We start from the raw sequence: 58,858 nt of genomic DNA, 5'->3' as shown, positions 1-58,858 counted from the left end.
GAAGCCAATCGAAGTCGATTTACGGGTACCTCCCATACAAAAGTGTAAATTTTTTGAGGTTTTTCTTGGGGCAAGTACCCCGAGATCAAATCGAAAATAGCTCATCTTCGAACTTAAACTAAGTTTTTTGGATACAAAACTTTTGGCATTTCCAGATTTTGATTATCTCAATTATTTTTTGAGTTATCGTGTTTACAAACAGCTACGACGACTACAACGACAACGACGACGACGGCACACGAACGGAAAAGTGTCTCAAAAAGTGGTTTTCTACGCGTTTCATGAGTTTTTATGATGATCTAAACCAATTTTGCGAAAAAAGTTTTCGGGACCAATTCCTATACTTTCCCTTGACACGTTGTGTACGGAAAAGTAATAGAAAAGTAATACCTCAGTTATTTCTAGTAATACCTCTGGTATTACTTTTGATATTTCTATGAAAAAAGTAATACCGAAAAAAAGTAATATCCAAGTAATACCAAGTAATACTGATCAATAGAAGTAATACACCTGGTATTACTTTTGATTTGTACGGAAAGTAATACCAAGTAATACCATTTATGTAAAAGTAATACCTAAGAGTGATTTGCCCCTCGGTTCTCGGTGTAACACGAGAAAATTCTGTGTTTTCATTTTAACATTTTTATTGACGATGCAACGATTGATTATATCTATGATTAAGAATATTCTAAGCAAATTTCATTCAATAAAATAAAAGCAAAAGACAAATGAATAAAACTGAATCATATTATTACTATTGGCATGTTTTAGATTGACTTTTTAATTGAAAATCAAACAAATACTTGAGAAACGATAATTCAAATGACATAGACTGACTTCTAAATACCAAGTCAGATCACAATCAGAGAAATGGACAATGGAAATCAGAAAGTAGTCTTTTCCAATTTCAACTATATTGTCTATTGCCATTCAAAAACGTAATTTTTTTCCATGTCAATTGTACAACCCTTTGCAAATAAATGTAAGAAAGGTCAATTTCCAATTAATTACGTTTCGATGCATCGCAGTTGAATCTTGGTGTGTTTTCACCTTGAATAAAAATACAAAACAAAATTCAAAATAAAATATATGTAAAAATTAGTTGACGATGCAAGACGTATTGATTTATTATTAATTTGAACAGATCGAAATAAAAAAGATGTGGAATAGTCTGAATTTCGGTTTTTTTAAGTACGATTTTCGGGTTTTTCAGTACGATTTTCGGTTTTTTTAGTACGATTTCCGTTTTTTTTAGTATGATTTTCGGTTTCTTTTAGTACGATTTTCGGATTTTTAGCACGATTTTCGGGTTTTTCAGTACGATTTTCGGTTTTTTTAGTACGATTTTAGTTTTTTTTAGTATGATTTTCGGTTTTTTTTAGTACGATTTTCGGTTTCTTTTAGTACGATTTTCGGATTTTTTTAGCACGATTTTCGGGTTTTTTAGTACGATTTTGGGTTCACCCCATTGATCCTATATTTCTCCAAATGACGGCTCCAATATTCTCCTATACTTTTTGTCTCAATTTCACTCGATCTCCTATATTTTCGGAAAAATGATCTGGCCACATCTAGGGGGTAAAATCATTTTTTTCATCTTTTATATCCCCACGCATCAAGTAATTGGAAATTCAATGGTATGCATGCAAATCCGAAATATCCATGTATTGGATCAATTCGAAAGTTTCCGCCGCTGACATTTAAATGTCGCCACTTGTAACTGAGCGTAGCTTGACAAGTGAATTCAATTGCATTTTGTAGATGTGACATTTAGCAATCTAACTCAGAGCAGAAAGATTCATTTTTCGTTCTGCGTCATTGTTTTTGAATCGATTGAAAATGGATCGTGATAAGGTGTTTTTTCGAGGGGCCCTTCTTTTCTTATTTGATTCGAAGAAAACTGCCGCTGAAGCTCACCGAATGCTGTCAGATACTTATGGCGAGCAAGCTCCATCGGAACGAAGCTGCAGAGAATGGTTTCATCGATTCAAAAGTGGTGATTTTGACTTGAAAGACAAAGAACGTTCAGGTCGGCCAGAAGCGATTGAAGATGTCGATTTGCAAGCATTATTGGATGAAGACCCAACCCAAACGCAAAAAGAACTTGCATTGCAGTTAAACGTCGGCCAAACAACCATTTTCAGACATTTGCACGCCATGGGAAAGATTCGGAAGCTGGGAAAATGGGTTCCACATCAACTGTCTGAAGAGCAACTTCAAGCACGAATCGCAATATGCACAAAACATCTTGCAGAGCACGAAAGAAACAGTTTTTTGTATCGGATTGTTACCGGCGATGAAAAATGGGTTTATTATGAGAACCCCAAACGTAAGGCAGCGTATGTTGATCCAAGCCAACCGGCACCATCACAACCAAAACGAGATATTCATTGCCATAAGATCATGCTATGCATCTGGTGGGATATGAAAGGAGTCGTATATTATGAGCTGCTAAATCCAGATCAAACGATCGATAAGGAACGCTATCGACGCCAATTGAATGATTTGGCTCATGCATTGGATGAAAAGCGGCCATTAATAGCTCGAAAACACCACAATGTTTTGTTCCACGATGACAACGCTAAGCCACATCGTGCAACAATCGTTAAAAATAAGGTAGAGCAGCTCGGTTGGGATCGGCTTGATCAGCCCGCGTACTCTCCAGACCTTGCTCCTTGCGACTACTATCTATTTCGATCGATGCAGATTGCCCTGTCTGAAGTACGCTTTCAAAATGAGGAAGAAGTGCGAAAATGGGTTGATGACTACATAACCTCAAAAGACGAGGACTTCTTCACACGAGGAATCCACAAGCTGCCAGAAAGATGGCGGGAAGTCATAGCTTACGATGGCGAATACATTGGTTAATGTACATTTTCAATTTATTTTGCAATAAATGTATTTTTAGACATAAAAAAACGGCGGAAACTTTCGAATTGATCCAATATATTCAACAATATTCATCGTGAACGACAAATGAATATTACTGAATATACATATATATTTTTACATTTTTCAGACGTTTTTCAAATTCTTTAGACAATATTCACGCCAGAAAAAAATCAGACTTTTAGACGATTTCAACATTATTTCAGATGATTTTTACACACAAAAAATATGGACGCCTTTTAGACGATTTTTGCGATCTCTTTAGATGATTTTTCTATTCCTTTGGACGATTTTTTCAATTCTATTGACAAATTCTTCAGACGTTTTTTTCACTTTTTTAGACGTTTTTCCGAGGGGGAAATCACTCTTTGGTTTACTGCATAGACCCAATATAATGGGTGCTGTACCATATATATATCAATTCGATTGAAAAGAGCAACGGCTCTTTTTTTAAATATCTTCACATTATTGATACTGTCTCTTTACATATTTTATGGTTGTTTGTAACATTTCAATGAAATATAGGCATTTTAAAAATCAATAATTATCCACCCGTTTACTGTCAAATTTTGAACAATTGTAGAGCGCCGTGGATTTCGTACGGCAAAATTCAGTACTACTTGGTGTGATTTTGTGGTATTTCACAATATGTCGAAATCACTTACGGCTATTTACAGCTCAATCACACCAATTAGTATTGAATTTTGTCGCATGAAATCCACGGCGCCTCACGATTTCACACTTCGTATTCTGTATATAATAAATGCGAGATTATAAGCGTGTGTAGTTATCAGAGTGACATTGCGCTCTGTCCAAGACCAAACTGATCAATCAAGGATGTATAAACATCAGAACATTATGGTAGATTATGTGATTATTTTTGTCTATCATTATTTGAATGGTTCGAAGCGAAAATGTAATACAGAAAAGTTGAGCGGAAAAATGTCGATGATCAATGAGCGGAAAAGGGATAACTATATTGTAAACTGTATAGTAAGCTATAGTGAACTATATAGTAGGGTGCATCGATTTCTTATATGAGAGAAATATTAGGGTGTGTAGTGCGGCTTTGGTAGAGCTTCTGCTAGTGCGATCGTCATGAAACTTTCAGGATCTTATTTTTTTATCAAAAAATGAATTCACAGAAAGTTTGATCGGACAAAAGTGCCAAACAAAAATTGTTCCTCTGGACAACCTTTACCAAAGCCGCACTACACCCCCTAATATTTCTTTCACATAAGAAATCAAGGCATCCCTTCAGGCAAGAAATCAAGGCATTTCATTTGTCATTTTTCCGCTCAACTTTTCTGTATTACATTTTCGCTCCAAACCATTCATTTATATCTAAAATGTTTCTTATTGTTACCTCAAACATGCCTAGACACCGCCCCAATGTGCCCACAACACCAGCCTCTTCAAGTACTTCACGTATGGCCGTACTTGCGGGATCTTCGTTAGGTTCCACACCACCGCCTGGCACAATCCAATTGTTTGGTCTACGCGATGATGTTACTAATAACACCTAAATCGCGGAGAGTTTTTCAGAAAAATGAAGGATACGACAAACAATAATTAATGAATTATTGCAGATCAAAATCAAATTTGGTCTTCGAACCAACGGGTTTGCAGTTGAAAAAAAATCTTACTTCGTTTTCGTCGATAGACCTAACGCATATGCAAGCAGCTCTCTGTCGAAATCCGTCTTTGTCGTAAATACGTGTTGAGTTTGGTTTTTCTTTTACCATTTTCTGTTTTTTACTGCTCGATTTCCCTATTTCAACTATGGCACATTTTTGTGGTCTATGTGGCAATTCAACTACTAAATCTACACATGTAGTAGTTTTGTCGAGATAAATGTTACTTTATATTTTTGTTTGAGTGCCCCAGTAACGAAATTATAAATTTAATAAGAGAAGGAGCAGTTTTCGTTTCGAAATATTGATAGAGCCAAAAAGATAATGCAAACACGAACGAATGAAGGCTTCTTGCTAGTTTTACTCCATCAAATTATATTCTAATACAATCCATTGTCATTCAAGAACAGCCCTCTGTAATATAAGAACAAATCACGTTATCCAAAACTTGAGGAACAATTACTAAATGAAACCCTTCCGGGTATATATTCAACAATAAAATTAAGGGAGATTAGGACTGTAGTTCCAACCATTGTTACCATTGCAATAATGTTGGTTTTTCTTAAATCTAATATTATTTAAATGCGCTGCTTTTTGCCATCAGACAATTGTTATTGTTATTCACATTACGTAGAATAGATCGCTATCGAACTGGTGGTCATTTCAGTGACTCATGATTTTGTATATTTGGACCCCAATAACCAAATAGGAATGGACCCAATAGGAATGTTGAAAGTGGGTTCTTAAATTTCGCCTATTTTCCAATAATTTTTGCCTTTGAACTCAATAAAAATGTTCACAAATAAAAAAGTTATAGCAATTTACTTTTTTGCAGTTAATGTCAGCCACCCTGTAATTCTCAATATACCCTTTCCAGAGCATAGCATTCAACGTTTATCCTACACAACACAACTTTTATTTCTCGTATCAATGGTATGTCTTTTCTTTTATGTCATCGCACACATTCATTAGTGAATCTATTGGGAGAAAAAACAAAAATGAACTTTTGAAACAATGCGAATAATTGTAATCAACAAAAGACAAAGGCACAGTAAATAAATACTCAAGCGAGGCAAAAATATTAAAATCGAAAAAAATCATCAAAATTCAAATGTACAAAATATACATACTAGGTTGGAACTGCAGCCTTTTCTGACAGTTTCATTGGGTTGTTAAATGATGCAAAACTGGCAAAATTCATCACATTGTGTGTACGATAAAAACTCTATCGGAAATTCGATGTTGATCGATGATGACAATGCAAAGGACCTAAATTGTATATTTCTCGTTGAACACACCCTTTGAATTTAAAAATCCACACGATCTCAATTTTTTCTAAAGTCTTACGGTTAAATTTGTTCTTAATGCGATTGGTAAAAGTGGTTGGAACTACGGTCAAATGTAATGATATTTCTAATGGCTAGTATTTCTTAGGTACGGAGAAAGGTGTTGAATTTTTCGGGATTACTTTTGTGATCACACAACCTTCATTATACAATTTATGCCTAAATTTCAACTCGTACGGAATATGATGTTTGTCCTAAAAATGTACGCAAAAAATTGAAAACCATTCGGTCACGAGGAATCGAAAATATACTAACCACAAAAGAATTTCAAACGGACATTGGGGCTTGTGTATGCATCTCATTTCAATTATTTTAGCACCAATATGCAAATGGTCGATAGTAGCACTAGGCCATGTCTGTCTTAAAATGAATAAATTGTTGATCAGCGATCCGGTGATATAAAGGAAGTTGTCAGGTATCTATGTTTTCTTCATAGTCTGGCTATGTTTGTCATCCATCGGCAATTTAATACATTCCATTCATCGTTTGTTGCAACTATGCCCTCCAATTTTGTTTTCATTACATGCATGTGCATTCATTATGATTTACTAGAATATTTATGCTATACTGCAATAGTGCAATACGACGTAACTGCGATACTCATGTCGATTAATACGATCGATTCATTCCTGCTAAAATTCGATAAGTAATTGATTCAGATAGGTTGACACTCGACAGATTGGTTTACTTGACCGGCTCACTTAACCGGCCTATGTACTTCCATCTCGCAACTAAAACCACCGGATTTTTTCTGAACAATAACCTATCGAATGTTCAAGTAATGGGTTGTTTTGATCCTTTTTTTACTTTTCGATACACATATAAACTATACGTTGTAACTTTTTATCGAAACCTCACGACGGTGGCGATGACAACGACGGTGGCGGCAGCGGTAACGATGAAGACGGTGAGAAACAAAACGGTGGTGATATTGTATAATTGGTTGTGTAATACATCAAAAAAAATGAAACATTTTATTTTGCACTTTTTACTGCATCCGTGATGTTATAAATCTCTTGAGTCAATCAATGTTCGTTGTAAATATTCCAGGCACACGCACACCCACAAACATTGCAATACACAAAAGTTAAATGCTGATATGATCTGCTGACTTTCCTATTTCTGTTGTCTAACCAATAATCAACTAATAAAGTGTTTATTCTGTCTGTCAAATTTCTTGCTATACTGAGTGTGTGAATTCGTAAAAACTACCACACATACATGACGAACGTATCATTGTATTAGTAAAACGATTTTGCTATATTGCATTCATATTCTGGTCACCGTCCGAAATGTAGTAAATTTGTTAAAACTCTACATTTTTTTGCGGAAATATGAAACACGAAATAGATTTGTTCATTGTTTTGTAAATATTCATAACAAGTTTCGCGTGAAAGCACATTTTAACACTATGACTACAAGAATATGACATTACTTAGAACATGACATTTATTCATTTACCAAATTATGATTAATCATTCATTCATTCTAGATAAACTCAACGAATTCAAACGGGAAGAAAAATATTTTTTTTTCTTAGAGAAAAAAACTGTTTATTTGAGAAAAAAATTACCTAGAATAATATTAACTTTTATATTGCATGTTTATGCAATAAACAATAATTATTTATCCAATAAACAATAATTAAAACTCTACATTTTTTTGCGGAAATATGAAACACGAATAGATTTGTTCATTGTTTTGTAAATATAAATAGTAAAAATATCTATTTTCTGTGTGATACGTCGTATTCTTAGCTCCATCTATTGGATTTTTGAAAACCCATTGTTACCGCAAATACATCCATTACCAAGCGTATGTAAACGGTTGAATTAAGGCCCGCATTTGTGTGTAGTTTCAGTCATTTTTAACGTCACGATGGAAGTAGAAAAAAAACAGTAAAAACAAATCAATTAGAATTATATAAAAACGATTATGAATCAATATTCAATATGCTAATAAATAGTGATACTCACCTACGAGGTATTTTATATGATCCGACTAAGCCCCGTACTTCGGACAAGGCCACAATACTCAAGCCCAGCAAAGTAACAAAACGTTACAATTATTATTGTTTGAAAACTTAATCCTACATCAAATAAAAACTATTCTTCATCGGACACGTCGTCGAGAACGTAAACGTAATCATCGTCGCTGTCGCTATCGTTGTCATCTCGGTCGCCTTCGGCATTGTTCTGCGCGGCTGCAGCTGCTGCATGATGTTGTCTCGACAGTTGCGGATGCACATTGCACATCCAAGCCCTTTATCATACAAAGACATGAAACAACCGAAATCACAAACAACAATTGTTAGCCAGAATATTTCACATTTTTTTTTCAATTTATGATACATACCTTTGTACAATATGCACTTGGCAGCGACTTCATCCCGATGCCAAACAGTGTTCTGTTGATGTGGATGACGTGAATCGTTCCATGTGTAATCAGTGTTTAGCTGCCAGTTTTTGAACCATACATTGAGTTTCGGCACTAAACCATGTGAATACACTGGATGTACATTCAATCGTTCATATTCCGCAACCACATGTCGTCGCTCTCGTTGATACGACCGGTTGCTTTTCTTGCTGATGATCACACTGCTCAGGTGTTTGTCAGTCGTGATATTTGCTGCATGTGGAATGCATTGACGGCAGACTTTGTAGCGGTCCTTTCTTGTACGTCGATCAAATGGCCAAAAGCACTTTGCACACGTTTGCGATGTTTTGAACTCGTAAACCATTACCACCAAACAATTGTTCAGTTTCTTGAAGCTGTTCAGTAGTTTTCGTACACCAGGGGACCGCTATCGTTTCTTAATACAAATTGGCGAATTTGGAGCCATTTGAGCTGCACCAAGGAAAATGAGCGATGGCAATTTTCTGGTCAAAAAAGCAGCGATGGTATCACTTGCACGGGTCTCCTCGATATGTTTATCGAGATTGAGGCGAATGTATTTGCGTGCTGTGTAAACCTCCATTCCAGGCTGCAACATTTTCACACGATGTTCGATGTAACTCATCCAGTTTGAGGCTCCCTTGGGCGATGGATAGAATGGATATTGATTTCGATCGTGTTGCTCCAATTCGGTGAACAATCGTAGCCATTTTTCCGATTTGCGCTTTCGTTTACCATATTTCGCTCGGAAATGGTATTTCGGACCGTCGATCGTGATGTTTTCCTGTGTGAAATAAATAAGAACAAAGAATCATGATTATATGCATATAAAAGGAATGACTGAAAAAACAAACAAACAAATCATTGTTACTCACTTCCACACCGGATGCGATATGTTTTCGCACCGTGGCATTCCAGGTTCGCACAGCAGGGTCCATGCCAAGAGCGAAGCGGAAAACACCATTTTCGTACATTTCGTTGATTTGCTCGTGCGAATATTCGTGTGAGGGGCATTCTGGCTTCAGGAAACACAACGAAACAGCCACACTATCCGTCACGATTGCGTAGTCAAATGTCTTGCCATTACCGACATTCTTAATCTTGTCCATGTTGAATATTGTGTCCCAGGACACAAATGGATTGCTGTCGTAGACCTTTTTCGAAATGTTATCCGGCTGGCCCGAAGAACCGAATTCAGCGACAGTTCGATACATCACGGTCGCCCGTTCTGGGCTCGCTTTCTTTTCATGCTCACCAAATTTGATCTAATGAAAATGAAAATGAAAAATAAAATGGTGAACAAATTGATTAGAATGATTGCACTTTCGATCAAACACTGACTAAATTAACAATTTGTTTTGAAGAAATAATCAATGAACCATCAATTTAACAATCAACTTGCCTCAACGAATTCTGACACCAAACTGACCATGCATCATGCAATGCTGAATTTCGAATATTGTGCTCTTGTCGTTGTGCAAATGTCCTGTTAGTCAAAAATCACAACCGAATCAAATGCAAAACTAATACAACAGCACAATCCAGAAAAATGTGTTGATGAACACTCAAAATCTCGTTTGAATTCGACTCAAAGTAGATATTTCGCATCGTTATGAAATTCAGAACACAAAAACTGCACTGTTCTTCACGCAGAAACAGTAAGAACTGTCAATTCGATTCGAATGGATTCGATCGCCACAGTCACACTTCGATTTGTTATGAAAATATACTTGCTCCAGCACACACACACAAGAATAAAACGAACGAAGCGGAGAAGCATAGAGAGAGAATACACGAGAGCAACAGTACACATAGCTATGTTACTTGAATGTTCTTTCTGTATGCGGTTCATTCTCACATTCTTTCTTTCGTGTTTGTATATCTGCTGTACGGTCTGTGTAGAGTGGAGCGAGCATAATGTGAACCGTCCGTTATTTGTTACATTTTGAATGATATGCATTGCCATTTTATTGGGAACCATGCACATAATCCACGTTTAATATAACACTGAAATTACCACGAAAATGGGCCAAAACGTTACATTACGCGATGGTGAAATCTACTAAAAAAGGTTACATTTTTGTTCCTTGGGTTTAGTAAAATTTCAATGAAAACTTTTTTCATAGCACTTTTGACCTTGAAAAATTACTATTTTGACCATTTTCCATACAAAAGTGTCATTTTCGAAAAGAATTTCAAAAATTTCAAGAAATTTTGTAATGTGGGCACTTAGAGGAATTCACCAAACAGATGTCAACTATAGATTGCCATCGTATTAATTTAGATGTGATAGTTTGAATATTCAACCGCTTTGGAGGCGGCGTTTAAATGCCTCAGTATTTTTAATTCATGATCTAATCTTAGGAAAGTTGATTTGTTTGGCACTGATAGAAGAATTGTATATACGAGACGATTAGACAACAGTAACCAAAGAAATGTGAGAAACAGAGATTTAGTTAGAAGTGAAACGTATGACACGGACTATGCTCGTAATCAGCCATTTATACTAGCGTGTAGGAATTTTAACAAAGTAAGACAATCGTTTTAAGATTCGGCATCATGACAAATATTTAGTCGGAATTTTTCAAGGTTTTTCATGTTCTCAGCCGGAGGCTTATGATACGAAATTGGTAAGTCAGAATGGGCTCAAAATCCGAAGCTTCGTCTCGACATGCCAAAACTTTTGGCTTTTACAGATCTAAATTATCTCGTCAACTTTTTGAAATATCCGGCGAACAAAAAGCTCGGACGCGAACGCGGACGAAGCCATACGTAGAGGTTGGTTGCACATAAATTTATTTATATAAATTTAAAATATCAAATAAATTTATCCGATATTTTCCATGCGTTGTGTTTTTCTATGGACTATATATGCTATGTAGTGACACAGTGGCAGATTTGTTCACAAATATCGGTAAATGAACAAAACAAAAATCTCATTCCTGCGATGAATAGCTGGGTGCCAATACAACAGCCGATGTCTCGTTTATGTACTGCAAATCCTTCAGAACAACACAACGCATGAAAAATATCGGATAAATTTATTTGATATCTGATATTTATGTAAATAAATTTATCTGCAACCAACCTCTGGCCATACGCACATCGCAATTTTCCACATTTTTCATAGTAAACAAAGTATTTTTGGGAACGGATTGGTCTTGATCGATAGGATTTGCTCCCATCTACATTGCATAGTGTACAAATATGGTCCGAAAGAGGAGATGTCATGAACATACTCCGAGCATGTATATGGAGTTTCAATACGTAAGATTGGGTGTGAAGGTATAACTAAAGTTGAAGGAATACTCAAGAAATCAATCGGCTGATATGCCATTAAATAGCTTGTGTCGCCACCTTTCCAAAACAGTATAGTATAGGTGTCGCTCCCCCTCGGATCCCCCTAAATCGGCGTATGTATAGGGAGGATATGAAAATCTCATGTGGCTACCGAAGGTCATTGCTCCGTACCTATAGGAGGTAGGGCATTAGTCACTAAGGCAAAAATATAGTACTCGTGAATACCTTTCTAGCCATGTATATGGTGACCATCCCGGGTCCTCCCTTCATGAAAATATAGGTATTGCAAAAATTAATGGGAAAATGGAACTTTTCTTTTACTGTGCTTTGAGGAATATGAATATTGTATCGATTTTTTGTATTCTGAGGATAGCTTGGGTTCAGTAAATCTCATTTCAGTACAAACATTTGCAACTTTTGGATTTACCGTGATTTTTTCCTTATTTTATGTGTACAACTTTCATATTATTTTCAATACCTTTGCCTATAAGTCCTCAGCTGTTACACATACGACACTGGTCTCTGAGGCAAAGTTATAGAACTTCATCAGAGCTCCACAGTGCACTGTACTAAAGTGTACTGAATTGTACTAAAACAATAAAAATGGTTCTGGTGTATTTCTAATGGTTCCTGACAATCCCAGGAGACTGTACATAGTACTAAACGGCGTACTGAATGGTACTAAACCGTGCTAAAATATAATGAAACACACAAAACTGAACCCGTCCATTGATAAAAAGGAGAAAAAAACGGTACGGTCGCGCGCGCGCTCGTTCGGTCCTGTGCAGCTGCTCACCTTTGTCGACCGTACCATTTTTTTCGCAGTTCAAAATTAAATAAAAATGGTTATGCCCACAGAGGTGGGCGCGCTCATTCGGTCCTCTGCGCTCTCCTCTCCACCTCTGTGGGCATAACCATTTTTTACGGCTGCAAATTAAAAAAAAAATTGCTCAGAATCAAATAAGGAAGCGGCAGTGAAGGACTATGCATTTCTCTCTAGTTTATATTATCACAGTGACTTGATTTCTTTTCTATGGATTGTTTTATTTCCATTGTTTAATGAATTTTTGTACGTTTTGTTATGGTTTGGTACGATTTACTGTCTCCTAGAATTGTTGAAAATCTCTGGGAATGCACCAGAACCATTTTTGTAGTTTTAGTACAATTCAGTACACTTTCGTACATATTAGTACATTTTAGTACGATGCGCTGTGGAGCTCTGATGAAGTACTATTACTTTGCCTCAGAGATCAGTGACATATGTGTAACAGCTGAGGACTTATAGGCAAAGGTATTGAAAAAAATATGAAAGTTGTACACATAAAATAAGGAAAAAATAACGGTAAATCCAAAAGTTGCAAATGTTTGTACTGAAATGAGATTTACTGCAGGGCTTAAAATAAGGATTCTCTTTGATTCACATTTTGCTGAAATCGAAAGGGTCGTAAAAAATCATCGAATTGACAAACAAAAACACAAGCGCACACTGCACACAAAATATTTCTACATAGTTCTGCTACAATGGAATGCATAGAACTTCATTCGCTATGCATTCGTATACACATTTTGCATACTGTATGGTTTACTTATAGTTACAATAGTATTGCATACAGTATGCAAAATGTGTATGCGAACGCATAGCGAATGAAATACTATGTGTATAACCGTAGTCAATGTCTGACAATGTATTCCTTTTTTTGTGCGTGGAACGGATTCCGTGCGCTTATGTGTAGTATTCCAATTTCTCTACTGACAATGAGCTGTCATTTCAATACATTGGAAAAATATGCATGCAATTGGTTTTAGCGTGCGCCTGTGTTGTATTTCAATTCACAGTAGCCATTTTAAGCAATTGTAGTCATTTCCATTAATATCTGTTACAAAGAAATGTCAAAGTAAACAAGACGAAACATACCCTTGGTTGTTATGTATCAATGGAGACGAACAAATGAATTTTCAATACAGATGTCGCTACATTGAGTTAAAATGTCATTTACTTTGGAAGGAAAAGTGGAGCGTTTTGGCCCAAAAAGGCCTACTTTTTATTCATCAAAATGTTCATTTCAAAAACGCACTATGTCGGAAGAAATGGCTTTAGGCGAAAAAATTATTGACTTTGAGCGAAAAAGGGGAGGCTTTGGCACAAAAAGATTTACTTGATCGCGTTGCTTCTTCAAGATGTTCATGCATATTAAACTCATACTCACCGCGGAATCGCTGTCAAGTTTAGTGATGGGCAATATTTACCCACCCGAATAAATACCGGGTATTTACCGGGTATTTATCGGGTATTTACCCGAAGGGCTGAATAAGTACCCAAAAATGGGTATTTATGGGTATTTTTAAAATATGTGATTTCTATGAATTTTTGTTGAATTCAAATCAGATTATTCAAGTTTCAGCTGTTTTTGTACGATAATGTAGCGTAATATCCAAGTTGGTCTCATTGACACCGAAAAATAACCGCATATTCACACATTTGGTTGTGTTGCTCATGCACTGAATTAGTGTTGGCCGTCGAACACTTTCGAACGCTTGTTCGTTCGTTCGACATGGTTTTAAAAAAAGGTTTTGTTCGTTCGTTCGTTCGACGATTTAAAAAAAATATTTTTTGTTCGTTCGTTCGTTCGACAGTTTGAAAAAATATTTTTTTGTTCGTTCGTTCGTTCGACATTCATTTTGTTCGATGTTCGGTCCGAACAAAATTTTTTTACATCAGAAAATTCGATGTATTGATCAAATTTATAATGTAATCGTTACAGCTAATGCTTTTATTAGCTTTTATTATAATTTTTCATAGTAATACCAATTTTATTCGGGAGATTTTGAAATAAAAAAAACTTTGTTCGGACCGAACATCGAACAAAATGAATGTCGAACGAACGAACGAACAAAAAAATATTTTTTAAAATTGTCGAACGAACGAACGAACAAAAAATATTTTTTTTAAATTGTCGAACGAACGAACGAACAAAAAATATTTTTTCAAATTGTCGAACGAACGAACGAACGTTCGAAGCCATCACTACACTGAATTTACTTTCTTCGAGCAAAAATTTTTCAAAGCAAAAAAAGTCACGAATAAAATAAAAATGCCACGTCCTGTATAGTTTATTCAGCCAAAAGCAACGTGAAATGGAGACCCTTGTGACTCTTAAACTACCCTCTGAAACTCGATGGGTATACGAACTACAGGCTCTCGAATCGTTGATCGCAAAAAAAGGAATTTTACGGTTAATGGTAGCTGATCCAGATATTTCGGCCGATTTTGATTAAATAAACGCGAACGATGAAGATCTAGAATTGCCAGGCGATGTGAAAATATTCATATTGGACAATCAATTTTGGTTAAAATTTGAAGGACCTCACGAAATATTGAACAAAATTGGAAACTGATGACGTAGATATTCATAAATCACATAAACTATTGAGTAATATGTTCGCAACAGTGGATTCGTTGGCTAAATCTTCGAATGTTTTTAATGCTTGCAATGAAAAAATGCTGAAAAATCTGTTCAAGAGCGCAAATATAAAATAATGAAACCGATCATGATATGTGCAGCTGCTGCATTAGTTTTATTGTCTTATCAGCCAAAAAAGTAAAACTCGACGAAGAAGCGGTGATGACTCAACTGATAAATTATCGAGTAAAAGTAAAAATTTGGGGCACGGACTTCGTTTGGGTCTCTTGTGCAAATGCTAGTCCGTTGGTTTGGTGAAAATCATTTTTTGGACATACAGCTCTTGATAAAATAGCCGAAAAAATTCTCACGATTTCATTGACTTCTACACAAACAGAAAGTACATTTGGTTCATTCACAGTGTGAATTTCAGACACAGAAGAGAAATCATTTGACAACGGAAACATCGGGTATAATTATGAACATCGCACACAATTTTAAGTTGATGCAGGCTACAAGTAGAAAGCGAAAGAATGAAGAAGCAAGCACCAACACCAGTACCAGTTCAAAGCGAATGTGACATGATAAAAGTTCAGAAAAAGTTTAGATGACAATTAAAATGAAATTTCTGTGTCTTTCATTCATATTATTACTTTTTAACAGTTTTTTGTTAAAATTTTGCTACTTTTTTGGCTTTTTCGAAAATACCCATAAATACCCAACAAATCGGGTATTTACCCGGTATAAATGGGTATTTACCCAGGAAATTTACCCAAATTTAAATACCGGGTAAATTGCCCATCACTAGTCAAGTTTGCTCAGAATTTGGTCGAAGAAGAAATGATTTTAGTAGTAGGAAAATGGGGATTCTGGGCCAACTCTTGCGTCGACCAAATGGTCCTTGCGTCATCCATGCGGTAGCAATGCGAGCGCGTGCGTCATCCTAAGAGCGAAGTCCATACGTCGTACATCATTTACTCACTCGCTCACTCACACATTCAATTGTTTTCTCGTTCAATTCTCTCTATCAAACACTCAAAAATTTATCCAACAACAAAATACATTGGTGCATTTTAAGATCATTTGTTTACATTTTGAAAGCTCGGTAGTTTTTTTACTTCGTTTGTATGAACATACGAAACGAATCCAACAACAAAATACATGGCAAATACAAACAAACGCTCACTCGCTCACTCACACATTCAATCGTTTGCTCGATTGCATACTACAACTCTCTCTCTCTCTCTCTCTCTCTCTCTCTCTCTCTCTCTCTCTCTCCGTCTCACTACTCAAATGATTACTCTAACATTCATACATTCATTACATTTGATTACATTTCATTACATACATACACGCACACACAATCGGTTTTTGTGACTATGAATACAGTGTTTTTGTTCACTTACCTATTTAAATATATGAAGAAGAGACAGAGAAAATATCAGCGACATGCACAGACATGATTTTTGCATATTAGTTTTGCTTTATTGATGGAATGTTTTCTCAGATACGAATCTGAGAGAAAGCAGAATATGATAAACCAAAATAGTTACACACACACAACCACATACACATATAACAAGCAGAGCTGATGCCCATATAAAATATACAGCAAGCAGATCCGTTGACTTACTAGTTAAGCACGAGAGAGGGAGAGGAAAAGAGTGAAAACTAGTTTGAATGAGAAATAGTTGTTTAACAGTTCTGTGTGTGGAAGAGAGAGAATGAAAAGTATACATGGGAAAAGTATTGTATTTAATCTTATGTGACTTTGAGCAATCTGAAAAGCAGTTGAAGTGAAAGGAATAAGAAAAAAAGGTGACACTGCTTTAGCAATGCTTTTCAGACGGTTTGGTATGCTATATTTTTTAACATATGGAGACTCAACACCGGTCTCAAAAGGTAAATATTGGAGCTTTCGTATGTCATAATTTATGCATTTAGGAAAATACGTTTTTTTTTCATAAACTTATTTGATTTTAGTGAGCGTTTTGTTTGACGGACCATTTTGTATTGTAATAATAATAGTTGACCGATTTTGATGAAATTTCAGTATATATTGTGGTCAATATATTGAACTTCAATGCTCAACAAACAAAATCTACAATTTCAATTTTTTCGCATTGAAATTCAAGTTTTAAAGCATAAATTTACCTATATTTCACACACATTTTCTCTTTTAATCTTATAACAATCATTCACACTGCACTCAAATCCATCTAAATGCATAACAATATATTAATTATGAACAACAACAACAACAACTGAAGCGATGCAAATAATCATATGGATTAATGGATTAATGGATAGTACGGGGAGTTTGGGAAAACTCGTCGCTCAGGCTGATTTCATTCTATTGCGAGACGCCCGTTTATGTCCGTTGCGGACATAATTCGTTGTAGTAGATTGGTTTGTTTAAAATATGATTTTTAGCCTGAAGTCAAACTCACAGGCCAACGTAAACCATTGAATGATTTTATGTATATTACTTATAATTGAACCAGGCTGTGCTTGTTCGTTTCCCAGACAATCCTTTCTGATGCTGCGTAGGCAAGCGCAGTCACACATCAAGTGAGATGTCGTTTCTTCCGCTCTTCCGCACAGCCTACAGTCCGGATCGTCACGTAACCTCATCTTCTTTAGGTGATAATTCACCTTTGCGTGTCCCGTTAAGAGGCCAACCGCAATTCTGAGAGATGGTTTGTCTAGACTGATCAATTGATTTGTAATTTTGTTGGACTGGGCGCTTATGAAGTGCTTCGTCTGATTACTTGAACTCGTTGCTCTCCAGCGTGCATTAATGTGTTCCTTTAGCCAAAGCTCTATCTTCCTCTTCACAATTGAATAGTCAATTGGTAGGAATGGCTCTGGGCCAAAGGTCCTTACAGATGCCGCCGCTTTCGCGAGCTCGTCCGCAGTATCATTTCCGCGTATACCAGAGTGCGCACGAATCCAAATCAGTCGAACTTCATCACAATTCTGCGCTAGTCTTTGTAGTGTCAAGTGGCATTGTAGAACAATTTCGCTGTCTATCACGTAGTTGTCAAGGGCTTTGATGGCTCCCTGGCTGTCTGTGAAGATAGCAATCTTACCCACTATGCCTCTTTTTAAAATTTCGTTTCCACATTCTGTGATGGCTGTAATTTCCAGCTGTTTCACAGTGGCATTTTTTCCCATTGACCATGAGATATTAATTTCCGGAGAGGCGCAGTGTACTCCGTAGCCTCCGCCCTCGCCCTTCAAAGAGCCATCGGTGAAGAGTGCTACGTCGGCCCACTGAAACTCTCTACAGAAATCATTTGTATCTTTTGTATATCTGACTTCAAAGGTCTTCCCAAATGCATATACTGGTTTTGAGAGTCTGTCTGAATGGGCACTTAGAATGTTATCTATTGATATCAGTTGATTCAGTGCCTTAATGTGTGTATCTTTATTGTATGGGTTGCAATTTATGGAGGATTTTAGTCTGTAGGCAGTTTTATATGTCTCAGATTCGATAAATTCCTCCAGCTTCGGTAGTGATAACAGGGTGTCGAGTGCCGCTTGTGGTGTTGTGCTCAATGCACCAGTCACACACAAGCAGGCTACTCTTTGTAAGTGATTCAGCTTCGCTCTGACTATTGAAGTTTTTGTGCCTTGCCACCAAACGAAAGCACCGTATGCAATCATTGGTTTGACAATGCAGGAGTATAGCCAGAGCAAGCATTTAGGATTTAGTCCCCATGTCTTTCCTATGGCTGATCTGCAGCTCCAGAAGACTCTGAGGCATTTCTCGACTCTGTATTCAATATGCTTGCGCCATGTAAGTTTCGGATCCAAAGTGACACCAAGATATTTCACCTCTTCCTTCCTCGATATTCTGTCGCCGAAAAGAAGAGGTTCCCGGAAGCCACTCAGGTCTCTACGTCTTGTGAAAATGATTATTTCCGACTTTGTTGGGTTCACCTTGAGACCTACTTCAAGACACCAATCTTCCACCAATTTTACGGCGTGTTGAGTTCTATCAGAAAGGGTACTCAAAAACTTGCCCCTACAACAAATCTGAAGATCATCCGCATAACCAATGGCTTCAAAGCCAAGTGCTCGAAGTTTGGTTATTAGACTGTTCATTACTATTATCCAGAGTAATGGTGACAAGACACCTTGGGGTGTGCCCCTAGTCGCGTGTGCTGAGACTCTTTCACCCTGGTGATAGAAACTAATAGTCCTATGCGCTAACATGTATTTTATCCAGGCGTTGACAGTAGTACCTATTCCGCAATTAGCAATATGTTTGTCAATCGCTTCGAACGTAACATTGTCAAATGCGCCTTCGATATCCATAAAAGTAGATATCATATATTCATTATTTGCGAGTGTATACTCTGCGTTGGAGATAAGACTGTGGAGTGCTGTGTCAGTGGAACGTCCTTGTTGGAAAGCATGTTGATTCCCATCCAAAGTGTTCGTGCCTTCCAGCTTCTCCTTGATATGTCTATCTACTAGTCGTTCCAATCCTTTAAGAAGGAAAGACGACAGGCTGATTGGCCTAAATGATTTGGGAGATGTGTAATCCTTTTTACCAGGCTTCGGAATAAAAGTTACCTTTATATCCTGCCATAGTTTTGGGATATAACTCAGTAGCAAAGAGGACCTGTAGATATTCTCCACTATCTTTCCTACTATTTGCCAGCTTCTTTGTAACATGACCGGGTATATGTTATCCGTACCCGGTGATTTGTACGCATCAAAAGAGAAAATCGACCACTTAACTCGATCTGATGCCACAATGTCTGCAGTATCTGCTGCATTGGGTCTCATTTCTGTCGGGTCTATTTCATTTTGGATCGTATGGTTTGTATTCGTTGCTACATTTCCTGGGAAATGTGTATCAAGTAATAATCTTGCACTATCTTCAGACGACTCAGTATAACTACCGTCGGGTCGTTTCAGAATGCCTGGCCCTTGTGCTGGGTCAGTGGCAAGTATTTTGTGTAATTTGGACATCGCTCTCGGTCCTTCTACTCTACTAAAGAAATTCTTTTCAGAGTCTCTTTTAGCTCTTATGATTTCTCTGGTGTACCTGTTTCTGCTGCGACGCAGTACTTCATGACAAACTGGGCCTTGTGGAGTGTCTTTTCTGGCTAAATATATTCTAAGTAGCCTTCTTGACTCCTCCTTAAGTCTCTGCAGTTTGGGGTTCCACCAGTGTTTACCTTTGCTGTCATTCTTTGACTCCGGGCAAGCCTTTATGAACGCAGTGTTGATCGCATTTGTTAAGCAATCAACCGCATTGTCCAGCTTGTTGGTGTCAGATAGATTCACAAAATTCCTCTGATTTTTAGTGACATTACGTGATAATGTCTTCCTAAAAGTCACCCAATCCGTGTTCCTTGGGTAAAAAAAAAAATCATATACCATTGCTATAGTTTACGCTACACACACATACACATACATTTGTTTCTTCTAGTTTCTTTCTCTCACTCTCTCTCACATGCATATACTTGTTTCTTCGATTGTAGTTTTTAACCTTGAACGAATTCATTGAACGCATACGTTGCTGTCGCGATAGTGAACGTTTGTTCATGTTATCGTTGTTGCATTTTACAATGTGCTTTTTTGCTACCATTGCGTCTGTTTACATTTTTATTTTCATCAATAATTCGTATTATTTTATGTAAGAATGTTCGATTTGATCTTCAATTTAATGCAAATAGTTCGATTTCATGTTGATATTTCGATTTTTGTTTAGATTTCATGAAAATAATTCGATTTTAGGTTCAATTTCATGAAAAATAGTTCGATTTGAGGTTCGATTTTATGAAAATAGTTCGATTTGAGGTTCGATTTTATGAAAATAGTTCGATTTGAGGTTCGATTTCCTGAAAATACGCTCGATTTGAGGTTCGATTTCCTGAAAATACGCTCGATTTGAGGTTCGATTTCCTGAAAATACGCTCGATTTGAGGTTCGATTATAATTAAATGTCAAACATCTGGTGATACAACTAGATCAATCGAATTGTAATTTTTGTTCGGTGCGTTCCGAAAGGAACGGTTCATATTGATATACCAAAATGGAATTACGCCCGTGAAAAACGTTAATATCGATGTGATTAACAATGATGTCACCGTCCTCTAATACAATTGAAGATGTCCCTAGTGTTGAGCTACAAGTGCGTAAAAATGCATTTAATAGACGAATTAACACCTTCGCTATTGTAAACAATGGACATATTGATATTGAAATATTTCTAAGCGATGCCTTTTATATATATCGCTCGGAACTTACGAAAAATATTGAAAATTTTATTAACGTGAAGTCAATGACTGTATTCGTAGCAGAGTTTGAAAAAAAATTGTAAACACAGATGAAAATAATGATTCTTACGATGATGATGATACTGGCGGTAATCATAGTCATGAGTTAACGGAGAAAGAGACTATATATCTCCCAACGCAAACACGGAAGCTTGATTTGAACGTAGACGGAAACATGAACATTTTCGAAAACAAATCGTTCAAGAAATAGTGGAAAGTGCAGAACAAGTTACATTCCGCGGTTCTGGATTTACGCTCGCCCGTATAATCGAGTTGAATGTTCACGTCAACTTATATAACCCATTACACGGTTCATCGTATGTTGAAACTCCTAAAAAGCTACGATATAAACATGCAGTTATTAATGTACAAAATCAACATGATGAAATGTGTTTCAAATGGGCTATTTTGTCTGCTTTACACCCAGTTACAAATAATCCAGATCGAATTCGTCATTATTATCAATATGAGAACGAATTGAATTTTGATGGAATCGATTTTCCCGTCCGTTTGAACCAAATCGACAAATTTGTTCGACAAAATGACACTATATCGATAAATGTATATTATTATGATGATGACAATGAGGGTCATATATGTCCATTACGTGTGAGTAATGAAGTTAAGCAGCATCACATTCATTTGCTGCTAATAAAAAACGGAGAAAGTGTTAATGAAACTGAGGTGAGAAATGTTAAAACAGCTAGCACTTCCAACATGATTAAGAAGATCTGCGATAATGATTCAATTCGTACTCATTATTGTTGGATAAAAAATTTGAGCCGTCTAGTCAGAAGTCAGCTGAGTAAACATAAATCTCGATATTTCATTTGCGATCGATGTCTAATATTTTATGATACAAATGAAAAATTAATGAAACATTCTGCAAAATGTACAAACGAGTGTAGCATTGAAATGCCCGATCAAACATGGAAATGGATGAAATTTGACAACTATAAACCATTTGTTGTTTACGCTGATACTGAAGCGTATCTGAAAGGGCTCAGTATGGAGGATCAGAATCGTATATTTAGTGAGGAGTGTGCAACTACTGCATATCAGCAGCATCATATGTACAGCGTTGGATATTATTTTAAATGTGAATTTGACGATTCATTTTCATATTACCGAAGTAGCGGCAATCATACTGATAGTGTCGAATGGTTCATCACAAAATTGAAGGAAATCGCTCATGGAGTTGCAATGTTATTTGATAAAAACACACCAATGCTACCGTTAACTGAAGATGAGAAATATTCATTCCACGATCCAAATGCATTATGTACAATTTGTGGTGATATTTTTGAAGCAAATGATATTAGAGTACATGATCACTGCCATCTCACCGGCCGATATAGAGGTCCAGCCCATCAAGCATGCAACTTACAGTTCCAAGATAGCCACGTTGTACCCGTTATTATGCACAATTTGTCGGGTTACGACTCACATTTATTCATAAGAGAGTTGGCAGCAAATAATATTATAAATGGAGATGTTTCAATTATTCCAGCTAATGCGGAACAATACATTGCATTCACGAAAGTAGTAACAGGGAGTACACGCGGGCTCAATACGAGAGAAAATGTAAAATTTAAATTTATTGATTCATATCGATTCATGCCTACATCTCTAGCTGAATTAGCATCACTATTACCGGCAGATAAAAAACAAATATTGTATAACGAATGTGAAAAAAATGGCTACACACCAGCACAAATCGCTATGCTTGAACGTAAAGGCGTTTTCCCTTATGAATATGTGAGCTGTATGGAGCAGCTGAAGGAAACAAATCTACCATTAAAAGCAGAGTTTTACAGCAAACTTAGTGGAGAAGGAATATCGGATGACGATTACCAATTTGCTCATGATATCTGGCGGAAATTCAATTGTAAAACGCTCGGAGACTATTCTGAACTGTATCTAAAGACAGATGTGCTACTATTGGCCGACGTATTTGAAAATTTTCGAAATACATGCCATACAATTTACAATTTGGATCCGGCAAACTACTATACAGCTCCAGGTCTTTCGTGGGATGCCATGCTCAAATATACCGGAGTGAGAATTGAACTGTTATCTGATGTGGAAATGTTGCTGTTCATCGAACGTGGAATTCGCAGTGGCATAAGTCAGTGCAGTAAACGTCAAGTCAAAGCCAACAATAAATACATGGGAGATGTATACAATGATGAGAAACCGTCAAATTATTTAATGTATTTAGATGGTAAATTTCGTTCAATCATCCACTCGTCCAGTCTATTTTTAATCAATTTCATGATATTTTAGAATCTAATTTCGTTTTTTTCATCCACATTGATAGCAAATAATCTGTATGGACACGCAATGTCGCAACCATTACCGCTGAGGGATTTCAAATGGATTGATGACAACATTGTAAAGACATCTTTTTCAAATGCAGATGAAATAGCTAAATTAGCTGACGATTCGGAATATGGCTATATATTTGAGGTGGATCTACAATATCCAAAAAATTTACATGCTACACATAATGATTTTCCATTTTGTGCTGAAAAGCGAACGCTTCCGCAAGAAGTGTTCGATATTATCGGCATAAAATCAAATAAAATCGATAAATTATTGTTAACACTATACGATAAAGAAAATTATATCATTCATTATCGCATGCTCAAATTAGCATTACAACACGGTTTAGTATTGAAAAAAGTACATCGAGTACTTCAATTCGAACAAAGCTGCTGGCTAAAGCCCTACATTGATGTTAACACACAGCTACGTACGCAAGCAACCAACGACTTTGAAAAGTCGTTTACGTGCAGATATCAAACTTGTCAACAAGTGGGGTGGGCGATGTGGTGCAGGCATGTTAATTGCTCGACCAAATTTCAAGAAATGTAAAATTCTCGATGAAAATTTAGCAGTGATTGAGTTACAAAAAACACATATTAAAATGAATAAACCAATAATTATCGGTATGCAGGGACTTTTTTTGGATTTTTGTACCTAAACGTTCAAACGGCTGTATCTATCGACAGATCAGACCAAAAAAAGACATTTTATGAAAAAAAATCTTGGGTGTGCAGAAGAATAATTTTGAGTTTTGGGTTAAAAACCCCAAAAAATCGCGAAAAATCGAAATTTTTAAAAGTGGTCCGATTTTTTGGACCAGTTTAAATGTCGAAATTCTTCTATTGCTCCACTTGTGCTGTGTACCAATTTTCATCAAAATCGGACCACTTTTAAAAATTTCGATTTTTCGCGATTTTTTGGGGTTTTTAACCCAAAACTCAAAATTGTTCTTCTGCACACCCAAGATTTTTTTTCATAAAATGTCTTTTTTTGGTCTGATCTATCGATAGATACAGCCGTTTGAACGTTTAGGTACAAAAATCCAAAAAAAGTCCCTGTCGGTATGTCCATCTTAGACATATCGAAAATAACGATGTACAGTTTTCTGTACGACTTTTTAAAACCTAAATATGGAAAAAAATTTATGGTTGCTTATACAGACACCGACTCTTTCATACTTTCCATTCAAACGGATGATTTCTACAATGATATGAAGCAACACTCGAATCGCTACGATACAAGCGATTATCCGGAAAACAATGTTTTCAAAATGCCTCAAAGGAATAAAAAAGTGCCCGGTCTTTTCAAAGATGAATTAAACGGAGAGATTTTAGCAGAATTTGTCGGTCTACGTGCAAAAGCTATGCTGTACTACCGTTTACAGCTAAAATGGAAAAATGTGAATGTCCAGAAAGAGCTGTCGCACCCCGCGTTATAACAGATAGTGACTATGTTGACTGCATCGAAAAAAATTGTGACATCGATAAAAAATCTAAAGTTATTAAAAAGTCTAAAGGTATCAAAAAGAATATAGTGAAACGTAAAATTGCATTCAGCGATTATGTTGACTGTATCGAGAAAAATTGTAATATTTTACGTGAACAACATAGCCTTCGCTCGAAATCACATCAAATATTCACAATTAAACAGAAAAAAATTGCCTTAAATCCATTCGACGATAAGCGTTACATTATTCGTTCGAATGGTATTGATACACTAGCTTGGGGTCACCATGAAATTGGTGAAATTGAGAAACATTATTGCTGGAGAAATGTAAATTTCCATATAGTTAATTTTAAGCAAAAATAGTAAATAATGTACAAAAATGAGACAGTTTTCATTGATTTTCATGAATGAGTAACATTTTAGGTAAACTTAAGAAAATTTCTGTATAATTCGAAGAAAAAATGGTTTCAAATCGAACTTTTATATGATTGCTTTATATATTATAATATACTAGCCGAATATACTAGCGCTTCGCGCGCCTCGAAGGCTATTGGTTTCCAGGCGCCTCGGATCTAGATTTCAAAATGGAGATCTCATTTATTTCAGATCTAAAATCACTTGTAAATTGAATTTAGACTTTAAAAATATGTCCGAAATTGTGTTTGAAAAATCTATCCAAATCCAAAGTTGTGCTAACACAACGATGTTTATCTGAAACTGAGTATTTTGGGAGCAGTTCTGGTCGATCCTGAGGATCCACCAAAACCCACTTCCAGAACTTGATGATTATTAAGATTGAATGTTGATAAATTTACAGGATTCGATCTTGATAACTTCCAAACGATATTATTAAGATTCATCCGATAACGTTATTATTTGAATATAGTTAATATCCTGATAAAAAGTTGATAGCGTTATTAAGATTTATCGGTATTATGATCGGATCTCAATAATCTCTCAAAATTATTGGGATGGTTATTAAGATACGAATATGGCACAGCTATAGCTTAGCTTACAAGACATCCAAAACGAATACGAGAGCTATTTGCTGTAATCATCATCCACTTGTGCACCAGATGATCCAATGAAATTGTGGGAACGATTCAAAGAGAGTCCTAGTGGGGATGTACTAAAACGTGTTCAAAATATGAACCCAGAAATCAATATTCAATTTTCGGATGACATTTTCAATGAAACACTTATTTTGATTGAAGAAAAATATATGTCACTGTGCAACAAAACACTGTTTCAATTGGGACTACCACAGACGGACATTCATTTTATACCAGTTCGTTCAATAAGTCCCTGGCCTAACCAAGAAAAACACAAATTTTTGGGCAAAAATCATTTTATTTATTCAATATAATCCCCATCGAGCTCAACGCACTTCTCCCAGCATTCTTTCAACATTTCGATACCTTTCGAATAATGGGTTTTGTCAAGTCTTCCAAAATAGGCCTCAGTTTCCCATTCGACCTCTTCATTTGCGTAAAATCTCTTCCCAGCGAGCCATTTTTTAAGGTTTGCAAAGAGCCAGAAGTCGCTGGGGGCCAGATCTGGCGAGTATGGTGGGTGCGGAAGTAATTCCCAACCCAATTTCTTGAATTTTTCCATGGTAACGGCGGCTTTGTGTGGCGGAGCGTTGTCCTGGTGAAAGAGCACTTTTTTCTTCGCCAAATGTTGCCCTTTCTTCTTGATTTCGGCGTTCAGACGGTCCAGTAAGGACATATAATATTCTTTGTTGACTGTTACACCTTTCTGAAGATAGTCGATCATGATAATACCATGTGCATCCCAGAAAATACTGGCAAAAACCTTTCCGGCCCAACGACTCGTTTTCACACGCTTTTGACGCTTTGCACCACGTTCTACCCACTCTGCCGACTGTCTATTGGACTCAGGTGTGTAGTGATGTATCCATGTTTCGTCCATAGTGATATACCGACGCAAAAATTCCTTTGGATTGCGGTTAAACAATGCCAAACCGGCCTTTGAATCAACAACACGTTGCTCCTTTTGTTGAATATTCAGAAAATGCGGCTCCCACTTTACGTTCAGCTTTTTCACATGCAAATGTTGTTGTAAAATTGTTACCACGGACCCAGTTGATATGCCTACACCTTCAGCAATCTCACGAACCTTAATTTGCTGATCTTGCAACACGATTTGCCTTACTTGGCGTATGATTTCTGGAATAACTGCCTCATTTGGCCATCCGGAGCGATCAGCATCAACAGTCGACTCACGACCACGACGAAATTCAGCAAACCAGTTCTTGATGGTTGAATAAGCTGGTGCAGAGTCCCCGTAATGCTTTTCAAGCCATTCACGAGCTTCAACGGTGTTTTTTCCCATCAAAAAGCAGTGCTTAATGAGAACACGATATTCACTTTTTTCCATGATTTTTAAAAACTCAAAAGTTGTTTGCTTCTGTTGGCTGTAACTTTTTTTACTAATGGTCCGATTGAGTTGAAATTTTGACAGGAGGCTGGAAATAGATTATACTTGTCAAAAATGATAAGGTTTATCTGTTTGTGGAGCCATCTCTATGTCAAGCCAGGGACTTATTGAACGAACTGGTATATATAGAAGCTTTCTCGAAGCCTTGATGTCCATTTGTCACAAAAGACCTTTCATATGACACCCATATTGAGTATTCATATGTGAATTGGTGTTAAGTCGTGTTAACTCGACCATAATGGACCGTGGTGGTGTCCATGTTTATCTCCGTTCCAAGACCTTTCATACACATACAAAACAATATTTTTAAAGCAAATAAGTTCTATTGGTGATATGTCATTTCACCAATAGAATATTTCATTTGTATTGGTAATTTCAATACAAGTGACAAATTTACTAACATTGCCTATTGTATTGAATTTACCAATACAAATGAAAAACTCCATTGGTGAAATGACATTTCACCAATAGACCGTCAGGGTTCAATAATGTAATCTATTGGTACTTTTGCATTTCACCAATAGAACTGGCAGGGTTCACCAATTCAATTTTCTCTGTGTATGACACCCATATTCATATATGAAATGGTGTTAAGTCGTGTTAACTCGACCATGATGGACTGAGATGGTATCCATGTTCAGTTCATCCCCGTTCCAAAACCTTTCATATTATAACCATATTGACTTTTCATGGTGTTAAGTCGTGTTAAGATGACCATGATGGACCGAGATGGTGTCCATGTTCATCTCTGTTCCAAAACCTTTCATATGACACCCATATTGACTATTCATATGTGAAAATAGTGTTAAGTCGGTGTTAAAATGACCATGATGGACCGAGATGGACCATGATGGTGCCTATGTCACCCGCGGGCTCAAGACCTTTCCAATGGTACCCGGCACTTTCGGATCGGTTGAGCGGTTTAGAAGATTACCCCGAACATACATACAAACATTCATTCTTATAATAATAGATACACACATAAATATGAAATAAAAATATTTGTTTTTTTTGTCAAAAAATTATCGTGTTTGTTTTATTTATCTGTTTTTATAATTTTTACAATTTTCAGTATTTATTTTATTCTTATAGCGAATCCTGAATGTAACCGCCGCTCCGTAATTTAGAAATTAATTTTAACATTTCACTCAATGATTGAGTCGACGTAATTTTCTGCATATTTCATTGAAATCTTCTTCATCTCCTTCGCTCGCGTCTTCCTCCTCCTCATCATCTTCATACTCGTCAGCAACATCATCGTCATCATGTTCATTCCCATCCATTTCAGTTGATGGTTTATAGAGTTTGAGTTGACGGAACATTGGCAATGCATGTGATTTTTTCTCAACTCTTTCATCACCATCAACATTATCATTGACTTCATCATCGATCTCATCCTCATTAGATGCATTTTTTGATTGATTTGATTCATTATTGCTCTCGCTGGCACTCGATGGTTGATTAAAAGTTCCACTTCTTTTGCTGGGGTTCATCATTTCATCATATTTACGCTTTTTTAATAATGAAATTGTTGATTTAGCAACACCATATTCTTTTGCCAGACGATTACCATTCACTCCGTCATTCAATTTAATTAAAATTTCAGCCTTTTGCACTGTATTCAAACGCATGATGTAGCTATAAAGATAACTTTACTGCTTGAATGTTCAACTTGAACTAACTTGTATCACTAGATGTTTGTTATTTAAATATAATCGAACGTCAAATAGAACCATTTTCACGAAATTGAACCTAAAATCGAACTACATGGTGTTTTTTTTGTGGTACCCGATGTTAAATACGTATATCTTGACAACCAAGTCCTCAGTTATTCTAACGCAACGTGCGTATAGAGCAAAATATCGTGGTCGAAAAGTGCCAGCACCGAAGACAATTCGACGTCTAGTGAACAAATTTAATGAAAGTGGTTCTGTGGCAACATCCAAGCCTAAGATTAAAGCACGTACACGTCGAAGTGGTGATGTTATTGAAGGTGTAAGAGCCGATGTTGAAGAAAACCCAGGAACATCACATCGTCGTCGTGCTCAGCAGTTTGGCGTCTCTTCAACCACTATGTGGAAGATTTTGAAAATCGATTTGCATTTTTTCCATACAAAATGCAGTTAGCACAACAATAAAAACAGGAAGACATGAATTTATTGCGGCCAATGTTTCCAAATCGATTAATTTCAAAAGGTGGTGATTTCGGCTGGCCGCCTAGATCACCAGATTTGACCGCGCCTGACTTTTTCCTGTGGGGGTACTTGAAAGGAAAGGTTTATGCCAATAAACCTGATACTCTCGCACAACTTAAAGCCAACATACGCCAGGAAATCGCTCAAATTACGCCCAAAATGCTTCAAAAAGTGATGAAGGAAAAACGGGCCGATATGTGTGTAGCTGCTGGCGGTGGCCACTTACCAGATATTATTTTCAAAAATTGATCAGACAAATTTTAAAAGACCAAATTTATCGAAAATAAACCAAAAACAAAGAACTTTCGGCTTTTTATTCGTTTTTTTTTTTGAAAAAAACTTCGGGTACCACAAAAAAAACACCCTGTATTTGCATGAAATCGAACCTAAAATCGAGCTATTTTCATTAAATTGAACCTAAAATCGAACTATTTGCATGAAATTGAACTATTTGCATGAAATTAAACCTCAAATCGAACTATTTGCATGAAATCATATACATTCTTTTCTCTTCTTTTATATTCATTCTTCCGTCCGTCCATCCATCTATCTAACAACCGACAAACAGTTATGCGTTGACATATAGCAAACAGTGAAGTAATTTATTTATATAACAAATTCACTTCGGTGGCTTTCAGTACATGCATAGTATCATGAAAGTACTTTCGAGTAAGTTAGTTTAGTCGGTAAGCCTTGGTTTAAAGTTTAAACCTTAATCCTCCCTACGGATATATTTCGGCTTCGAATGATATAATTTAATACGCCAAAGATTCCTTGACAAATGCCATAAAAAATTATCTTTATTATTTGGAGAGTAAATGAGATCCTATTTCCCAGTCGTAAGTAAACACCAGAGCTGAAACGACCATTATTGTTCCTTTTTTTCATAAATCAAAAAAATTACCTAAAACTCACGCAATATTACTGAAACTTCACAAAAATATGCTATTTAACTTATAGTTTCAATAAATTAGATATTTACAAAAAAATATTTAATTTTTTTGGTTTTATAATGAAAATACCGAAAGTAATTGAAAAAAGTAATGATTATAATCATTACTTGCATTAAATTTTACATTTCTTCAAATTTTCCCCTTTTAAAATTATAGGATTTTTGTAATTACTCCTTTTACAAAAAATTTAGATTTATTACCATATATATGCAAATTTTCAGCAACATTGATCGAGTCATTAATAGTTTTTGAACGGTATGAAAAAAAAGTATGCAGTAATCTTGTTGTTGTTGTTTTGCAGCTCTGGTAAACACTATTTAATCCATTTAATGCCCTCAAAATTCGGATAAATTTAAATTATATAAAATTTAATATAAATCGACCATTTTCACAACATTCATTCTCAAACGCTACTAATTTTTGGGTATGAAACCTTAAATGAATTAATTTTCAATATAATAATTTTTAAATTACGTTTATCACATGCCAAGAAAAGAAAAGAATACCAAGAAAAAAATAATGCATAAAAGATATCGAAATTAATTTGGGCATCAAATAGTTACCTCACACCAAATGTCATGCATTGAACTAGTGTGGTCCAAATGCTCAAAATAATTCTTCAAAAGCTTCTTTCAATATTATGCCGACTTATTCATTTTCAACAATCCAAATTCACAGTCAAATACGATTCACACAAATTTTCCAGGTTTCATTCATGAATTTTTATCTTGATTGAAGTAGAAAAATGAAATTTCCCTCCAAATAATTTGTTGTACACACGTAATCTTCATTGCCTCAAAATATGAGTACATCATTAACTGTCGGAATGATCGTTTTTGCAGTCTAAATGCATAAGTTTTGTAACAAAACAGCAATTTTTCACTTGAAATTCATTCATTTCATTTGATACATAATTTTTTATTGTTTTTACCATTTTCTATCACCAGAATAATTGTAATAGAATTTATAGAATAAATTTTAGATTTTTTTCCGTAATTTTCACCTACTTCATTCCCATAATTTTCACCTTTTGCCAATTATCGGCGCTTGATTTTTTTTCGGTATAAATCTATTTGATTGTTTACTAAACAATTTGAAATCATTTGGTTTTTTTTTTTCAACAATAAAAAATAGTGAGTTTGTTTTTGTATTATAATATTTAAAACATTCTTATATATTATGCGCAACGCTTTTTCATTTTAAAGTCTAGAGACATAGTTAGAGTTTGAATGATCATTAAATATTTCTTTTCGCCAATCGTTGAAACAAATTGTTTCACGAGTCAATTGTTATTTCCATCACTTTATTTCCAATGCTTCAATCATTCAATGAATTTGTTTAAATAGCGTTTTGAAAATAAAAATCGATTATTCCATTCCCAAACACAAATACATGTACAGTTTTTACCGGTTAGATAGTGTTACTTTCATGTATCACCTGTCATTGCCACCTTCCACTCCTCTCTCTCCCTCTCTCTCTCTCTATCTACTCTCTCTCTCTCTCTCTCTCTCTATCTCTCTCATGTTTAAAATTTAAAAATTTGTGTATTTTTTTTCTTCAAATAATTTTTTATTCATTCAAAATTGATTCAATATTTTAAATTGAATAATGAGAAAATCAATACATTTAATTGTCAATATGCAGCACAAATTTCAAAAATAAATGGAATGATTTCATTCTTTCTTCTTTATGTCGCTCATATTTTTCTTATTTTGATAATGACTGTGGAACACACACCATCGACAACAGCAAAAAAATCTAAGTGCAAAGTATTGACATTGAGATTTAATATCATCATTGAGCCGCATTAACCACAATTTTTTTTATTATATCCAAATATTCTTTAGAATGTTTGCTCGAGTTTCTATCAATATGTTTAGCTTCCAAGAGTTTCTTTTGTTCAACAATAGCATGATCAGCGGTGTCCAAGTTACTTTTTAGATTCCACGACTCAATGTACTTCTTTGCAAGAGTCTTGTGGCGTGCCAAAAAACTTCGCCCGTCAGCACTACTTCGATGGTTGCCAATCTATATAAAAAATTAATAAATTAGTGATTTTAAGTGGAACTATTTTTATTAGGGAGAATCTTTTTTAGAAATGGATGAGATTTTCTTTTATTATATTAGAAATAATAACAGTAAGTAAAAATGAGTTCAAAAATACCTGAAAGTCGACAATACACAGATTTCCTTCACCATCGATGCCATAATTTGCAGAATGAAGATCCACTAGGAAAAGAATATGACGGAGTAAATCGAGTTGCGACTTTTGTTCGTCGACCATCTTTGCTTCACTTTTTCGGGTAAATCCGGCAACTAGAATGTAAATATACAGACGACTTTTATTTGCGTAAAGTAAGGGTAAATTTACAACTTGCACTAAGTGCAAAAATGAACTTTATTTTACTAATAAATAAAGACTTGGGTTCAAATTAAGTGTAACGATAGTTGAGGGACCGAATTTGGTGAATTACCCTTAATTTTAATTATTTAACAGAGAATTAAAAATCGAGGAAAAAAAATGTCAACAATTTCAAAAGTTACCATCTTCCGTGGCAATGTAAATTCCGAATCGAGATACATGGATGTTCCGTAGAAAGTGCACTTTTGGGCAACTTTTATCAGTTCTAGAAGCTTGTATACAAACAATTCTCGAAGATCGACCCCAACATGATGAGATGTAAGAGTTGAAATTCCCAAATGTGTCTTAATATGATATATTGTAGGCTGAGCTCCGCTTTTACTCACTTCACAAATCAGGCCGCCCTAAAAACGTTTTATTAAAAAAATCAATAAAGAATCAGAGCTAAAAATACACCTATTTGCTAATATTTAATTGGACTTACTTGAGCACCGCTCTTTTCTTTTGGCTTAAATGCTATTTCCACGTCTGGATTCTCACAACTGTTTCCGAAACGAATGGAAAAATAAAATTTTGCGGCCATTTTGATGTATTCGTGTTCCGCGTCTACATAATGAGCGTATTTGTTGTTGAACTTTATCATTATAGATACGAATTCCGGGTAAGCATGAAAGAATTTTTCTTTTACGAGTGCTTCCAAATATTGAATACAACTTTTCACGTTCTTCTTAACGCTATGTTCCTTTCTTTTGTTCTCCTCAATATCGTTGATCATTAGTTTGAAAGCATCCCACATTTTTAGTTGAGAATGTTTCTAGAAAAAATAATCAAATTCATTAGTAAATATGCTTGACAATATTAATTTTCGAAAATGTGTTACAAAAAGGAATTGAAACACTTACAAGTACGAGTTTGTACTCGTCCTCAGTACCAATCTGAGACAACGGTCCAAAAAGTTCGTGAATTTCCATCTCACCGAATAAAATGCGTTGAAATTTAGGCTCGATCTGAAAGATACGTTCCAATTCTTTTTGCAATGCTTCGATGGTCGCCTAAAATGGAACTTTTGAAATAAATTTATACATTAAAATTAAAAAGAGACAAACCTGGTCATTGAGCGTAATTGCCGTTCTATCGTGCTTCTTTCCATCATTATCTTGAAGATGAATAACGACTCGCATTTTTCAAAAACAAATTTGGAAAAGAAAAAAAATCAACTTGCTCAAAAATTATTGTTGAACGTTTAGCTGTTGTTCCAATGAATAAGCAATAATCATGTAAATATGACAGTCTGTCAAATTGTGCATTTTTAGAGTACGTTCGATGTTGCCATCGAAAGTATTTTAAGTATACACTAAGTATAAATTCATTTTGAATTGAAAAAAAAAAGTTCATGTGTTGATTTAAAAGATGTTGACGTTAAAAATATTTGCCAAATACGGAAAAAAAATGTTTAATTCAAAAATATGGAATGAATCACGAAAAATATCAAAGGAATTTAAAATCAAAATTAATTCATTCAAACAGTTTCTACCGCTATTAATGTTGCCAGTTAAGTTGCGAGTGAATCGGTTTTGCTTGAAATTGGTCGTAAGTACATCAAGCTAACGCATAGAAACGCTATTTCATTCCGTTGATATACACATACAGAACGTTTTGGTTATATGTTGTGTAAATTTAATAAAATTATCAATACGCGGAAAGAGAAAAAATGAAAAAAAAATCATGATCATTCACCTAAGAGGCATAGAGATAGAGAGATAGTGAGAGAAATGTTGTTTTCTTTTCATCATTTCATTTCATTTCATACAGGAAGACAATTTTTTTTTTTTAGTACATTTGGAAAAAAAATTCACCGGTGCACACTTAAAAACAGATTGTTTACATTTTGAAATGAAAAAGCTTCATTTTATTTTTTTTTCATTTCAGTTGAGTTCTCTTGTTCGTTGATACATGCTTCCGTTGCTGCCAACAAATATAGTAAGCAGTGTGTGTGTGTGCCCATGTTTCCATTGTTATCAAAACTCATTCCATTTCATTCATTCAATCAGAAATATTCGTTCGTTCGACAAGTAAAGACGTGATTTTCTTCAGTAACAAAATAGATTTGTACTTTCGTCTAAACGATAGGGGCATTAAGCCGGGTAGTTTGCATTGTGCTTGACTGATGATAATTTTTTCTACTCTTCCCCTCAAAAGATGGCGTAACTTTGCATGGTTGTATCGGGCAATACTTTTTTCTTTTTCACATGAGTGGTCTAGTGTCAAACTACAAAAATCATCATCTATCATTTCATCGAAGTTTGGATAAACATTTTTTTTTGTCAAATTTTGTACCGAAAAAGCAACATTTCCCGCAAGCATTAATTTTTTGCTTTCATTTGAAGAAAACTGCGGCTGAAGCGCATCGAATGTTGGTGGAAGCCTATGGTGAGCATGCTCCATCGGAACGTACATGTGAACGGTGGTTTTCACGGTTCAAAAGTGGTGATTTTAGCACGGAAGACAAGGAACGTCCCGGCCAGCCAAAAAAGTTTGAAGATGCGGAATTGGAGGCATTGCTCGATGAAGATTCGAGTCAAACTCAAGATGGGCTTGCCAGAGCATTGAATGTTGACCGAAGCACTGTTGGATATCGTTTAAGGGCCCTTGGTTTCATTCGCAAGTTGTCAAATTGGGTACCACATGAATTGACGCCAGCGCAAGCTGAAAGGCGTTTAGTGACTTGCGAAATGCTGCTCGCAAGGCACAAAAAAAGAGGTTTTCTGTATCGAATTGTCACTGGTGACGAAAAATAGATTCATTACGATAACCCCAAGCGCAAAGCATCGTATGTTAAGCCCGGCCAACCAGCAACATCACAGCCAAAACAAGAAATTCACGGCGACAAGGTAATGCTGTCTATTTGGTGGGATGAGGAGGGAGTGGTGTATTATGAGCTGCTGAGAAGTGGTCAAACCATCGATGGGCCTTTCTACCGACAACAATTGATACGTTTGAAACAAGCAATCAAAGAAAAACGCACGAAATGGGAGACCAGAAAAGAGACATTGATTTTCCTACATGACAATGCTCGGCCACACATTGAGAAATCGGTCAAAAACTACTTGGAAAATAGCGGATGGGAAGTTTTGGCTCACGCCCCGTATAGCCCAGACCTGGCTCCTTCCGACTACCATTTGTTTCGATCGATGCAAAACCATATGGACGGAGAGCGGTTCTCTTCAGTTGAAGAAATCCAAAATTGGCTCGATGCATTTATAGCCTCAAAAGATGAGGAATTTTTTAAGGCAGGCATCCGTCAATTGCCCACATTGTGGCAGAAGGTCATCGCTTCCGATGGACAATATTTTGATTGAAATGTAATTTCATTTTGGTATTCAAATAAATGCTTGAAAATTTAAAAAAATCGACAAAACTAATTCCCAGACCCAATATATATGTGTGTGTAATGCAATGTAATTAGGAATGCGTTTGTCTTCTTTCGTACGTTCCAATGACCAGTGAGTGAAAGTATGAATGTTCGAGTAATCAAATGAGTGAGTGGGAGAGAGAAAGAGAGAGAGAGAGGTGTAGTATACAATCAAACGAACGAGGGAATATGTGAGTGTATGGGCTTCGCTCTTAGGATGACGCACGCGTTCGCATTGCTACCGCATGGATGATGCAAGAACCATGTGGTCGACGCAAGAGTTGGCCCAGAATCCCCATTTTCCTACTACTGATTTTTGAAAGCAAAAACATTGCTTAGTATTTTTTCTAACCTGGCAAAATCTGTGATTTTCAATATTCAAACCATCTCTATATTCTCAGGAGTGCGTCCCAAAATATGTCAAATGAGTTTGACATCACAGATATTAATGGAAATAAGTATAATACAAACAATACAGCGGCTAAATTCGAATAAACCGATTGAAACCGCAATATTCATCACATCAAATAAATTCACCGTTTGAACGTCGCGCTTACCGCGAAATTTTTTAAAAATAGACGGTAAATCGAGTTAAGTTCATATTTTATTGGTGAATTCTTAATTCACCGTTTGGAATTTTTTGACTCACATTTTCAAATCTTAGTTCACCATTTTGGACTTGATTCACTCTTATTTTAAGCTCTGATTTACTGAACCCAAGCTATCCTCAGAATACAAAAAATCGATACAATATTCATATTCCTCAAAGCACAGTAAAAGAAAAGTTCCATTTTCTCATTAATTTTTGCAATACCTATATTTTCATGAAGGGGGGACCCGGGAGGGTCACCATATACATGGCTAGAAAGGTATTCACGAGTACTATATTTTTGCCCTAGTGACTAATGCCCTACCACCTATAGGTACGGAGCAATGACCTTCGGTAGCCACATGAGATTTTCATATCCTCCCTATACATACGCCGATTTAGGGGGGATCCGAGGGGGAGCGACACCTATACTATACTGTTTTGGAAAGGTGGCGACACAAGCTATTTAATGGCATATCAGCCGATTGATTTCTTGAGTATTCCTTCAACTTTAGTTGTTCCGGTGTGAAGATTTAACTCCATCTAGAACTCTTTCCAGTAGTTGTGTTTTAGTGAGTAATATTACCTAGACTTAATATAGCGGTTTCAACTACTTTTGGGCGAAATTATCTCAAAAGTAAACTGCAATGAGTTATTTGCTATGCGAACGCTCAAACGGCTACTGTTAATGTGCACGCAAATACACGCACTCGAGTGTGTTGTAGATTTGTCATCCAGTAGCCATTGCATGTCTGTGGATTACTGAATTAGTCCGTACATCAACAATAGCCGTTTGAGCGTTCGCATAACAAATAACTCATTGCAGTTTTGAGATAATTTCGCCCGAAAGTAGTTGAAACCGCTATATTCAGTCTAGGTAATATTACTCACCAAAACACAACTACTGGAAAGAGTTCTAGTTGGAGTTAGATGTTATATCAATGTCATATTCTCTTTGTGGTCATGAAATTTTGGCTAGTAAAACCAATACTTTTCCTTAACAAACAAAGTTTGCGGAAAAGTAATATATCAAATTTTAATGTATTTTACAATCCACTAGTAAAAAAAAACACAAATTAACATTTTGTAAGAATACAATAGTTATATTACGATTTGCATACACAGCGTTCACAGACGACTACGTTTATTGTATTGGGTGTATAACTTTGCTTCCGCCGTTTTTTTTTCAATTTTTGAGGCTTTATTGTGAAAAATTTGTACAATATAATTTATTCAAAGTACTGTCCATCGAAAGCTATGACTTTTCCCCACAATTCAGGCAATTTATGGATTCCGTCCCAAAAAAAACTGTGTCGGCTTGGCGGCCAAAAAGGAATCAAGCCAATTTTTGACTTTTTTGAAAACAAGTGAACCGTCCTCTACTTAGGTGATATTGAATTGACTGAAACCAGTGGTAGTGAGAAAGCGCAATGTCTGGAGATTAAAGCGGGGGCATAAAGGATTTTCAAAATTAATAGCTTCTTAGAAATTTTGGACTTGATAGCCAAAAAGTCATTAAAACAATTTCCTCAAAAATTCGCTTTTTTGCGGCGATAAGTCAATTTTTCGATTTTGCTGTCAGAAATTGGTATATACCGATTAGTTTCTGTTGGGAACGATAAAAGCTAACATTGTGATAAGTTTCTACCACATTCCAATGCACCATATCTGCCTCACCCCCGCAATTATGGAAAATCACCCTTTTTCGAGGGAGTGATTGTGGCGCCACCTATAATGACAAGTAACCACGATCAAAATGTGGTTTGATATGCTTGTGTCTATCGAGAAACGTCCATTCTTCACTACCAGTGTCCACTCGATAAAAGAATAATCTATTTTTCACATTTTTCCCGTATGAAAAAAACTGCTCCCGCAAATGCTGTTTTTTTAGCACGAACTCGGACATTTTTGAGCACAATAAAATTTATGATGCAGATAAAAATTTACAAATGTGATGATGCAGAATTGTTGACAGATGCCCAAGCTTACCGTATGACGTTTTAGAGCTGATATTTTTCACCAGCACTTACCGCTGGAGCCATCTGTTGGAAAACGGCGGAAGCAAAGTTATACACCCAATACTTTATAGAAATGTCATCTGGGCGCTTAGTAGCGTCGTAGTTCTATCAGTGCACTCCTCCGACCTTATTGAAGTCCACATGTCACTTCGCAAGATTTTTAGCTTGTTTTTGGAAAGAAAGTTTGTATGGTTTTGGGAATGTTCATTGAAAATTCTTGATAAATATCATGTCAATATTTCTATATTCAATATTTAAATCAAACTAAAAACACTCGTAAAAAGAGTGTAAATGAATGTAATGAATAATATTTATTCGGCCCTTCTTTCTTTTATGAAGGCATTAGACGAAAAATTATATTTCATTTTACATAATCCTAATTCCATACTCCATGCCAAATATACTTTAATATATTGTACTGAATAACTTGCAGCATCAACGATAATGATACATCCATAAGCATTCTGTTTATGCACAACATACACTATGCACAAGAAAAGTGTTATCTCTCAACAAATAAATAAAAATATATATATTGCAGTGCCGTGCAAAAGTTAGAGTACGACTATGAAATGCATTATTTCTATGTCTTTTTGTCTTTTACCCAAATTAGGGTTCTAATCTGAAAGCCTATTGAAATTCTGACCGAATGAAATATTTTAAAGACAATATTTGAATGGTTTGGAGCGAAAATGTAATACAGAAAAGTGGAGCGGAAAAATGTAAATGATGAATGAGCGGAAAAGGGATAGCTATATAGTATAATGTATAGTAAACTATAGTGAACTATATAGCTATCCCTTTTCATTCGACATTTTTCCGCTCAACTTTTCTGTATTACATTTTCGCTCCAAACCATTCATTTGGCCGGCCTATGGCCATTTTCCGCCATTGAAAAATGGCGGACAAAAATGAGTTTTTTTTTAACATGCCGTCGGATTGAAAAGTCATACCAATATGGTATATATCAATAGAAAGTGTGAAAAATGTCTCTATCAATGGAAAGGTCTTGAAAAGTGAATGTCATTTTTGGGTTTTATACCAGAAATGACATCCACTTTTCAAGACCTTTCTATTGATATATATATATGACTTTTCAATCCGACGGCCTGTTAAAAAACTCATTTTTCAATGGCCGAAAATGGCCATAGGCCGGCCAAATATTGTCTTTGAAATATTTCATTCGGTCAGAATTTCAATAGGCTTCCAGATTAGAACCCTAATTCAGGTTGAATAAGACAAAAAGACATGGAAATAATGCATTTTATAGTCGTACTCAAACTTTTGCATGGCACTGTATTGTATATATATCATATATAATAGATATCCGAATAGATAAATTTGATAAACATATTTGTATTAATGAATGCATCGTATTAGATTATTTCGTCTAACTTCTGTTCAGATTTGTCATGAACAATTGACATTGCATAGAAGAGATATAATAAATGCGGAAACTAAAATATTTTCTAGGTCTTCGAAAATTTTTCAATTGGTGATTCAAATGAAAATAACGAATGTGCTTGTTTTACATATATGTATTTACCGAAACTGCCGGCGATTATAGTTTATTGGCCATGCATACCGGAGAAGAAAGTGTTTATGTTATGATTTTTATTGCTGTCAAAAAGATTCTCCGCTAGAGCTCTAGCCACCTTCTCTCAAAAATTTTTGATAGTCCACTAGCCGACACGGTAGGTACTTCGACAGGGGCACAAAATCAGCTCCCAGCAGAATAACTTAACGTTACATAAATTATTATCAAAAACGAAAAATCAAAACTAAAACTAAAATGCTGCTGCGTTCTGCTGCATCTCAACCACATATGCATTGAACCCATCGAAGTGTATTTGGAACCCACGATCCAGTGTAAAAATATCGGGAGTGTATCCATTGAACAGCTCAAAAAGATCTGAAATCACGAACAACAATGTATAATAACAACATTTTTTGTTTCATTTTTACATGCCAATCGAAATATTACCTTTGCATAAGATGCATTTTGCAGCCACTGTATCACACCAAACTGTTCAGTCCTGTTGGACGCTGATTTGACGCGTTACTCTGTTGTAAATACGCATTCGCCTCTTTTAAAGTAAGATGCGTTAGATCATATTCAAATCAATGCTGATGATCTGTCAATTGATACAAACTGAACCGATGCAAAATCTCTCTCTTTCCCTTTTTAAACTGATCCCATGCCAACAGTGAAGTGATGTTGTCAAATAAACACCAAGCGGAATGCTGATTCTGCTTTTTTCTCATTGCTTTGTCGAATACAGTTATGTGTTGACAACATAGTGTTGTTCATTGTTGATTCGTGTTCGATGCATGTAGCAAAACACCACCCAAACGACTAACAGTAAATTTCGCGCCGAATATACCAAATATTTTGTGCTCGTATGATATCAATTGCAATCAACGAAACCGAAAATTGATACAATTATGCCAACTTCTACAAATTAACTGCATATCCTATGTTCTTCTCCAGGCTGCCATTCAAACGGCATGCATAACAACAAAGCCAGAGAACCAAATTATTCGCCATCATTTTGTATTTGTATGAGTTCACACCTACTCTTACCGATTGACTACCAAGTCGCACAATTGAGAATATATTTCGATGTGCGAAATGGCCTTAATTGTAAAATATTTCTATTGCCTTGCTGTCATTTGGATTCTCAAAATATCATATTTGAACTGACTGTTTTTACATAATTATGTAACTTAAGCTTAGTACATGATTAATGATACATATGAATATCAGAGAAGAATTATGAAACATAATATTAGCGTGAGATGAATGCCTCTGACTGAATAAACGAATAAACGAATTAAAACGAATATTAAGGAATATTTGAAATGGGACGTTTTTTTGTCCAACTTTTCGAATGTGTTCAATGCAAGTTCAATTCAAAATTCATTTCGCACTTTATTATTGGAATTAATGCAAATTTCCATTAGTACGTAAACGTACGTTAATACGTGAAAAATATTAAGTGACGATAACTCACAAAATAGTTACAGTTGTTGAATTATTATTATTCATGAAGCACTTCATTTTACAAAAATATTATGTTCAATCATTCCACTAAGACCATCTAGCTTTTTTTTGTCCCAACTATTATTATTTCTATACTTTAACGCTATTGAATTGGTTACGATCGCGCAATTCACAAATGTCATATATACTTTTTGTGCATGGCCTCAACGTTTTCAAGTTTACAAGGGGCTAAATTGTACATTGATACTAGATGAATTCATTCGGAGTTCGAACAACTTATGCATTCGATTCTTTGAGATTTTGTAAGCGCTCCAGCTGATGTGGTGCCAATTCATCAGGTATGCTAGCTCTACCACCCAATTGTTTCGGTAATTCAGGCTGATCTGGCTGATCAGGTTCACCAAATGCATTATCAAAGTTTGCTTCGAAGTTCGCATCGAATTTATTGTGATCATCAATAGATGATATAGATGTTGAAACGGGTGGTGGAGGTGGTGGAACAGTGGGGGGACCGAATCGAGGAACCTGTTGTTTTTCTCGGTTGGCCGGTGAATTTGAAGCTTCCTTATTTGCAATTGTATTTTTGGTTTCTTCTTTAGAGTCAGTTTTCTCTAACGATTTCGGGTTTGGTCTCTTGCTGGTTTCAATCCGAGCCTCTTCCAAAATTTCGTCAACTGCTTCTGCCACCTAGAGATAAAATTTGGAAACATTATATAATGTTTTATGAAATTATCAATTTAATGCTTATCGATTAGTTTCAGAACCATGTTATTGAAGATGTATTTTATTGCCCAAATATATTATAGGGGGAAGTGGATCAATTTGGATCAGGTGGCTATCCTGATCACTCGACTTATCCCCAAAACGGTACCAACACCATGACATATGGAACCAACATTAAATGTGTTGTTATTTACCACATATTTGGCAAACTAAATGATTATGTAATCTGTGAACAGTAGAAATGGTAAAAGTTTGTTTTGAGACCTTCCGCCAGCTTATCCGCGTCATCACAGAACTTCGATTTGTGTGTTGTTTTGGTGAAGCAACGAATGGTATTATATTCTGATAGCTAAGATCGAGTACTATCTATGAATAATAATAGTTTGGATAAATGTTTGGCGCGTGATATTTTCTGGGACAACATTTTGGAAATGGTGCGTGAGGGCTATTCGGATCAAAATTGTGGGGACTATTCGAATCAGAACTTTTTACACTATTCACAGATTTATATTAAAGTTTTTTTTAATGTAATATTGATCATGTAATCGTGATATTGGTTCATTTTGTTGAGGCTTATTTCTCAAATATTTCATGAATTTTCTGTTTATTTTGTTTTATTTGGTTTTATCATGGTTTGTACGTATGAGCATTAACAACATTTCACCATTTCTTCTTACATTTTTTGTTATTTCATTCATTTTACTATCATTTTATTCAATCCAGTTAACACATTAGCAATATTCCTGAATTTTGAAACTTTTAATGATTAGGTTCCAATTAAACTGTTGAAATACCATAAAAAAAGACTCTAATTCCTCGAAATACTGATTCAGAAAGTATTCCTATACTTAAAATGTGATAAAATGTGGGTTATCCGAATAGCCTCCACATGAGGTCGTCCAAACATTGGCCCATATCTCACTACCAGGACCCCCAACACAATTTTTTTTATGTAAAAGATAGCTTTCGAACTTTATGTATGAAAAAATTATCCAGAATTTTTTTATTCCCGAATTACAAATTTCCCGAATTCAAAAATCCCGAATCAAACAATTTGATTTCCCGAAAATCCCGAAAATTCTTTATGGAATCATTTCTATCTATTTTGAAATGAAAAATGGTATGGTTAACAACGGTGAGGAGTTTCACAAGAATGAGCGCGCGAGTACACCATACTGTAGACTGTACAATGTACAAGTTATTCCAAACTGAACAAAATGCTTCGTATGAAGATACGATACTGAAATGTAAAAATGGTGCGATCAACAAAGGTAGGGAGTTTCACAGGACCGAACGAGCGCGTGCGCGAAATTTTTCAATTTCGGAAATTGACTTTCGGGAATTTTTTTTTTCGGAGATTTGATTTTCGGGATAACATTTTCTGGAAAATCAGATGTTCGGGAAAAAAAAGTATGCGGGATTTTTTATCGGGAAATTGTCTTCCCGAAAAGTGGCATTTTCGGGATTCAGTTTCGGGAAAAAAATCTTTTGGGAAAAAGTATTTTCGGGAAATGGTCCGGCAATCCGTTCGTGTACGAATTGCTGTTAGCGTAAAAGAGATGTTGTTCGCAGCAAACTCAGTTTAGATGTTCTTTGAAAATTTAAAAAAATGTCGAAAAAACTCACTTGAAAATAATTCTATCAACTTTAGATCCAACAATATCATTGAATAGAAGCATCCTTAGGAATCATAAACATGCTTTAGCATAATGATATTATCACTCGTTAGATTTTTAGTATCAAGGTTCTTTACTTGTCACAAAGCGTTACATATATCGGCCATTCCACACGAAATCAGGGAAGAGTTGTAATGTGAGGTCGCCGAATTGGCTGAAAATTGGCTTGGAGTCTTGTTTCCGATAGAAAAAGAGAAAAACCAAAATCTCAGGCCTAAAAGTGGCCCGCCTTTCTGAGTTAACCCAGCGTGAATTTTGCAAAAAATTGAAAAAATCGAAAAAAAGGGTTTGCGGTAACTAAAATCTAACTGTGAAGTAGTTGACACATTGCCAAATCTATGGTACCGTTGGAAAGGGAATTGATGGGGCTACAAAAGCCGCCTAGTAACCTATCCTCTATGGCCCCATTGGAACCTCCAAAAATAGGTTCAAAGTATAAAATGTTAAATATCTCAAAATAGTGGGGTTTTTTTGACATGTTTTTTTGCGTTTTTTTGCGCTTATGTCGCGCCGCTTCAGATGGAAAAATAAAATTTCGTGTATACCCCACATTCAGTTCGTGTATCTGGCCTCGGCAGGTGAATCATATGTCATTTTGCAGCGTTTTAGTGGGGAAAATGGTCGAAAATTGCCTCTTACGACATTTTGATATGGAAAAACTGCTATATTTTCGTCAAAATACATGAAAAAATGACCTTTTCTACATCGGTTTACCTATAAATTTTGTCCGAAACTGACTTTTCTTCATGAACAAACGAATGGTCTAAATCTGCTTACAAAATCACATTTGTGGCATAGAAAACCCACCTATAATGGGCTGTCATGATTCTATTTCCACGTAATTTTTGACGGAAAGTCGATTGAGACTTATCTCAATCCTGTCTGATAGGTCTAAAAGGTCGAAAAATGACCCTGCTTCAGAGAATGTTTTCAACTCGCAATAAAAACACTTTTTTTGCTTCAAAAATTCCCTATTCTGTATTTAATCGTGAATGGCTTTTATTTTCCAGCGAAGCAAATGAAAATATGCCAATTTGCTTACCATTTTTGGCTCAATTCAGCGTTTCAGCGGGGGTATACACGAAATTTTATTTTTCCATCTGAAGCGACGCGACATAAGCGCAAAAAAAAACGCAAAAAAACATGTCAAAAAAACCCCACTATTTTGATATTTTTAACATTTTATACTTTGAACCCATTTTTGGAGGTTCCAATGGGGCCATAGAGGATAGGTTACTAGGCGGCTTTTGTAGCCCCATCAATTCCCTTTCCAACGGTACCAATGGTTTGGTAATGTGTCAACTACTTCTTAGTTAGTTTTCAGTTCGCGTAAACCGTTTTTTCGATTTTTTCAATTTTTTGCCAAATTTACACTGGGTGAACTCAGAAATGTGGGCCACTTACAGGCCTGAGATTTTGGTTTTCTCTTTTTCTATCGAAAACAAGACTCCAAGCCAATTTTCAGCCAATTCGGCGACCTCACATTACAACTCTTCCCTGATTTCGTGTGGAATGGCCGATATGTAACACGGGGTAGATTCGAGTTAATGTAATACACCGTTAATTTGTTGGATCAGATGTATAGCAATATTTTGCCAAATTTACTTTTCGCGGCGATACATCCGTTATGACAATTATATTATGACAATTTCCATACAAAATTTTCCGTTATAAATCAAATATTTAACTTAGAGGGCAGCAAGTAAAACAATGGAGGGCGAAAATTTGGGCAAATATTAACGTATTATTCACACAAAAATGCAATTCATAACCGTTTTAATATTAATGCTCATGTTAAACGTGGAAAGATGAGAGGAATCACAGATTTTGTTGAAAAGAAATGAGTAGAAAGTCGAATGAATGGATGGAAGTCGAACATACTAGCATAGTATGTGTTTGTATCGTATTTACTTTGCCGCGCGAAATTACCACCCATACTACTTTGTGACATAGTAGTATGGCACAGCAAAGTAAATACATACTATGCCTGTCAATGTAATGGTGGCCATTTATCAAATTAACAATAATTCTTCTACAATTCACTATAGCATTTCTCAGTGAGTACAGTCGCCTATTTCCAGAGCGTTTTATGAGCTGACGTCAGCAGCACTAACGCTCTGCCTATTTCGTTCGGTTTAATCGTTTTTAGTCAGTCAATAGCTAGTCAGTTGATACCATTTCACACAATGGTGCTCATATCCCAATCAAAGAATTTGTGTGGCGAGCAAAGCGGGCCGAACTTTTGATATTAAGTATCCTGAAATTAAAGTTTTTCTTGGTTTATTGTAAAAAATTTCTTTATGACGATTACATTTTTGAAAGGGTTTTGAACCCCAAATATAGGTACGCCATTGTAAATGGGAAATCGAGCTACTTCAATTCATAATCAGGCGTACCACAGGGAAGTTACGTCGGACCCTCACTACTTTGTTATTCATAAGTGATATTAAATATGAAATGGATGGGGTGTTCATTTCCCTATTTACCGATGATTACACAGAGCAACACTAGAAACAGGATTGGACGATGAACTTTTCAGTCATTGAAATCGGAATTGCAACGCTTAGCTTTTTTGTTTTGCCTTACAAGGGGCTACTAGGACCGTTTGAAGTCTGATAGCTTTTTACAAGCATTTCCATGTTTGGTTATGTTTTTTACTCAGTATTCGAGAACCAAAATCTCTATGTATCTATTATACGGAAAAATCAGATTTTTTCGGAATTAATTCTCGTACTTTTTTTGTAACTATAAATTCAGCCAAATACAGTATGTAGTGTGTAGTGTTGAATTAGTAAATATATAAATGAATTATCTTATTATAATTTTCATAAAAATGAGTCAAAATACGCATTTGAATTTACGTTACTGTCTTTGGCCGTGACTATATGGCATTTTCTACTATATTGACCAAGACCGTTTAACGAAACATAACAGATATGGGACAAATGGGCGTTTTGCATTGCTGCATGTACTGAACGTCACTTGGGATGTTATAGTAATAAATATTAAACCAATCTCTACGGCCACCTCTTTTTCTAATTCATCTCGCTTCAATTGTTCAATGTCATCATCTATGTCCTCCTGTTCATCTTCTTCTTTAATAATTTCGTCTAGAAACTTTTTTTCTGCATCTTCGACCTGTTGAATTTGAAAATATGAAATAATCTAAATACATAGGTATCCAATTTCTTTCATTTACCATCGGTGTGGCAGCCGTTACTGATATCTGGACGCATCCTAGCCCCAAATCATGTTCATCCACTTGTACTTCTTTCTTCGAGTGAAACGTATTTTCCTCTTGATCTGAGTCCTTCATAAACAAAAAATTGAAAAAGTAGTGCTTTGGATCCGAACTCGTTTTTGCATTTGAATATAAATGTCTAATGAACTTACTGAATCTGGTTCTAGCACCATAACTTTAGAAAGAAGAAGAGAGATCATTACAGCAGTCTCGTTTTATTTCACGTTATTGATTCAAAAGATAAAACAAATAAATATGAATGAATATGTAACAAAAATGAATATTATTTACCCGGTGTTGGTGTGTCCTTGAATTGCTTTCCATATTGTGTTTGCATTGACTCTGATAGTTCCATTTCGAATTTAACTACTGGTTTTGATGGTGTATATGAGTCTGTACCTGAGTATAAATTTTTGGTCAATAGTTTGTATAGTTTCTTGAAGATGCATGTATGGACATGATTAAAAATAAATCTTGAAGTTGTGGTGTTCAAATATTCAATCTTGAAACTTTTTACGCGAAACATAACTAGACCTCGCACCAAGTTTATGGGAAATCGAGAAATCATCGAAAAAAATCAGTAAAATTCGGAAATTTACGAAGAATAAAAAAAAATTATAAAATAATAAAAATATTATTTAATTTTCATTCGAAAATATAAAAAATAATGTTTTTTGGCAATATGGTCGTTGGACATCGTGAAAAAGCGATTTTCATCATTTTAATGGGATTTAATAGTGAAATGGTTTAAAAAAATTCCCATATTTTCTCGTATATTTCGTCCCAAATAAAGAGTATGCCCAATATATATACATATACGTTTATTCTTCAATAAATCCATTTTTCGAATCAATTTTACAACCAAGCCTAGATATAGATTATTTTACGTCGAAATCATACATGCGCGAGGGGGGTGGTATTTTATATAACCGGTTTCAAGTACTTAGTAGTGCTTTTTTCAACCTAAAATAAGTGTTTCCTTATGTGTTTTGGCGAGACCTATCGATTGAGACCTATCCCGTTGTTCTCTGATGGCCGAATTCGTGTTTGTATGAAAAGTACTGGGAAAACTTGAAAAGCCGATTTGAGCGTCATAAATTTTATCATGAATTTGACAGCTAAGGAGTGGCTTTACCCCCCCATAAAGGCGGGAGTTTCTTAGGGTTTTTGACGTGCTATATCGATTGAGACTACCCACATTGCTCTCCGACCCCCGTTTCCTCTATATAGGTGTACAAATAATAAAAAACGAAATAATAAGGGAACCTGATTAAAGTATTATTCTCATATATATCAAAGAAGCAAATGAGAATGTGAACAGTGATGAAATGTTTTCGATTGGCCATTTGAACAATTATAAGAATTTAAACATTTTCTTCAGTCGTTATATCATACCATTCAATAAATTAGCCTCATTAACAGCGTCTTCTAGATCCTTGTAATACTCTGGAGGTGGAGGTGGTGGTGCGTCGAATGCGGGTGGTGTTACAGCTTCTGGTGATTCCATATCAGGCTCAGTTAATGGTTCTCCATTTTCATCGCATTCTTCAACAACTAGAGATGGAAAGTTACCAAACTTTCCGTTAAGTTCTCCTTCCCACCAACCATCATCGACACCGTGCGGTGATTTATTTACGATAGTTATTATTTGGTTTTCTTCAAATGTCAATTCATCTTCAGCAGAGGCATCATAATCATATAAAGCGATGCAATATTCTTTGTCCGATTTTTCCAATTTCATGGGTACGGCTATAACGCTAACCTGATCGGGCGATTGTACATCAGGCTCTTCACTCTCGATAGTATAGTCGACTGATGAGAAGGAAATTTGTGTAGTTAGTGCCTGATTTGCATTTGTATCTGTGGACAAATCACGTTCAACATCCAAATAATTATGTGGAACATAACCCTCTTCTCCACGATAATTTCTAGCTCGTAGCCAGCCATCGCCGTCACCATCTCCAATCACTTCAAGTTGCTCATTTTCGACTATTGTCAATTCATCGGGGTTTTGAGCATTGTATGAATAAAGAGCTATACATTTGAATATTTGTTCATTCGCAGTATGAGGATCTGAAGCTGACGTAACGGACGCATTTACATTTGAAACTTGTTGAGGAGAATCTTCAGATGCAGCAGCATTCGAAGCACCCCAATCAACTGTAGTCGGATCATCCCAATTTGCAAATTCTTCCATATGTGGCTGTTTTTCTTGTTGGTGTTCTGTTACACCATAATTTTCCTCTGATTCCGCTATAGAACTATCATCGTCGTCATCATCTATAAATATATTAAACAAATTATTATATATGTACAAAATTGTATGCATTTGTCAACAAGGGATACCTCCTTGGACTTGGGCTGGAGCTTGAGCTTGACCTGTCTTCGTTGCAGTTTGAGAAGCGGGTGCTGCTTCAGCTTCGGTATTATCGCTATCATAGAAAGAGTCTAAACTTGCATGCTCACCATGTCCTGATGCGTCTGTTCGCATTGATAATGAACTCGATGAACGAGGTAATTCTTGTACGCCCAACGTTTCGGCTTCTTCTATAAATACAAAAATAAGTATTTTTGCGACGCTTTTCCATTGATAAGATAAAGAGGAGAGTATGTTTTTTTTATATACATATTGTTTATAAAAGGAAGTATGTTTACGTGCCACAGATTTCCGCGATTTTTTTCATTTTCGCCATTCTCGCATCTCTGATCTGATGCGCGCAAATCGCGAAAGACAAACCTCCTCTATTTATAATACATTTATAATGCAAACTCCTCAAATCTCCTCTTTGCTCTTTCATAACAAAATATATGCCTTCTATAAAATTGTGTGAACTTTTCACCAAATCCTAGTTTTTGGAATGTGTTGCTTTTTCAAATTTTGCAAACATGAATTTCGTAATAAAATATCATTTTGTCTTTCGGGCTCATCAAATTTAATACTAACCTATCCACTCATCAACATTAACACCACCAGCTCGTAGACACTCCAGACATGCTTCTGATTTGACTTTTTCAGTTTCTGACTTGCGAATTTTCTCGCGAAATTCCTCAATTTTCGTTTCTAGGTCGGGTCCATTCGGGTCGTTTGGATCGGATCGCTGACCTGAATCACGCAACTGTTGACAAACTGCTAGTTTTCGGGCATTTTCTCTTATTGAATTATTCTCACGAACAATTTTGGAAGCAAATAGTTTTGCTTCTCGGCTCAATGTTGCTGCGGCTGAGTCATGCTCAGCAGTTATTTTAGTGACTGGATCATTATCGCAAGGCTCGTAATCATATTGGATGTGTTGCTTAAGTACAGGATACAGCAAATACAAGCACTGTACATTGTACTCCCGTGTTAGTTGATGTGCTTGATCACGAATTTTTGTGAACGAATGTTGTGTTGCAGAGCAAGTAAGTAGTTCAGTTCTACCCATCAATGTTAAATAGTCAGCGATGCGCTCGAACACATAATTTTCCATAGTTGTCATTGTAGTTTGCAAATCAACTGTAAAATAACGATTTTGATGAGCATTTGCATGTGCCAAACTCAAAATATAATCGTTCCGTGCTCCTGTTGATTTCTCTTCCAGTTCTTCTTTGCGTGATGTAACCCTAGCACTGTTTTTTTGTAATGATGTGATTGATTGAAAAAATGAGCCTTTTTTCTTCTTGAGTTTTTCTTCTATATCTCGTGCTTTGTCGCGAACACCATGTGCACTGTGCTCCTCATCGAAATAAGACTTTTTTGTTATGTCTATTTTCTGCACGGTGGTCTGCAATTCTTTTTGGATATTACCTAGTTGATTTAAGCATTTTTTACTAATTTGAATTTTATAGTCTCGTAAGCTTTTTGCTTCATCGGCGATTTGCTGTTGAAAAACCTCAATGGCAGCTAAACGAGCTTTAGCCAATTTTTCATTTTCTTCCAGAACAGTTTGCCAAACACTCCACATATTCCTACAGTGTGAATAAGTAATATACATAATTTTGATTAATTGATGCAATACAGTTTGAAGTTCAGCATAATATAAAACGAGTTGTCCATAATTTATTCAAATTTTCGACATCGTTCTGTGAACGATTCTGGATGACACTATTGATCCGTTATAGAGGAGATTACCGGCTGTTACTTGTTTAATTTTCAACTTACCATTTTTCAGAACCATCTAATTTGATTTCCGGAATGCAAACCATCTTTTTATTCAAGTACAGCGATGATATTTTAAGTAATGATTCGCTATAAGATTTCTCAATAGCAGACCTCTTGATTGTGAACTGCCGAATGTCTTCAAGCAATTCACATTCATGTTGATTTTTCAATTGAAGTTTGGCAAGCTGTTCGGAGTGCAAGCCCTTCAAATATTTACCATAATTTCCCTATTATAAGTCAAAGAAGAGTAAACAGTAAGTCAAACATAGTAAATGTAAATTTCAATTTGATTTTTGAGTAAAAGAAGAAACAATTCTCCATAAATGTCTCTAGAAATATTTTTCATTTAGAAACAAAATATCGAGTCTATTTTTATGTTACAATGTTGACTTCATTCTTTATGTGAATTTGAATAGAAAATCGATTATGATTTCAACCACTTGGACATTTTGGAAATTGGAATAATTTAAAAATAACATGAAACACATTCGGTCGCCATGTAAGTGTCTGAAATATTTTCAAACTTGCGCTGGTTAACATGGATTTGACAACATAGTCTTTAGGCTGGATTGATTATTATATTGGTTCAACTTACTTTTCGTGGTGGAGGTTGCATTTTTTTACGTTAAATGTCTTTTGAAATGGTTTTTGAATAGGAATAATCAAATTCTAGAAATTGTATTAATCTACAATGAAGCGGATGAGGTTTTTGAAGCAAACAATTGTTCTGATAATATCTTCTTTGCACTTTATTATACGTTTCTTCAAATTTTGCACCACACATAAATCAATTTAATTTCAATATTAGTGTTTATAACTTTGGACCGTTTCTAGTTTTCATTGTTTCTTCAATTGTTCGTCTAGTTTTTTATAACAGAATAAAATTTCAAAAAACTGAACATTCAACTTTTTTCTCTAATAACGAGGGTTGAAATGGAAATGGCCTCAAAACCAATAATTTGTCTAAATGATGTGATGTTCTGTCTTATTTCAATTTTTTTCACGTTTGGTGATAGCAGAAAGTTTGACGCACTAAGCTGTGCTGAAAATTTTAGTAGTAGTATTGATGTTTACTTGTAGTGGTGAAAAGCATGAAAATTGATTATATCGAAGTGCGCATAAAAGTTGAGCGCATCTATACATACAAAACGTTCCAGCCTATTTGAAAGGATGACAAGGACGACAACAGTGAATGCAACCTCGGATCTGTTATATACAAGTAAAAGAAAGACGGAGAAAATGCGTGATTTTTCCCAAATATCACGAACATATGTAATATTTGAAGCTTTGAAATATGTATATAATTGTAATAATTGTGTTAGAAAGCATTGCTTTCATTTAACAAATACATTTATAAAATCATATTTTCTTATTTTACATTCGTTTTAATACCACTTTTTGAAAATCTGCACAATTTTGATGGCTATATTTACATAATTCACCACTGATTCTCATGAGGAACAAATCGCAGGACTGTTGTGTTGTTGATAATAAAAATGGAAATACAGAAGTGTTTGAACTAAAGCGCAACTTGAAATTTGTTTCTTAAAAACGTCACATGAATCGACGCTCCAGTAGAATCGTATTTTGGAATATGGTTTTTTATGTTTTTCGCGAAAATGATAAGTGTTAGTGAATTCAGCAAAGTTTTGGAACTTGACACACTCTATAACTTTATTGAAGATAACATTTCGCTACCTCTTAACATTTTCCCGAAAAAAAAACATAAAAAAACACAATCAAAATTTATATTTTGTATAGTACGTTTTTTTTTATTAAAGCGACGATTCACTTTGCGTTTTTAAGAAATAAATATGATTGACAAGTTTTATATTGTATTTGTCGTTTTGCAATTTTTCTTTAAAACGTCAACAGTGCCATCTAAATCTTCGTAAGATTTGTACGTTGTGAATGGCGCGGCGTTGCGATGTAACGAATATACAGGAAACCACATTTAAACTAAAATTTACATACATATTTCATGTTGCGCTTCAGTTCAACACTTCTGTATTGCCATTTTTATTCTCAGCGACATTACCTATTACATTACTTCTATATGTCCTTCTCTTCGTACCGCACGATCGGATCGCTTTTGATGATCTCGAACATTTTTTTGCGTAAAAATTCACGGAGACGTTTCCTACCATGTGTATTCAAATGGTTCTTCGTGTTCGTTACATATGTGCTAATCAAGTCATTCATAACGTTGCCAAAATGATCTGCGTTGGGCCAAGCCATTCGATGGCTACCGTCCTGCTGACGCACAATTTCACGAAATCCTGGCGACATTTTCTTCCTGTAAATATTTTTCTTCAGGACACCAAAAAAACAAGACCGAATCACCTGTTCGCCATCCTGATAAAAAAAACTCGTAGTTCTTCTCGCCGAATGCGCGCTCACAACGGTTTTTGTCGTCCTGAATCTTTGAACGCGGGTTTTGACTGTTCTTATTCCCGAAGGTTTGTCGTCCTCAATCTTGTCTGGATCATCACAATTGGCTTCGGTGCCTTCAGAGAGAAATAATATGAGTCCGTTGTGTGGTGTTCTGTTGTGTTGCATAAAAGAAAGATGCCAGCTCTGCGTTTTCTTTCTAAAATTCAATGCTCAAAAGTTTTGTTAACACTAGAATGTTGTTAGAAAAACTTGCACTTGTGTCGTTGGCGTGTCTTCAAAGACTCGAACTTTTTGGGAGGAATCAATTTCATATCTTCAGGAAAAATAACTACCGTGATGTTTCCCTACAATGTGTAATTTCAGAATTGCTAGATGCCATTGTTGCTAATCTCCTGAACTTCCACATAAAGAATATCATCGATGAAAGTCAGCATGGATTTGTTAAATTCATTTCATACCACCGAGGACAGCTGAAATATAAAGGCTCTCGGAAATCGCCTATGTTGCTTTTGTCTAAAACGTCAATGTCATTAGCAGCATTGACGTTCTACTGACTTAAAAGCATTGAAATGTCAATTGCTTCGACGTTTTAGGCACAAATTTCCGAGAGCCTTTGAATACACGATTGACAACGAAAAAATTGACCGTGTCGAAGTGATGAAGGATCTGGGGGTCATTTTGGATGTGAACATGAATTTCAACGCACACATTGAATTCATTACCGCCAAAGCAAAGTCAAGATTAGTATGGATCAAACATTTTGGAAGGGAGTTCGAGGACCCGTGGACAGTTAAGAAATTATTTTTCACATTTGTACTACCGATTATCGAATATGGTTCACAGATTTGGAGCCCATACACTGCTGAAAAGCTTGCTCGAGTTGAGTCCGTTCAAAAGCAATTTTTACTATTTGCACTGCTTAAAATGAAATGGTCGCATGAAATTAAGTTGCCACCACACGAATGTCGATTGCTGGAATTGCAAATGATTACGCTTGCGGAACGCAGAAAAATAGATCAAATCGCAATGGTAGGGGAATGTAACCGGTTGTGGGACGGGTTTTGTAACTTTGCCAGAAAAAAATGTCTGTCATATATTTTTTCGAACCCTATATATCGTTCGAAAGTTTATCATCATAGCTAACTTTTCTCTAAACAAAGTTGGTCATTTATATCGACAACAAAAATTTTATGGTCATTTTCCCGACAGTCTTGAAAATTGCGAGAAAAAAAATTGTACCCGGTTGTGGGACACCCCATTTTTTCTGGTTCAAATGTCAAAAATCGGAGTAAAATCATTAGAAATCATTAGAAATAGTATCATAACCCTGTACTTGAAAAGCTGTCTTTTGTCCCTTTAACATGATGGGAAATGCAAATGTTGATTTGACAGTCACAAAAACACCAATAATTCCGACCACACATATTTATTTTAACACAAATGACCATATTCCATCACTGAAACGTCGTATTCATGCTTTCAATGCAAAAAAATGGGTGTCCCACAACTGGGTACATGACTGTCCCACAACTGGAATCGCACACCATTTTGTTTGTGATGCAAAAAAAATTTCAATGCTCATATACTGATAAAAACAACTTACTCATGATGAAATTTAGTCCTTAAACTATGTATATCAATATTTTACTGATCATTTTTTCATCAAAAATTGAGAAAACATTACTTCTCATAAAAATTCTATGAAACTTTTTTTTAAATTTTTCAACACATCGTCTGGAAATAATATAACGAATGCATATATTCAGCTCAGAGTCGTACCAAAAGTTCGATTACGGATATAAAACAACATTACAATACATCATTTGGTGTTAATACTACATAAGTGTCAAAATAATCGACTGTCCCACAACCGGAGCTGTCCCACAACCGGTTACATTCCCCTACATAATGTGATATGCGGGCATACATCATCGAGACACATTATGATCAAAATCAATATTAGAACTCCACGGCATTGGACGAGAGACACAGCATTCCTATCTCTACCACTACGACACCGTGATTACTCCAGATTTGAACCAGTCAATCATATGCTGTCTACATACAATGATTTTTATAACAAGTTTTAAAGGTGTCAACGGACAAGCACCTTGTCCGTCCGTTCAGGGCTCTTGAATTTTTTTGGTCCGTCCGTCTGTCCGTTCAGAGCCGCTAAAAATTTTAGCTCCGGTCGGACGGACGGACGGACAAGAAAATTTCTGAGGGTCCTGAACGGAGGGGCGGAAAACTAAATTCAGAAGGCTCTGAACGGACGAACGGACGGGCAAAAATGGACGGACGGACGGACATGCAAAATTCTCATACAATATTTTTCACGATTTGGAGAAAAAAAAATCTTGCCATTAACCCTCTGATCGTTTGTCGGGTGTACAACGCCCGAGGCGACTTTGAACCTCGAATAAAAGTACCAAAAAACGAAAAAATCACATTGAAATAGGTACCGTTCGATAGCTTGAACCTTTAGCTATACGTCAGTGAAATTTCATGTGCATATGTGTAAGAATGTGTGAGATATTGCCTCCCACAACACATGTGCGCGCGTTCGTTTCTTGTTGACTGTGATAAGAGATAACGATTTAATGTCATCGACAAATATGTAGTACTAGAGGTCCTCTACATCTTTACTAAAGACAGATATCGCTTATCTCTTATCAGTTCCGCAAAATACGCGAAAAACCGCGAAAACGCAAATATTCGGTTTTCCATTTATCACGGAACTGATAAGAGATAATAGATATCTGTCTTCAGCAAAGCTGTAGAGCAGATTGGGTTCTACAACTTTGCTCAAGAAACCAAGTCATTATCTCTTATCAGTAACGCGAAAAATGATAAGAGAAATCTCGCGTTTTTCGCTTAACTGATAAGAGATAACGAAATAAAGCATGTGGAAAATTGTAGTACTTGTGGTCCTGTACAACTTTGCTAAAAACAGATGTCACTTATCTCTTATCAGTCAAGCAAAAAAAAATTATCAAAAAACCCATATGGTGGGAGATCTTTCGCGGTTTTTCGCGTATATTGCGTAACTGATAAGAGATAAGCGATATCTGTTTTCGGCAAATTTATAGTGCCGTCTGAATACTACAACTTTGCCGAAGACACCAATTCGTTATCTCTTATCATTTACGCGAAAAATCGCGAAAAACGCGAATTTTCTCTTATCATTTTCCGCGGAACTGATAAGAGATAAGGAGATGGTGTCTTCAAAAAATTGTAGTACTTGACTTGCTTTACAACTTTGCCGAAAGCACTCATCATTTATATCTTGTCAATTCCGTGAAAAATGAGGAGCCGAAAATTCACGTTTTCGCGGTTTTTCGCGTATTTCGCGGAACTGATAAGAGATAAGCAATATGTGTCTTCAGCAATGTTGTAGAGCGGGCTAAGTACTACAACTTTGTCAAAAACACTAAGTCGCTATCTCATATTACAATCAAGTTTTCATACAAAATGCACTTGGGGCGCTGTACGCCCCATGAAACGAAGTTAAGGTGTAAACGCAACAAACGATCAGAGGGTTAACGTCTTATCTGGCAATAGTGATGGCTTCGAACGTTCGTTCGTTCGTTCGACAATTAAAAAAAAATATTTTGTGTTCGTTCGTTCGTTCGACAATTTGAAAAAATATTTTTTTGTTCGTTCGACATTCATTTTGTTCGATGTTCGGTCCGAACAAAGTTTTTTTTATTTCGAAATCTCCCAAATAAACTTGGTATTACTATGAAAAAATATAATAAGAGCTTATAAAAGCATGAGCTGTAACGATTACATTATAAATTTGATCAATACATCGAATTTTCTAATGTAAAAAAATTTTGTTTGGACCGAACATCGAACAAAATGAATGTCGAACGAACGAACGAACAAAAAAATATTTTTTCAAATTGTCGAACGAACGAACAAGCGTTCGAAAGTGTTCGACGGCCAACACTATCTGGCAATACGTAATGTATTTTCGGTCATTGATGTGAGTGAAAATTTCAGTAAAAAAATTGTTTTCCAAGTATTCAATAGCAATAAATTTTTGCTTTTTGTAGTAGATAATCTTCTAATTTTGTAAAATGGGACCTGCTGTGAATAAATAAAAATAAAATATGATGAGAAATGGTAAATGTTTATCGTTTGGAGAATGGTAAACGTTGTTCAACACACAAACATATGTACGTTTTGATATATCAAAATTTGAACTATATTCGATATTTTCGTTCGAATCGTTCGATTTTCTCCCATGTTTGAAATTTAAAAACCAACTGCTGATACCGATGGTATTTTTCTTATGTATCTTATTGTTCGATTTCTTTATGAAATTCGTGTAAATTTCAATTTGTTCTTATTTGAAAACCATTCAATTGGATAATTTTTTTTCTTCAAATCGTGAAAAATATTGTATGAGACATGGATTAATTTAAGAATAATTAAGAGCAGCCCATTGAAAAAAAAAACTTGAAATTTACGGGAAATTTCGGGGTATTTATTACACAATTTGCAATAGACAAAACGCCCTGAACCATCAGCTTGCTGAACACTAAAAGAATGGATGTAATTTGCGTATTTTAGATCATAATCTGGCTCCTCGATTTTTCCCAAGCAGTGAATACATACAGATAACATAATATCTGTTCCTAAGCATTATCT

The 58,858-nt window shown here is 35.6% G+C and overlaps 6 protein-coding genes across 6 annotated transcripts; 1 reads left to right on the top strand and 5 right to left on the bottom strand.

Moving 5' to 3' along the window:
• Positions 1 to 4,186: 4,186 nt before the first annotated feature.
• Positions 4,187 to 4,937, bottom strand: LOC129573627 (diphosphoinositol polyphosphate phosphohydrolase 2). Its single transcript, XM_055454416.1, has 2 exons — positions 4,536 to 4,937; positions 4,187 to 4,411 (listed from the first exon to the last, which is right to left on the bottom strand). The coding sequence occupies exons 1-2, from the start codon at positions 4,632 to 4,634 to the stop codon at positions 4,202 to 4,204; spliced, it is 309 nt and encodes a 102-aa protein (XP_055310391.1). The 5' UTR covers positions 4,635 to 4,937; the 3' UTR covers positions 4,187 to 4,201.
• Positions 4,938 to 8,154: 3,217 nt separating this feature from the next.
• Positions 8,155 to 10,020, bottom strand: LOC129573626 (uncharacterized). Its single transcript, XM_055454415.1, has 3 exons — positions 9,666 to 10,020; positions 9,139 to 9,528; positions 8,155 to 9,047 (listed from the first exon to the last, which is right to left on the bottom strand). The coding sequence occupies exons 1-3, from the start codon at positions 9,693 to 9,695 to the stop codon at positions 8,673 to 8,675; spliced, it is 795 nt and encodes a 264-aa protein (XP_055310390.1). The 5' UTR covers positions 9,696 to 10,020; the 3' UTR covers positions 8,155 to 8,672.
• Positions 10,021 to 22,178: 12,158 nt separating this feature from the next.
• Positions 22,179 to 24,170, top strand: LOC129573764 (uncharacterized). Its single transcript, XM_055454716.1, has 3 exons — positions 22,179 to 23,487; positions 23,584 to 24,085; positions 24,161 to 24,170. The coding sequence occupies exons 1-3, from the start codon at positions 22,179 to 22,181 to the stop codon at positions 24,168 to 24,170; spliced, it is 1,821 nt and encodes a 606-aa protein (XP_055310691.1).
• A 4,475-nt stretch (positions 24,171 to 28,645) lies between these two features.
• LOC129573763 (nucleolar transcription factor 1-like) lies at positions 28,646 to 29,128 on the bottom strand. The gene has a single exon (XM_055454715.1). It carries the CDS (start codon positions 29,126 to 29,128, stop codon positions 28,646 to 28,648), a length of 483 nt encoding a protein of 160 aa, XP_055310690.1.
• A 3,295-nt stretch (positions 29,129 to 32,423) lies between these two features.
• Positions 32,424 to 34,770, bottom strand: LOC129573646 (uncharacterized). The gene is made up of 6 exons (XM_055454456.1): positions 34,114 to 34,770; positions 33,910 to 34,059; positions 33,492 to 33,821; positions 33,190 to 33,411; positions 32,810 to 32,961; positions 32,424 to 32,673 (listed from the first exon to the last, which is right to left on the bottom strand). Exons 1-5 carry the CDS (start codon positions 34,186 to 34,188, stop codon positions 32,875 to 32,877), a joined length of 864 nt encoding a protein of 287 aa, XP_055310431.1. The 5' UTR covers positions 34,189 to 34,770; the 3' UTR covers positions 32,424 to 32,673; positions 32,810 to 32,874.
• Positions 34,771 to 39,251: 4,481 nt separating this feature from the next.
• LOC129573639 (protein nervous wreck) lies at positions 39,252 to 54,776 on the bottom strand. Its single transcript, XM_055454447.1, has 12 exons — positions 53,201 to 54,776; positions 52,404 to 53,014; positions 51,809 to 52,035; positions 50,615 to 51,615; positions 50,017 to 50,217; positions 49,066 to 49,950; positions 47,962 to 48,069; positions 47,823 to 47,845; positions 47,629 to 47,739; positions 47,457 to 47,567; positions 41,011 to 42,717; positions 39,252 to 40,938 (listed from the first exon to the last, which is right to left on the bottom strand). Exons 2-11 carry the CDS (start codon positions 52,422 to 52,424, stop codon positions 42,307 to 42,309), a joined length of 3,099 nt encoding a protein of 1,032 aa, XP_055310422.1. The 5' UTR covers positions 52,425 to 53,014; positions 53,201 to 54,776; the 3' UTR covers positions 39,252 to 40,938; positions 41,011 to 42,306.
• Positions 54,777 to 58,858: the final 4,082 nt, after the last annotated feature.

This window comes from Sitodiplosis mosellana, unplaced genomic scaffold (genome assembly GCF_009176505.1).
Source record: "Sitodiplosis mosellana isolate CC-2019 unplaced genomic scaffold, AAFC_SMos_1.0 Smas_scaffold_6102, whole genome shotgun sequence".
Lineage (NCBI taxonomy): Eukaryota > Metazoa > Arthropoda > Insecta > Diptera > Cecidomyiidae > Sitodiplosis > Sitodiplosis mosellana.
Note: the sequence above shows the minus strand (reverse complement) of the source record. Positions and strands in the feature narration are given on the sequence as shown.

Coding starts and splice junctions, on each gene's coding strand:
- LOC129573627 (XM_055454416.1), bottom strand. CDS start 4,634: ATGGTAAAAGAAAAACCAAACTCAACACGTATTTACGACAAAGACGGA. Junction 4,412..4,535: donor GGTCTATCGACGAAAACGAA/GTAAGATTTTTT, acceptor TCCGCGATTTAG/GTGTTATTAGTAACATCATC.
- LOC129573626 (XM_055454415.1), bottom strand. CDS start 9,695: ATGGTCAGTTTGGTGTCAGAATTCGTTGAG. Junction 9,529..9,665: donor TGGTGTCAGAATTCGTTGAG/GCAAGTTGATTG, acceptor CATTTTCATTAG/ATCAAATTTGGTGAGCATGA. Junction 9,048..9,138: donor ATATCGCATCCGGTGTGGAA/GTGAGTAACAAT, acceptor TATTTCACACAG/GAAAACATCACGATCGACGG.
- LOC129573764 (XM_055454716.1), top strand. CDS start 22,179: ATGCCCGATCAAACATGGAAATGGATGAAATTTGACAACTATAAACCA. Junction 23,488..23,583: donor TTATTTAATGTATTTAGATG/GTAAATTTCGTT, acceptor CCACATTGATAG/CAAATAATCTGTATGGACAC.
- LOC129573763 (XM_055454715.1), bottom strand. CDS start 29,128: ATGCGTTTGAATACAGTGCAAAAGGCTGAAATTTTAATTAAATTGAAT.
- LOC129573646 (XM_055454456.1), bottom strand. CDS start 34,188: ATGCGAGTCGTTATTCATCTTCAAGATAATGATGGAAAGAAGCACGAT. Junction 34,060..34,113: donor CAATTACGCTCAATGACCAG/GTTTGTCTCTTT, acceptor GTTCCATTTTAG/GCGACCATCGAAGCATTGCA. Junction 32,962..33,189: donor TTACATTGCCACGGAAGATG/GTAACTTTTGAA, acceptor TTTACATTCTAG/TTGCCGGATTTACCCGAAAA.
- LOC129573639 (XM_055454447.1), bottom strand. CDS start 52,424: ATGCAACCTCCACCACGAAAA. Junction 50,218..50,614: donor TAATGTTGATGAGTGGATAG/GTTAGTATTAAA, acceptor TTGTATTTATAG/AAGAAGCCGAAACGTTGGGC. Junction 42,718..47,456: donor GAGATGAATTAGAAAAAGAG/GTGGCCGTAGAG, acceptor TTTTATCTCTAG/GTGGCAGAAGCAGTTGACGA.